The sequence below is a fragment of the Bombina bombina genome, chromosome 3, assembly GCF_027579735.1.
Source record: "Bombina bombina isolate aBomBom1 chromosome 3, aBomBom1.pri, whole genome shotgun sequence".
Classification (NCBI taxonomy): domain Eukaryota; kingdom Metazoa; phylum Chordata; class Amphibia; order Anura; family Bombinatoridae; genus Bombina; species Bombina bombina.
The window spans coordinates 775,660,857-775,732,945 of NC_069501.1; positions in this window are offsets into that span (position 1 = coordinate 775,660,857).

The following is a 72,089-nucleotide window of genomic DNA, read 5'->3' on the forward strand; positions in this document are numbered from 1 at the left end:
AAGGGATATGGCAAGGTGTTTGACCGGGAAGGGCTCGAAAGTATAAACAGTATATATATATATATATATATATATATATATATATATATATATATATATATATATATATATATATATATAAATATGGGTATGGGTATGTGTGTATGCAGGGGTGAACTGAGACCAACCAAGGCCCACAGGCAAAAATTAGGGTAGGTCCCCCACCTCTTCCTCTACCCTGTTTCCTATACTCCTCCCTCCTACCTACCTCCTGACTTCCGGCATCACCCCCACCAGCACCCCTAACTTCCTAAAACAGGGTCCTCAACATCACATGGCCAGGGACCCCACAGACACACACCTTCCCCCTAGGGACCCCCAACCTCCAAGGCCATACCTCAGACTGCAGGTCCCCCAAAGCAACAGGCCTCCTATACAGGCACAGGACGACTACTCCAGGGGCAGGGCACCTGCTCTTTCAACCTTTAATTGCTTATTTACTGCTAGCACCACTGTCAGCGCTGCAGTAGCACCTGATTATTTGCTGCCCACCCCAGCTCACAACCATTAGCACAACTGCTAGAGTAGCTCAACTGTCACTGCTGATCTAGCTCATTTAACTGTGGATGTAAATATAGGATGCACACCAGGAGCCCCCTGTAAGAGGCCCCTTGGGGCTCTCTTACTTGCTGGCCCTCGGTCTGACCCAGTGCATATGCATATATGTGTATACACGTCTATATATGTGTAGTTATTTTTATTTGTGTAAATATATTTATATATACTGGGTACTGGTACTGTTTTTTCTTTGGATGCGCACTGTGGGGTGGGGTTATTACACCTTTTTAAACACCTGTGTTTTGCACCTGTTTATCTGAAAAGGGGTTGAAGTCCCCGAAAACGTTCACATTAATCTTGGCTGCTGTGATTTAAATACAGAGATTGCAACATGCTTTATATATATATATTTTTTTTATGTGTGAGTGTGGGTGGGTGTGTGGGGGTGGGTGGGGGTGGGTGTGTGTGGGTGTGTGTGGGTGTGTGGGTGTGTGTGGGTGTGTGTGGGTGTGTGTGGGTGTGTGTGGGTGTGTGTGGGTGTGTGTGGGTGTGTGTGGGTGTGGGTGTGTGTGGGTGTGTGTGGGTGTGTGTGGGTGTGTGTGGGTGTGTGTGTGTGTGTGTGTGTGTGTGTGTGTTATTTCATTTAAGTTATGGCGAAGATAAAAGCATGAAATTAAAATCCTCCATTTCATAAAAGTAAAGTAACAGAATTATTGCACAGGCAATTAGCACATCTAGGCAATTATCCCTGCTTACCTTTACCCAGAGAAACCCTGTATCACTGTTACCAATGCACTAGAGGTAAAATATGCAAATTAGATATGCAACATCTCAGGCTTTTATGCTTATAATTCTGTGTTAAAAGATAGCAATCCCGTATTGGGGTAAGATGCTGCACTTTCCCCAATAGCAGATTGCTGTGTTTTACCACATTGTCAGAAGCAAAAAGCCGGAGATGTTGCATATCTTATTTGCTCATTTTACCCAGAATCCTCTAGTGCATTGTTAACAGTGTATACAGGGTATTTCTGGGTAAAGTTCTGGATGTGCTAATTGCCTGTGCAATAATTTTTATATAGCTATATATATATATTACAAAAAAATACATATATATAAAAGTATATATTTTAAAATAAAAAGAATTAACTGAATAAAATAGGAATATGAAGTATTCCTAACATAACTTTAGGTTTAGCACAGAGAAAAGCAGTTGGTGTAGTTGTGATATCTGAAGTCCAGAAGTTAGTGTGTCAGAGGCTTTAGCTTGCATACTATTTATTTTCAGCTAATACCAGCACTAACATGGAAGCGCTATTGTCTTACCTTGAGCACACTTAGAAGTTATGAGTGATAAAAAATGTATTGCTCCACTTGTAATCTAGACCCATGTATATTAAAGAAAAAAATGAGAGATAAACATAATGTTCCGTTTCTTTTTTCAAAAAATAATCCCTTTGTTGTAGTCGCCCATTTATCTTGCTGCATCTTTATTCATAAAGCGTTAGACCTTGTATGGGACCATAAGAGGAGAGAGTCACCTTTGCAGAGTCAGCAGGAGACAAGATATGCTATAAATTAAAGGGACAGGTTAACCAGGCACATAGCAGATAAGAGTTAATTATACTTAAATCTGATGCAGACACATCCTATAGAAAGGTATGGACTTCTTCTGGTGGATTTTGTTTATATAGATTTTCTGTAGCCATAAATACAGTATTGAATTATTTTAGTATAGGTGGTGGTTTTAACATGGAAAGCAGCTATTCTAAATGAGAAAATATATGTAAAGGAGTTATTTAAAAAATGCACTCCAGCAGCTAAAATGGATAATTGAGAACACATCAAAGAAACAAAATATAAATATTTGGAATGAAGCATGTATAAACTGTTATGGTCACTGATATGTATTTAATTATGCTGCCTACACTTTGTTAAGACCAATGCCTATGTGAAATCTGTGTGACACTTAAAGAGGTTTAACAGGCGTTATCCAGCATGCCATGGGTGAGACACAGTTCTTTACACCATTTAACTTATGACACTATTCCCATATACCAGTGATGAGGTCTAAGTGGGCAGGGGAGTCATAACACCATTAATAATGTTTATTTATTTTATTACTTTTAAGGAATATGAAAGTCAAAATAAAAATTCCTTTATTCAGATATTATTCATTATCAAATGTCATTCATTCTCTTAGAAACCATTGTTGAAGTACAAGGAGTGCACAGATTGTATATGTATATGAGCCTGTGATCAGCTAGTGGCTGTCATGTGATAAAGGAGATAGAGAGATGAAAGAAAACTGAAATTAAACCAGAAAAAAAACTTCCGGGCTAGCAGCATGGTTTAAGAGCTCCGACTGCACTATCTCTGCCCTCGCCAGACCTACAGTGCCTGAGATTCGGGTGCTGCTGAGCAGATAGCATTGCCTGCATCCTTCACAGACAAGTCCCTCCAGACCTCCATTACTGCAACATCTAAGGAGAGAGGTAAAGTAAAAACCGTTCACAGAGGCTTAATTATACCTGCAATCAAGTCTGGGCTGATAGCTTCTACACACAACCCCTCCTTTCACTTGAGATAGGTTATTGAGGAATAGGGTAAAGAATAAGAGGGTCCTTGGCTGTGGATTCTTGTGACGGATTAAATGCATACAAACTTTAAAAAATCAGCAGCACCATCAAAAGTAATATCTTTCAAACATTTATTGTTCCTAGATGACTAAAAACATGTCATTTCAGGCTCACGTGCCCTTAATCTTTGCTTAAGTGCATGTGAGCCTGAAACATCATGTTTTTTGTCTTTTGGAAACCATAAATGTTTAAAAGATATTATTTTTGATGGTGCTGCTGATTTTTTTGGAGTTTGGATATTTGTGGAGCCTTAGCAGTAGCTCTAACAGCTTGCACATTATTTCCTGCAGTTGAGCTGGTGAGACTATCACTTAGTATGTTTGAATGCATGCAGGATTTCATACACTGCGTACTCCAACTAATTGCAATTCCAGCTCAATATAAATCTGGTATACTACCCTTAAGCATTCATTGCTTGCTACTTTATCCAAGCTCTTCTACTCTTACTTAGTTGAAGACCACATCCCGAACTGGATCCTTTTTGGCACTAAGGGTATTGTGTTGAAAGCTTGGGTGCACATAGGGGAAGCAGACCATTGCAGGAGACTCTACACTAGAAATCTGGCTGACCTTACAGTGAAATAAATAGTGCAGAATTATACTTTACAGATTCACTCAGGATCTTGGCTAAAAACCTAACATATACAAAGAAAGATAAGAAGCACAGAATAGAAAGCTTCTGAGTTGTAAAATAATGATTCTTGCACTCACTGTACTGCCGGTGATATCTAGTGGCTATAACATCTTGTTGCATGTGCTTGTGAACTAATGTTCATGTATCTTAAGTGTAACACTATTGGAACTGTAGGTATTGTACTGTAGGCTTGAATGTAAATAAGTGAAGTGTGTCATTTCAAGAGAGTCCATAGTATAATCATAACTGGCCTTAAATAGAAGCACAGGGTACAACATTACACCCTGCATATTAATTCAGGACACTAGCTAAAACTTACTATACATGTTGAACAAGCATAACAGAATACCTAGCTTTTATTTTTCTCATGCTATTGTGTTTGTAAAGTTCTAATACTGCATATTCTATACTGCCAGTGACCTCTAGTGGATGCCGCTTCTTATTGCGACTTTCTTTGAAGTAATGATCTTGCAACTCATGTACAGGTGGTGACACCTAGTTGCTATAACATCTCATTGCAACTGAGTCTTTGCATCAATTGTACCTTTGTACAATCTCAAATTCTATCTTTCAAAAGTCTAAAATGTACATCCATGGCACTTGATATAATTTCTTATGAAGGGGGATAAATACTTCAAGAGCCTATCTATCACATCAGAAGAGAAAATGAGCTCCATAATCTTTCACAGGAACTCAAGGCCTTCTTTCTTCCTAAAATGTAGTGCCTTCAGGCAGGCATGGACACTCTAGCTACAGAAATGTGTCAATACTCCACCAGGCTCACGCATATGAAGCAAAGAATCTCTGACGTTGAGGACAGGCAAATTACAGCATCCAACTCCATCAGCCACTTGTTAAAACAAATTCAATATTTCAAGAGAAAGTGGAGGATCTTGAAAATCAAAGCAGGCATAACAATGTTAGAGTAGTTGGAGTACCAGGGACCATCAAGAATAAAGATCCAATGGAATTGGCTGCCCTAACTCTCCCTAGACTCCTTGGCATGAACCCTGTCCACCTTCAGCTGGACATTGAAAGAGCTTATCAGGTGGAGACTGAGAGAGGTCTCAACACCTCTTCTACCAAACATCTAAAAATTATTTTCAAATGCTTAAATCACTAACGGCTAGATTTAGAGTTGGGCGGTAGCCATCAAAACCATGGTTAGAGGCTCCTAACGCTGGTTTTTACCGCCCTCTGGTATTTGGAGTCAGTCAGGAAAGGGTCTAACGCTCACTTTACAGCCGCGACTTTTCCATACCGCAGATCCCACTACGCCATTTGCGTATCCTATCTTTTCAATGGGATCTTTCTATTGAAGGTATTTAGAGTCGTGGCTGAAGTGAGCGTTAGAAATCTAACGACAAAACTCCAGCCGCAGAAAAAAGTCAGTAGTTAAGAGCTTTCTGGGCTAACGCCGGTTTATAAAGCTCTTAACTACTGTGCTCTAAAGTACACTAACACCCATAAACTACCTATGTACCCCTAAACCGAGGTCCCCCCACATCGCCGCCACTCTATTAAATTTTTTTAACCCCTAATCTGCCGACCGCACGCCGCTGCCACCTACGTTATCCCTATGAACCCCTAATCTGCTGCCCCTAACACCACCGACCCCTACATAATATTTATTAACCCCTAATCTGCCCCCCTCAACGTCGCCTCCACCTGCCTACACTTATTAACCCCTAATCTGCCGTCCGGACCGCGCAGCTATTATAATAAAGTTATTAACCCCTAATCCGCCTCACTCCCGCCTCAATAACCCTATAATAAATAGTATTAACCCCTAATCTGCCCTCCCTAACATCGCCGACACCTAACTTCAAGCATTAACCCCTAATCTGCCGACTGGAGCTCACTGCTACTATAATAAATTTTTTAACCCCTAAAGCTAATTCTAACCCTAACCCTAACACCCCCCTAACTTAAATATAATTTAAATCTAACGAAATAAATTAACTCTTATTAAATAAATTATTCCTATTTAAAGCTAAATACTTACCTGTAAAATAAACCCTAATATAGCTACAATATAAATTATAATTATATTGTAGCTATTTTAGGATTTATATTATTTTACAGGTAACTTTGTAATTATTTTAACCAGGTACAATAGCTATTAAATAGTTAATAACTATTTAATAGTTACCTAGTTAAAATAATTACAAAATTACCTGTAAAATAAATCCTAACCTAAGTTACAATTAAACCTAACACTACACTATCAATAAATAAATTAAATAAAATACCTACAATTATCTACAATTAAACCTAACACTACACTATCAATAAATTAATTAAATACAATACCTACAAATAACTACAATTAAATAAACTAAATAAAGTACAAAAAATAAAAAAATATTTACAAACATTAGAAAAATATTACAACAATTTTAAACTAATTACACCTACTCTAAGCCCCCTAATAAAATAACAAAGACCCCCAAAATAGAAAAAGGCCCAACCCTATTCTAAATTAAAAAAGTTCAAAGCTCTTTTACCTTACCAGCCCTTAAAAGGACCTTTTGTGGGGCATGCCCCAAAGAATTCAGCTCTTTTGCCTGTAAAAAAAAACATACAATACCCCCCCCCAACATTACAACCCACCACCCACATACCCCTAATCTAACCCAAACCCCCCTTAAATAAACCTAACACTAAGCCCCTGAAGATCTTCCTACCTTATCTTCACCTCGCCGGGTATCACACCGAGCCGTCCTGGCTCCGAATTCTTCATCCAAGCCCAAGCGGGGGCTGGCAATCCATAATCCGGCTGAAATCTTCTATCAAGCGTCGGCTGAAGAGGTCCAGAAGAGGCTCCAAAGTCTTCATCCTATCCGGGAAGAAGAGGAGATCCGGACCGGCAACCATCTTGATCCAAGCGGCATCTTCTATCTTCATCCGATGACGAACGGCTCCATCGTGAAGACCTCCAGCGCGGATCAATCTTCTTCTTCCGACGTCCAACTGAAGAATGAAGGTTCCTTTAAGGGACGTCATCCAAGATGGCGTCCCTCGAATTCCGATTGGCTGATAGGATTCTATCAGCCAATCGGAATTAAGGTAGGAAAATTCTGATTGGCTGATGGAGTCAGCCAATCAGAATGAAGTTCAATCTGATTGGCTGATCCAATCAGCCAATCAGATTGAGCTCGCATTCTATTGGCTGATCGGAACAGCCAATAGAATGCAAGCTCAATCTGATTGGCTGATTGGCTGTTAGGTTTATTTAAGGGGGGGTTTGGGTTAGATTAGGGGTATGTGGGTGGTGGGTTGTAATGTTGGGGGGGGTATTGTATGTTTTTTTTTTACAGGCAAAAGAGCTGAATTATTTGGGGCATGCCCCGCAAATGGCCCTTTTCAGGGCTGGTAAGGTAAAAGAGCTTTGAACTTTTTTAATTTAGAATAGGGTAGGGCATTTTTTTTATTTTGGGGGTCTTTGTTATTTTATTAGGGGGCTTAGAGTAGGTGTAATTAGTTTACAATTGTTGTAATCTTTTTCTAATGTTTGTAAATATTTTTTTATTTTTTGTAACTTAGTTCTTTTTTATTTTTTGTACTTTAGTTAGTTTATTTAATTGTAGTTATTTGTAGGTATTGTATTTAATTAATTTATTGATAGTGTAGTGTTAGGTTTAATTGTAGATAATTGTAGGTATTTTATTTAATTTATTTATTGATAGTGTAGTGTTAGGTTTAATTGTAACTTAGGTTAGGATTTATTTTACAGGTAATTTTGTAATTATTTTAAATTATTTAATAGCTATTGTACCTGGTTAAAATAATTACAAAGTTACCTGTAAAATAAATATAAATCCTAAAATAGCTACAATATAATTATAATTTATATTGTAGCTATATTAGGGTTTATTTTACAGGTAAGTATTTAGCTTTAAATAGGAATCATTTATTTAATAAGAGTTAATTTATTTAGTTAGATTTAAATTATATTTAAGTTAGGGGGGGTTAGGGTTAGACTTAGCTTTAGGGGTTAAAAAATTTATTAGAATAGCGGTGAGCTCCGGTCGGCAGATTAGGGGTTAATGTTTGAGGTTAGGTGTCATCGATGTTAGGGAGGGCAGATTAGGGGTTAATACTATTTATTATAGGGTTATTGAGGCGGGAGTGAGGCAGATTAGGGGTTAATACATTTATTATAGTAGCGGTGCGGTTCGGTCGGCAGATTAGGGGTTAATTATTGTAGGTAGGTGGAGGCGACGTTGTGGGGGGCAGATTAGGGGTTAATAAATATAATATAGGGTGTTAGGGGGAGCAGATTAGGGGTAAATAGGTATAATGTAGGTAGCGACGGTGTACGGAGCGGCAGATTAGGGGTTAAAACAAATATGCAGGTGTTAGCGATAGCGGGGTCGGCAGATTAGGGGTTAATAAGTGTAAGGTTAGGGGTGTTTAGACTCGGGGTACATTTTAGAGTGTTAGGTGCAGACATAGGAAGTGTTTCCCCATAGAAAACAATGGGGCTGCGTTAGGAGCTGAACGCTGCTTTTTTGCAGGTGTTAGGTTTTTTTTCAGCTCAAACAGCCCCATTGTTTTCTATGGGGGAATCGTGCACAAGCACGTTTTTGAAGCTGGCCGCGTCCGTAAGCACCGCTGGTATCGAGAGTTGCAGTGGCGTTAAATTATGCTCTATTCTCCCTTTTTGGAGCCTAACGCACTGAAAACCCAGCCATTCTGTGAACTCTAAATACCAGCAGTATTTAAAAGGTGAGGAAGAAAAAAAGCACACGTAGCTAACGCAACCCTTTGGCCGCAGAACTCTAAATCTAGCCGTAAGAGATGCTATCCCTATTAAAAGAATACAGGGTGCACAAAACTGAGATTCTTTATGAGGAACATAAGCTGTTCATATTCCAAGAGTTTTCTACTGAAGTCACCAAATTAAAAAAAGACTTTGCCCCTCTGTGCTCTAAGCTTTATGAACAGGGTAGATAAGTGGCCCTCCTTTATCCAGCAAAACTAAGATGCATACTACTTTAGGTTCTACATTTTTTTCTGTACACTGAAAGAGCTTCAAACTTATCTGAACATGTAATCTCAGTAACAAAATAAATCATACTTTCATATTATCTTTACAAGAATTACCATATTAGAAACTCTATCATGGAGAGACTAGTGACATTGTTTACTTCCTTTACTAGGCTCAACTCTCCCTTATACAAGACTATAATCCATAGCGACTGAACTTTGCTTCTAAAGATTATTATTTATTTTCTTATTCTTAATATTGTTGATGATCTTAGTAAAAGAAAAATGCCTGTCTCTCTAGGGAATCAGATATTTGAATGTCTTGAGAATACCATTAGCTTTACCATTATTATTCTTACTGTATGTTTTTTCCAATTAGTTTGCTTTATCCTTGCTACAATTTTATGGTTGTCATCTTACTAAACTCTCTTTTTGTATCCTTTATAAAAAAGAAGGTTATTGCCATAGCCATTGAATGCATTGCCTGTGAACACCGCCTTCACTCAAATGACTTCCCTCCTGTGCAAGCCACCACCCTGACTCCTTTATCTGAGTCTATTCACTCTCTTTGACCTTCATAACAAACATGACCCTCCTGTCCCCTTCCCACTCAACTATTGCCCAAAAATACAAGACTCCTAGACAGCACATACTTCTCACCCTACACATTTAGTACTTGTCCAGCCAGCATAATTTATCATTCCTATCATAATTATGGCATTCAATTTTAATATTACCTCCTTGAACATTGGGGAAATTAGTTCCCCAGCTAAGAGAAGTAAAATTCTTCACTATCTCAATTCAATACATGCAGATATTCTCCTCCTCCAGGAAACTCACTTGCCCAAAGAGGAACATGAAAAATTGAAGATTAGCTGTGTAAGACAAATTCTGTACACACCAATAGAGGGCAAAAAGCAGGGGGTGGTGATTCTAGTTTGAAAGGGCCTTACTGACACTTTCTCAAACACAAAAGCTGACCAAAAAGACTGGTAACTAATTACAAACCTTCATATTAGTTCATATATCAACTTTGCAATGTATATGGCTCAAATAATCTTAACTTTTTGTCAGTTCTGCAATCGCTCCTCACCCTTAATCGTAGGGAGTGACTTTAACTTGGCCCAGACTCACCCTCTGGACAGATTTGCTGACCCATCCCAGCCTTATGCGGCATGGCAGATCCTCTCTAGACATAAAAAATAAACAATTAATAGCAACATTTAGAGATGGTCTGGGTCTCTTGGACCTGTGGACAGCACGTCACCCGGACCAAAGAGATTACACCTGCATTTCCAAAACTCATCACATTTTCTCCCACATAGATTATGGCCTCACTTCATCCCACATAACCCCAAACATATTGAATTTTTCCATATTGCAAATTACCAGATCTTGATCCTATTGGACTAACTCTTTAACCTCATATTTCGAAGCCGCCTAAAAAGACATGAAGGTTCCCCCCTTAGCTATATAGAAAGGTAGAATTCTGATAACACATCAGATCCTATTGGCTAGACTTCGCCATTGATAATGAACAACAAAGGAACACTGCAGATTTATTTTGGTACACTTCTAAAGCTGTCCTCTGAGGTAAAATTACGGCTCATACAGCCCATGATAATGTCTCTTGAAAGAAAATAAATATGCAGCTGCTCTCTAATCTTACTGATGCTTACAATCAATATTTAGATGACCCCTCTGTTAAAAACAGACAGAAATATTATGTCCTGATCTTCAAGTTCAAGATCAGGCATACAATCTTCATAAATAGGACAGATTCTACCATTATAGAAACAAGGCAGGAAAACTATTAGCAAACATGGTTAGACTCAATTCCCCTAAATCTATCATAACAGCATAGTAGTACGGCTTAAAACTGATACTTCCGACATTATGAAGGAATTTGTGTCATATTATTAATCGCTGTATACTAGATAGGAAATTATGGAAAAGGACAAACATATGTTCTGGAAGGACATTAGAATCCCACAGCTAACATAAGAGCAATGAGCAGCCCTAAATGCCCCTATTCAACTACAAGAGGTCATTAGGGATATTAGAAATTCTAAATTAAGTAAATGTGCAGGTCCAGATAGCCTCCACAGAGAGTATTATAAAATTCTCAGTACAGATATAGCACCTATCTTAACCTCCATGTTTTCGAGTTACTTATTCTGGCATTCAAAACCAGATATACGATTCATGGATGCGCATATTTAAACTTGAAAAAGATCCCACCTATGCATCCTTGTATAGGCCAATTTCGCTACTTAATATCGACTATAAATTATTTGAAAGAATCTTAGCAGACAGATTAGCCGAGGCTCTAAGATTTCTAAAACACTCTGATCAAACACCGCTCTTCAGTGGTCAACATTCGTAAAACTCTTGTTGTCATCTCACACTACTGGCATAGATAGAGGGACCAGGCAGGGTTGCCTATTGTCCCCTTTATTGTTCAACCTGGCGATAGAACCATTGATATGTTATATCAAACAACACAGTGAAGGCCTAAAAATCAAGACAAAGACTATACATTTATCACTCTATGTGGATGATCTCTTCCTTTACGTCTCAAATCCTTCCATTAATATACCTAAATTATTAGCAATTATGAAACAATTCGGAAATTCATCTGGTTACAAAATCAACACTGATAAATCTGAGGTGACCTGGTTAAAAACCATAAATAATTCTCCACATAGGGAAGACAGGGTGGGTGGTGATGATGTCATCACCGTGCTGCAGTTACACTGCCCCATCCCTAGGAACAGGAGGACTGCCTGCATCCGTGGCAATGTCCACAGCAGAGCGAAGGAGCAGCGTGACAGTATCGATTGCATTTGCTCTCCCTCCTTGTGACAAAAAAAGACTTAAACACTTTATCAACTTTGTTTGGCACATTTATCTGGCAGCAGAACAAACATAAGATTGGCAGAGTATATCTAGCAATTTTGATTGATTCCGTAGGTCTCAGACTCCAAATCCTTCAGTGGCGTAATTAGGTGTCCCTAATTAAATTGGTTGTAGGCTGACTTTCATGATATGATTAGTTGTGTCCACTACTAGAAGGAGAATTACTGCCTCCCATCCATCTTGCCTACTTGCCCCACTCCACACTATCATCTCTGCTTAACCACATCAAACAGAATATTCTGTTTAGGGATCACTTTGAGAGCCTAGGCAAAAGTTTGTGGAACATAGAGTTTAAAATCAGTAAGTACTTACCCATTCAGGGAAATCCTAACTTTGTACCTGATTTCAATACAAGGGTCTTTCAATACTGGGAACACTAGGGGTTTACCTCAGTGACACTATTTTAAAACCCTGCTTTCCTTAACATTCTACCTTTCATGGATATTCAAGAACAGTATACTTTACAGAATACTCAGAAAATTGCTTATTTTCAATGCCATCACTGCCTACAATCTCTCTTGTCTTATTGCCTACCAACACTAAACATATCCGACATAGACAATCTTTGCCCTTTAGCCAAACATGGATCCCACTCAATCTCAGTTGTGTATAGGCTGATAGCGACACATCACAAACAACACTCCTTACAAAACATCCTGAATAAATGGCAGTGGTTGTGGGATCTAACCATAACAGATAGCTTTGCCAGGGTTAAATAGGGGACCCTATCCTCATACCTGAGGAAAACCCATACAAAATGTATATACTATGAATATATTACACCCAAATTATACTCAAAATGGGTTCCAGGAGCACAAGATATATGAAATAAATGCTTGTCTCCTGCCCAAGATCTAAGTCACTTGATGTGGGATTGCCCCAGGTTACAAAGGTTTTGGGGTAAACTAACATACTGGCTTTCAAAAGTACTTAAAGTTAAGATACTTTTGTTAGCACAATACATCCCCTTTCTACATTATGGTGATAACAGACCTAAACTTCATAGGTTCCTAAATATGGTAGTGCTAATGGCCAGGAAATGTATCCTTCAATATTGGGCTAAAAATAGGAACCCACCTTTTAAGAAACCAATTAATGCATAGGGTCAGATTACGAGTGGCGTGCAAAATATTTGTTACGCTAGTGCAATATTTTCGCTCCACTCAGTAATACCAGTGCACGCAAATGTCTAATCTCTGGTTTATTTTCGGAGTGCTTATTGCTACTGCAAGCTCATAGTAGCATTAAAAGGATACTAAATCCAAATGCTTTCTTTCATGATTCAGATAGAGCATGTAATTTTAAGCAACTTTCTAATTTACTCCTACTATCAATGTTTCTTGATATCTTTATTTAAAAAGCAGGAATTTAAAGCTTAGGAACCAGCCCATTTTAGGTTAATCACTCTGGATAGTGCTTGCTTATTGGTGGCTACAATTAGCAAACCAATAAGCAACCAAAACCCAGGTTCTGAACCAAAAATGGGCCAGCTCTTAAGCTTTTCATTACTGCTTTTTAAATAAAGATAGCAAAAGAACAAAGTGAAATTGATAATAGGAGCAAATTAGAAAGTTGCTTCAAATTGCATGCTGTATCTGAATCATTAAAGGAAACATTTGGGTTTAGTGTCCCTTTAACCAGCCCCTTGTAATGACTGGTTATTTATTGTGTTTACGAATGCAAGATAAATTAGTGCTCCACTTGTAATCTAGCCCATAATCAGTTGCTGCTAGAACATGCAGACGTTCAAGGAAACTTAGATGCTAGGATTAGAATGTTCATTCATAAATGGGAACCATTCCTTTTACATATCCTAATAACTTTTAGGAACAGAATTTTGCGCCCTATCCAACACTCTTTATTTATGCTTAACGAAAAACTACATGGTAGATGGTGTTTGTCTGTTCTCTAACTACAATAATTTCAATGCCTTTGGTCACCCGTGGAGGGGACGACCTTTGTTTTGGCAGGAGGTTGGGGATCTGTGGGCATATCCACTCGCCAAGGCCTAATCTTTCTTAAGGTAAAGGCAATCTCTCTTACTCACTTCTCTCAATACTTCTCTCTTTCTCTTTCACTAGAATCTTGTATTATTGCATATCGAGTGATCTTCACTGTCACTATTTTCTCTTTTTGGTAGCCTACACAGGCATTTGTGATCATATTTGAGCACCCTTTACAAATAATAAAAAAATAAAAAAAACAACTTTCACTTGAAATTCAAAGAAATGCATTGCATTGTCATTTTATTTTGCATTTGTTGACAATGCAGTTCTACTTTATTTAATGGTCCTTTTACACTAATTACCAAGGCAAATTGCCTGTGTATTGAAGAAGTTTGTAAAAGCCCCTTGTTCAGTAGCATAAGCTTTAGGTTTTTGAGAAATCAGATCCAGCAACAAATTAAAAATAAATGTTGGCCTATATTCAGAAATATACATAGGGGCACCCAAAGGATGAGCAACTTTTTATAAGTGGGGTCTTGCATTTCAGGGTATCTACTACTGTATACATAAGATTGCAATAAGAATATGTGAATCTCATTGTTTATTTGCATTTAAACCACCTGAAAAGGTAAAAAGGGATTGATGTCTGCAAATGTACCATATTTTCCTATTAAAAAATGTAAACTTCTTTCTCTACACATCACTTTAAATCTAATTCTCTGTGACTCCCTAAGGCAGGTGCTTTTGGAATATTTGAATCTTTAAAAAGGGACAGTTTGCAGAGGGGGGTGGAACCAACTGTAAACAATATCTTATGCCATTTATGCAATATTTGCATGTCTTAATAAAGCTTATACATATAAGCTAAAGGTAGTTTTATATTATTTTTTAATACTTCTGTATACATAGTACCCTCAAAAAGATAGTACAGTACAGAAAGCTAAGATTTGTTGTTTTAAATAAATAGAGAAGATTATTTGCATTTTAAAACAAAAACCGAAAAACCAAACAAAGACACAGGCAGAGAAGATTGTGACCTACAGGAAGGAAAAAAATAGTATTTTTTATCATTTTATTAAATAAAATATTAATTAAAAAGTTTGAATTTCAGAAGGGGATTTGTACCTGTATTAATTACAATACTGCAAAACAATATATGGAAACAGATTTCCCTTATAACATTAATTTGTTTCCATATATTGTTTTTCAGTATCATCTATTGTTTTACTAGCAAAGCTTGCAATGTAATCCTATATACCAAGATTGTCATCTTATAAAACATTCAAATCTACCACCTTAACTATAAAGTATTACCATATACCTGAGTAGCAAAGCTTGCAAGAAGAATATAACAAACGCCTAGATTTAGAGTTTGGCGTTAGCCGTCAAAACCAGCGTTAGAGGCTCCTAACGCTGGTTTTGGGCTACCGCTGGTATTTAGAGTCAGTCATGAAAGGGTCTAACGCTCATTTTCCAGCCGCGACTTTTCCATACCGCAGATCCCCCTACGCCATTTGCGTATCCTATCTTTTCAATGGGATCTTTCGAACGCCGGTATTAAGAGTCGTGGCTGAAGTGAGCGTTAGAAATCTAACGACAAAACTCCAGCCGCAGCAAAAAGCCAGGAGTTAAGAGCTTTCTGGGCTAACGCCGGTTCATAAAGCTCTTAACTACTGTGCTCTAAAGTACACTAACACCTATAAACTACCTAAGTACCCCTAAACCAAGGTCCCCCCACATCGCCACCATTCTATACATTTTTTTTAACCCCTAATCTGCCGACCGCACACCGCCACAACCTACATTATCCCTATGTACCCCTAATCTGCTGCCCCTAACACCGCCGACCCCTATATTATATTTATTAACCCCTAATCTGCCACCCCCAACGTCGCCTCCACCTACCTACAATTATTAACCCTTAATCTGCCGACCGGACCTCACTGCTACTCTAATAAATGTATTAACCCCTAAAGCTAAGTCTAACCCTAACACCCCCCTAAGTTAAATATAATTTAAATCTAACTAAATAAATTAACTCTTATTAAATAAATTATTCCTATTTAAAGCTAAATACTTACCTGTAAAATAAATCCTAATATAGCTACAATATAAATTATAATTATATTGTAGCTATTTTAGGATTAATATTTATTTTACAGGCAACTTTGTATTTATTTTAACCAGGTACAATAGCTATTAAATAGTTAATAACTATTTAATAGTTACCTAGTTAAAATATTTACAAAATTACCTGTAAAATAAATCCTAACCTAAGTTACAATTAAACCTAACACTACACTATCAATAAATTAATTACATACAAATACCTACAAAAAATACAATTTGGGATTGCTCTGCAAGATGGTACCAAATAGAGCAGGGCTCACTGCCCGCTGGTGTGGACTTGGCCACTCTTATATGGATCCCAGATCACGCAGAGGTGCTGAGCGGAATACATTGCCGCACAATCAAGAACTGCCTGAAGCTTTGGAGAGAGCTACGACCTCTTGATTTGGTGGCCCCGCACCCCTCCCCTATACACTCTATCAGAGCTTTACTGCAGTGCCTTCCTGAATCGCACCCCAGGAAGTGGGAAGCCTTAGGGATCAGACTACTCTCAGACCTATATAGGGGAGACGTCCTGGCTATTCCACCCCAAGCTTATCCGACGGACAACTTCCCTAGAGAGTTGCAATTCGAATACCTCCGCCTAGTTTCGCTCCTTTTATCCTGGGGATTTCAGAAAGCTAACATGAGAGTGCTCACCAACTGGGAGAGGAGGTGGTTGGTTGGTAGACCTCTACGAGGCTCCCTATCGTTCCATTACAGAATTCTCCTTAACTCCCCTCACTTCTTAAAAACCCGGTCCACAGAGGACTGGGAGAGAGACTTGGGGGTAGTGACATCAGATGATAAATGGCAGCGTGCTCTCCAGGATGTCAGTGCAGCGGTGCGCTGTTCCAACCTCTTCAAATTATATCTTAAAATCCTACTTCGGTGGCATTGGGTCCCAACCAGGTTGCACAGAATATATCCCTCCAGGTCAGCGGACTGTTGGAGAGGATGCGCCCAGCGAGGTACCCACCTACATATCTGGTGGGAATGCCCCAAACTGAACCAATTTTGGACTCAGGTAGCGAGGCTACTCCGGAGACTGGGTCTGGTCGATGACCTCACAGGAGATACGGCGCTCTTTCATCTTGGATTGCAGGGCCTCCCAAAGTCATCCCGCCTACTAGGTGTTGTCATCCTTTTGACGGCAAAACTCGTTATAGCTAGGCAGTGGATGAAACAAACCCCGGTTCCGCTTACCCCAGTCCTTGAGTCCTTGGATTACATTCAAAACATGGAAGAATACACGTTAAGGGTCGAAGGTCGTTATGACTTCTATTGCTCTATATGGTTGACATGGGAGGAGTTTAGGAGACCTGACGATGCCGACGTTTTGGTGGACGAACAGATAGTTGGGCAGCCCTAGAGACTGGGCTGTGACCTTGGCGGCCCGATCACTCCTCCAGCCTTCAGTGGCCCTTCTCTCTCCCTTTTTTTTTTCCCCCCCCATTACCTCTCTCCTTCTCCTACCTTTCCCTTCCCCCACCTCCTGACCATGGTTCTCTGGGAAATACCCCTTCCCTATAATCATAAGTTATCCTCCAGTTGTTCCCCGCTTCAGAATCTAACAAGTATCACAATGTTTGTCTTAAGATTATGACAATTACTTAAAACTTAGTTTCTTCTCTCTATGTTCTATATTGTGAACCCTTAATCCTGAGAGTTCTGTCTCCCGATAAGTACCAGTTTACAGGTCCCATAAGTGGACCTAAGTTACACTGTTGACGCTTGCATGTTATGTTAACTTATTATAAGAAAAGAGGCATTATTAAGGTCAATACCACGCTCCCATTATTGCTCAGTGTACCTATGTTCGAAAGAAGGAATTACTGTCATGTAATACTGTTTGAGATATTGTCCTTTATACTGTGATTGTACTCTGACTTGTTTCATTGCCTCAATAAAAATAAAAAATTTTTAAAAAAAAGAACTATTACAAAAAATAAAAAAATATTTACAAACATTAGAAAAATATTACAACAATTTTAAGCTAATTACACCTACTCTAAGCCCCCTAATAAAATAACAAAGCCCCCCAAAAGAAAAAAATGCCCTACCCTATTCTAAAATAAAAATAGAAAAGCTCTTTTACCTTACCAGCCCTTAAAAGGGCCTTTTGCGGGGCATCCCCCAAAGAATTCAGCTCTTTTGCCTGGAAATAAAAACATACAATACCCCCCCCCAACATTACAACCCACCACCCACATACCCCTAATCTAACCCAAAACCCCTTAAATAAACCTAACACTAAGCCCCTGAAGATCTTCCTACCTTATCTTCACCACGTCGGGTATCACCGATCTGTCCAGGCGGCAGCTGAAGAAGTCCATCATCGGGCAGAAGTCTTCATCCTATCCTGGCAGAAGAGGACATCCCCGGCAAACATCTTCATCCAAGCGGCATCTTCTATCTTTTTCCATCCGACAACGAGCGGCTCCATCTTCAAGACCTCCGGCACGGATCCATCCTCTTCTTCCGATGACTAGACGACGAATGAAGGTTGCTTTAAGGGACGTCATCCAAGATGGCGTCCCTCGAATTCCGATTGGCTGATAGGATTCTATCAGCCAATTGGAAATCAGCCAATAGAATGCGAGCTCAATCTGATTGGCTGATCCAATCAGCCAATCGGATTGAACTTGAATCTGATTGGCTGATTCAATCAGCCTATCAGATTTTTTCTACCTTAATTCCGATTGGCTGATAGAATCCTATCAGCCAATCGGAATTCGAGGGACGCCATCTTGGATGACGTCCCTTAAAGGAGCCTTCATTCGTTGTCTAGTCGTCGGAAGAAGAGGATGGATCCGCGACGGAGGTCTTGAAGATGGATCCGATCGACATCGGATGGAAGAAGATAGAAGATGCCGCTTGGAGGAAGATGTTTGCTGGTCCAGATGTCCTCTTCTGCCCGGATAGGATGAAGACTTCTGCCCGATGATGGACTTCTTCAGCCGCCGCTTGGATCAAGACTTGAGCCGGAGGATGGACGTCTTCAGCCCACGCTTGGGCTTGGATCAAGACATCGGAGCCTGGACGGATCGGTGATACCCGGCGTGGTGAAGATAAGGTAGGAAGATCTTCAGGGGCTTAGTGTTAGGTTTATTTAAGGGGGGGTTGGGTTAGATTAGGGGTATGTGGGTGGTGGGTTGTAATGTTGGGGGGGTATTGCATGTTTTTTTTCCAGGCAAAAGAGCTGAATTCTTTGGGGCATGCCCCGCAAAAGGCCCTTTTAAGGGCTGGTAAGGTAAAAGAGCTTTTCTATTTTTATTTTAGAATAGGGTAGGGCATTTTTTTCTTTTGGGGGGCTTTGTTATTTTATTAGGGGGCTTAGAGTAGGTGTAATTAGCTTAAAATTGTTGTAATATTTTTCTAATGTTTGCAAATATTTTTTTATTTTTTGTAACTTAGTTCTTTTTTATTTTTTGTACTTTAGTTAGTTTATTTAATTGTATTTATTTGTAGGTATTGTATTTAATTAATTTATTGATAGTGTAGTGTTAGGTTTAATTGTAACTTAGGTTAGGATTTATTTTACAGGTAATTTTTTAATTATTTTAACTAGGTAACTATTAAATAGTTATTAACTATTTAATAGCTATTGTACCTGGCTAAAATAAATACAAAGTTGCCTGTAAAATAAATATTAATCCTAAAATAGCTACAATATAATTATAATTTATATTTTAGCTATATTAGGATTTATTTTACAGGTAAGTATTTAGCTTTAAATAGGATTAATTTATTTAATAAGAGTTAATTTATTTTGTTAGATTTAAATTATATTTAACTTAGGGGGGTGTTAGTATTAGGGTTAGACTTAGCTTTAGGGGTTAATACATTTATTAGAGTAGCGGTGAGGTCCGGTCGGCAGATTAGGGGTTAATAATTGTAGGTAGGTGGAGGCGACGTTGGGGGCGGCAGATTAGGGGTTAATAAATATAATATAGGGGTCGGCGGTGTTAGGGGCAGCAGATTAGGGGTACATAGGGATAATGTAGGTTGCGGTGGTGTATGGAGCGGCAGATTAAGGGTTAATTGTATAATGCAGGTGTCAGCGATAGCGGGGGCGGCAGATTAGGGGTTAATAAGTGTAAGGTTAGGGGTGTTTAGACTTGGGGTACATGTTAGGGTGTTAGGTGCAGACATAGGAAGTGTTTTCCCATAGGAAACAATGGGGCTTACGTTAGGAGCTGAACGCTGCTTTTTTGCAGGTGTTAGGTTTTTTTTCAGCTCAAACTGCCCCATTGTTTCCTATGGGGGAATCGTGCACAAGCACGTTTTTGAAGCTGGCCGCGTCTGTAAGCACCGCTGGTATTTAGAGTTGCAGTGGCGATAAATTATGCTCTACGCTCCCTTTTTGGAGCCTAACGCAGCCCTTCTGTGAACTCTAAATACCAGCGGTATTTGAAAGGTGCGGGAGAAAAAAAGCCAGCGTTAGCTACGCGGGTCATTACCGACAAAACTCTAAATCTAGCCGAAAGAATACCACCTTAACTCAGGTTAATTGAGGATGGACCAATAAGGATCTAGCTACCCCTTTAAAAGGAAGATGGAGAAACGGTCACACTTATTTTGATAAAGCTCTCTGATAGAGCGAAACGCGTTGAATGCTGTGACCTTTTACTTCTTTTGACACTTTGGCTACACTTTACAAGATTTCTATAACCCAGGTTATCAACCACTTCTTGATCCTGTAAAACAAGCACTGCTTGTGTGCACAGCACTAAGTGCAGGCGAAAGCACAGAATCACTCTCCCTGAGAGATTAACAACATCTTCTGGTAGACGAGAGGATTGCTTTTTACCAAATATATGCAGCTAGGTTGGTTTGTTGGGCCGAGACAAGCCCCCCCGAGTGTCAACCGGGAAGTCAGATGCCAAAGTCACGTAGGGTGAACTCGCGGTCGAGTAAGAAATCCACAGCCGATACATAGTACCAACTTCTCAGAGGTATAGAAGTTTAAGGTAACATCTTTTCCTTTTGCAAACTGTTTAATCTTATCATAGGATTACAAGTAACCCTGCTGCAATATTTCTCCATAAGTCATCTGTTTTCTCCAGAGTGATACATTGCTTACTCTGCCTCCATACTGCTTTGCTACTTACCACAAACTTTTATGTTCCAAAGACGTTATTGTGGAGATGTCATGTTCTAACTATTTGCATCCTTAAGGTTAACTTATTGCTATTTGTACTAATTTGACCTCTTTTACGATATTGCATGCACTATGGGAGTTACATGCTAATGTCATTTTAGTCTGTGTGTGTTATTTTAGACTGTGTATATTAATACCTGATGATTTTTTAGATTGTGTACATTCATTAGGGAGACGTCCCTATTTCATTTATTTCTCTTTGGTATTTTTTCCTTTTATTTTGATGTCTCATTTTCTTAGAGATTTTGCTACTATTAAATTAATTTTACTATATGATCTCCTCAGATATTTTTCATATATATATATATATATATATATATATATATATATATATATATATATATATATATATATATATATATATATATATATAAATTTGATTATAATTTTTAGCCGCTTTTCAGTTACAATACTGTATAATTTCTCTTGTATGTACCCCTTAGCTATTTTAATTCAGATATCTTTAGCTTTTATAGTGCCCTTACTTAATCTACACTTGTACACTTGTTTCTGAATAGAACGAAGGATCTATTCGCATGTAAGGAGTTTGATATCTTTAACTTTTGCGCTTTACTAGATCCCCTCCTTTTAACATTGGAATGTAAGCTATGCATAATGCACTTTAAGTTTCACGATGTAGGTCTAAGGCAGTGTCGGGTTAGCACACATGCGACTAGATTACGAGTTTTGCGGTATGAGTGAAAAAGCAGCGTTAAGGCTCTTTTTCACTACCGCTGGTATTAGGAGTCTTGCAGGTATATCTGTACCGCACACATTTTTGGCTCTATTGTTCCGATCAGCTAATAGAATGCGAGCTCAATCTGATTGGCTGATCGGATCAGCCAATCGGATTGAACTTGAATCTGATTGGCTGATTCCATCAGCCAATCAGAATTTTCCTACCTTAATTCCGATTGGCTGATAGAATCCTATCAGCCAATCGGAATTGGAGGGATGCCATCTTGGATGATGTCCCTTAAAGGAACCGTCATTCGTCGGGAAGTCGTCGGTGAAGATGGATGTTCTACGTCGGCGGGATGAACATGGATCCGGAAGAAAGAAGATTGAAGATGCTGCTTGATAGAAAATTTCAGTCGGATCATGGACCTCTTCAGCTCCCGCTTGGATAAAGACTTCAGCCGGATCATGGACATCTTCAGCCCCCCGCTTGGGCTTGGATCAAGACATTGGAGGCTCTTCTGGACCGATCGGTGAACCAGGCGTGGTGAAGACAAGGTAGGGAGGTCTTCAGGGGCTTAGTGTTAGGTTTATTTAAGGGGGGTTTGGGTTAGATTAGGGGTATGTGGGTGGTGGGTTGTAATGTTGGGGGGGTATTGTATGTTTTTTTTTTACAGGCAAAAGAGCTGAATTCTTTGGGGCATGCCCCGCAAAGGGCCCTTTTCAGGGCTGGTAAGGTAAAATAGCTTTTCTATTTTAATTTTAGAATAGGGTAGGGAATTTTTTTATTTTGGGGGTCTTTGTTATTTTATTAGGGGGCTTAGAGTAGGTGTAATTAGTTTAAAATTGTTGTAATATTTTTCTAATGTTTGTAAATATTTTTTTATTTTTTGTAACTTAGTTATTTTTTATTTTTTGTACTTTAGTTAGTTTATTTCATTGTATTTATTTGTAGGTATTGTATTTAATTAATTTATTGATAGTGTAGTGTTAGGTTTAATTGTTGATAATTGTAGGTATTTTATTTAATTTATTTATTGATAGTGTAGTGTTAGGTTTAATTGTAACTTAGGTTAGGATTTATTTTACAGGTAATTTTGTAATTATTTTAACTAGGTAACTATTAAATAGTTATTAACTATTTAATAGCTATTGTACCTGGTTAAAATAATTAAAAAGTTGCATGTAAAATAAATATTAATCCTAAAATAGCTACAATATAATTATAATTTATATTGTAGCTATATAAGGGTTTATTTTACAGGTAAGTATTTAGCTTTAAATAGGAATCATTTATTTAATAAGAGTTAATTTATTTCGTTAGATTTAAATTATATTTAAGTTAGGGGGGTGTTAGTGTTAGGGTTAGACTTAGCTTTAGGGGTTAATACATTTATTATAGTAGCGGTGAGGTCCGGTCAGCAGATTAGGGGTTAATGCTTGAAGTTAGGTGTCGGCGATGTTAGGGAGGGAAGATTAGGGGTTAATACTATTTATTATAGGGTTATTGAGGCGGGAGTGAGGCGGATTAGGGGTTAATACATTTCTTATAGTAGCGGTGAGGTCCGGTCGGCAGATTAGGGGTCAATAAGTGTAGGTAGGTGGAGGCGACGTTGGGGGCGGCAGATTAGGGGTTAATAAATATTATGTAGGTGTCGGCGGTATTAGGGGCAGCAGATTAGGGGTACATAGGGATAACGTAGGTGGCGGCAGTGTGCGGTCGGCAGATTAGGGGTTAAAAATTTTTAATAGAATGGCGGCGATGTGGGGGGACCTCGGTTTAGGGGTACATAGGTAGTTTATGGGTTTTAGTGTACTTTAGAGCACAGAAGTTAAGAGCTTTATGAGCCGGCGTTAGCCCAGAAAGCTCTTAACTCCTGGCTTTTTGCTGCGGCTGGAGTTTTGTCGTTAGATTTCTAATGCTCACTTCAGCCACGACTCTAAATGCGTTAGAAAGATCCCATTGAAAAGATAGGATACGCAATTGACGTAAGGGGATCTGCGGTATGGAAAAGTCGCGGCTGGAAAGTGAGCGTTAGACCCTTACCTACACGACTCTAAATACCAGCGGTAGCCCAAAACCAGCGTTAGGAGCCTCTAACGCTGTTTTTTTTTTTTTTTTAAATGAATTTTTATTGAGGTCAAAAAATTCATACAAAAGAAATAACAAGGTACTGATCAGACATCTAAATGAAAATAACAATTCCGATGCTCATTGTACATAACAATGCTATACAAACAATACATGAAAGCATACAGAATGAAAACAATAAACAATAGGCGACCTCAGTATTATTATTATTTTTTTTTCATTAGTCTTGCGTTGTATCATGTATCTGTAAATAAGGACAAATAACAGTACCAACAAGATATTTAATATACTGTACTTACTAGTGGTCTAGGTGGCCCGAACAGGGGGGTGGCAGGGAGAGAGGAGGGAAAGGAGAGAAATGGAAGGGAGAGGGTAGGAGGGAAAGATAGCCAGGAGAGAAAAAAATAAAAAATAAGAAGAAGAAAAAAAAAAAAAAAAAAGGGGGGGTCATATATGCTCAAATGCTTCTAGTATAAGATCTCAATATTAACCATTTCTTCATTATACTTAAGGGACATATTGGGTATTCCAGACTTCTGATGGATAGGGTACCTCTTTAGGGCCTACCCGGTGAGTCTGTTCTCAATCTCCAGGATTCCCAGATTTGGGAGTGTAGGACAACCTTATTCTGTTGAGTGAATATTGGACATTCCATTTGCTCAAAGTAGGACATGATCCTAACTACATCTGCCCATTTTGGAACTGTCTTTTGTTTCCAAAGTCTAGCAACTGCCAACTTGGCTGCCGAGAATAGGTAAATGCTTAAAAAAATATTAGAGATAGAGCTTGACTTAATGTCTATATGAAATAGCAAAGTTTGCAGGGAATTGCCAATCAAGGGGTCAAGCGCCGAGCACTTGTTTAGGATAGTGGTCCAAAATGGTTGTAATGTTGGACACCCCCACCAAATGTGAGCTGGCGATCCCACCATCCCACACTCCCTCCAACACAACAGAGAATTAGAGTGAGAAATTTGGAATAACCGAAGCGGAGTAAGATGCCATTGGGTGCAAAGTTTGATATACAGCTCTAGAAGAGTTACGCAGTGAAGCGCTTGTTTAGTTTGCGTGGCCGCTTTGGCCCAGTCAGCTGGGTCAGCATGGAATTTTAAATCTCTTTCCCAAGCTATAATGTAAGCTGACTTGAAGAAAGGCGGAGAATTCAGCAGGTCCCTATAAGAAATCGCGAGCGCCCCAGGGATCTTGGTTTTGCTTGTCCATCTCTTTTCCCATACGGTGGGCTCCCGAAGGGGAGAGTCAAGAAAACCCCAGGATTTTAAGAGGCTACGGATCCTCCAGAATTAAAAATGCAAGAGGGGAGAAGGGTTGTAGGCCGAGATAAAATGAGATGTGGTCATAAATTTGCCTCTGGGAAAGATATCAGCTATGCAAGTGATACCGCACTCACGCCAGGATTGTGGGTGCGAGTCTCTAAGGGCCAAGAGAAGCCCTGACAAGGAGTGTATGGGAGAGGGATGTGGGGCAATTTGTTTCAGCGAGCGTAGTCTATCCCAAAAACGCAAAGAGTGCATTATGATACTATTTTGTATATTGTATATCGGTCTAACATGCTTGGGAAGCCAGATAAGATCTGGAAGAGATAAAGACTTAGGCAAGGTAGCTTGTTCCAATGTACGCCATCCGCAAGCAACGGAGGCGACATTCCAAGCAAGGATATGAGCTAGGCATGAGGCCTCATGGTAGGCAGCAATGTTGGGGGCGCCAGCGCCGCCATTGCAGAACAGTTGTTGCATGATGCGGGTGGCAACTCTTGGGCGTTTGTTTCTCCAAATGAACTTATTACAGACCTGTTGGAATTTACTGATTAGGGATTTAGGTATCGGGATAGGGAGTGAGCGGAAAAGGTAAGTCAGTTTAGGAAGTAGTACCATCTTAAAAGTCGCTATTCGGCCCAGCCATGAGATACAAGGTACACTCCACGAATTTGCACTCCTCTGGAACTGCTGTAATAGTGGATAGAAATTGGATTCGATAATGGTAGATATGTTAGAGGAGAGATAGACTCCTAGGTGTTTGATTTTCTGACTAGACCAGTTGAACGGGTATGTCGCTTTTAGAGACTCAAGTGCATCTTCCGCCATATTAACGGCATAAGCTTCGGTTTTGTTCAAGTTTAGTTTATAGTAACTCAATTGACCAAAATAGTCCAGTAACTTAAATAGGGCAGGGAGAGACCGAACCGGGTCGCTGAGAAAAATAGTTAAATCATCTGCAAACAATGCAGTTTTTTGTATAGTTCCTTCAATCGCAACACCGCCTATCTCTGGATTGCTCCTAATGGCCTACGCAAGTGGTTCCATTACCAATGCGAATATCAACGGAGATAGAGTGCACCCCTGTCGGGTCCCATTGGTGATCTGAAAGGTCGGAGACCGAAAACCTAGTCCTTTAACTGAGGCAGAGGGGGCAGAGTAAAGTGCCCTGATACAAGAGATAAAGCTGGAGGGGAAGCCAAAGTGACCGAGGACTACAAACAAGTACGACCAGTTCACCCTGTCAAAGGCTTTTTCGGCGTCAAGCGCCAGCGCTGTACAGGGGATGAACCTCTGTTTGGCCTCAAAGAAAATGTTGAGTAACCTCCGAGTATTGTCCGGTCCTTCCCTGCCCGGGGTAAAGCCAACTTGATCTTCATTTATAAGTGACGCCAGCACCCTATTAAGTCTAGTAGCCATGACCTTAGCCAGGATTTTAACGTCTATATAGTCTATAGTGATATAGGGCGAAAGTGTTTACACCTATCCGGAGTCTTACCCGGCTTTGGAATTGCCACTATGACCGCTTCAAGCATTTCTGGAGGAAGTGAGCTAGTTTGTCTAGCGAGCGAGCATAGTCTAGTGAGTAGGGGGAGAGCTGTGTGGAAAAGGTTTTATAAAAGAGGGCACTATACCCATCAGGGCCTGGCAATTTATTAGGCTTTAAGGATTTGATCGTTGAGGATACTTCATTGATAGTGACAGGAGAATCCAGCATTAGTTTTTGGGGGTCAGATAGAACTGGTAGAGACAGGGATTTCAAGAAGTCCTGATTGTGTTCGGAAGACGGGGCTGGGGTGTCCGAGGAGGAGTAATAGCTTGCAAAAGCATCACCAATCTCCATTGGGAGGCAGACAGTACCCTTTGAAGATACTAGATGAGAAATACGGGCTTCCGCCATGCGTTGTCTGAGCCTGTTGGCTAGAAGTCGATCAGCTTTATTGCCTTTGGCATAAAAAGTCTGTTGAAATCTGCGAACCTGCGACTGGTAACGCTTAAGCTCTATAGCCTCTATTTTTAGTTTGACTTCCTCTATCTGAGAAAGGGTCTGTGGATCTAGGGAATTCATATGTGAGATGGTTAACGAGCGGAGGCTTGAATGCAATTGGGATAGGGATCCCCCCATTTGCTTATTGTGATCAGCTTTCAACTTAAAGAACAATCCTCTAGTGAAAGCTTTCAACGTATTCCATAGGCAGAAGTCACTAACAGAGCCATTGTCATTTATCTGGAGGAACTCTTTGATGTTTTTCTGGATGTATAGAATCTGCTCTGGAGAAGAGAGCAAGTGCTCCGGGAGTCTCCATGAGGGTCTAGAGGACATATAGGATGGAGCTTTTAAAGAGAACTGAATCGAAGAGTGGTCAGACCAAGGGCAACCCGGCATGGAGACCTGCTGAACAAGATCAAGAAGCCTAGGCTCACAGTAGACCTGATCAATTCTGGTATATGTGTTGTGCACCACGGAGTAATAAGAGTAATCTCTAGATGTAGGATGATGGGACAGCCATATGTCGAACAAATTATACTGCACGAGAAGGCTATTGAATTGTCTAGCCGAACGCAAGGTTTGAGAGTCACATGGTTTAAATTTAGGAGACTGTCTATCTAATGTGGTATCTGTAATCATGTTGAAGTCACCTGCAAGGAGGAGGTTTTGGGACCTCTTAGAGGCTAACAATTTTAAAAATTTTCTGAGCATTTTGGTTTGACCTGAATTAGGAGCATAGTAGCTAGCCAAGGTGTATGGAATGTTGTCTAATTTACAATTTAAAATTAGGTATCTGCCCTTACTATCTGAATAAGAGCTAACGTTTTCATATAGCACTGACTTGTGGATCAAGATTGCCACACCTCGAGACTTAGAATCAAAGGAGGCCGTTTCTATGATCGGAAAATGTTTACAGTGTAAGGGTATTGGCGTTCCTTGAACCCAATGGGTTTCTTGCAAAAACACCACTTTAGATTTGGCATGGTAGAGGTAATTTAGCAATCTGCTCCTTTTATTAGGGGTATTAACACCCCTAACATTTTGGGAGGTGCAAATGAAGGACATCTTGTAACTCTGGTCAATTTAGTAGGGAGGGGGAGAGAGAGGAGAAAAAAAGAAGGAAAAAAAAAAAGGGAGGAGGAGGGGAGGGAAAGGAAAAAGAGGAAGGGGAGGGAGAGGAACAAGGGGCAGGGGAGGTGAATAAGGAGTAGGATACCTTGTAACTGTAATGTGAGTCACCTAGTTCTTAAAAGCAACAGAAAAAAGTAGGCAAATTCCAATGTAGTAGTAGTACTTCTATACTATTGGTTGCGGTATAAACAAGAAAAAACCCTTTGTGTATGAAAGGGTAGAAAAGGATGATTCAAGGAGGAAGATAAGGGCAAGGAGGAGGAGGAGGAGGGCAGAGGTGGGAAACAAGAGAAGAAAATGGAATAATAAAAAAGAAAAAAAAAAGAATGGATATTGTTAGTTATACCATGACGTATTTATGGGGAAACAAAATATGAATATAAAATAGGGGCAAGGTTGTTATCGATAGAAGAGATGGGTATAAGTAAAGGCGGCCAAATCGCCTGCCACCTGCTATATATGACTAAAAGAAGGATTGTGAATGTGTCAGTGTATCTACTGTTTAAACAGGGGGAGAGAGCAAATAGGGAGTGCTATTTGTAACCTCTAATTGGGGGGGAGTGATATAGCGAAGAGATAGAGGTAAATAAAAAAAAAGGAAAGGAGAAAGAAGAGCATAAATAGACAGACTGCTGTCAGTAGCGAAACCAGTAAGAAATACATTGGTTTAAATACAGAAATTCAACAACAAACAGTTTAACATTCAGTTGTCAATCAACATAAACTCTAACAGAACTCTGCATATTTAAATGTGCACCTGGGCTGAGAGCATTCACCTATAAGGACCGCTATGCAAGGGTGTATGCGCTGTAGGAAAGCTTAAACCCAAAGGATATGAGGAAAAAGATGCTTGGTCAAAGGGACATAATAGAATACTGCTAGGCTGGACCCAGTTAGGATAAACCACAGTCCCAGCTGCAGCGGACGGACGTATACATCCACCGCAACGGACGGTCAAGTAAATCCCAGCGGTGCGAGTCTATCTAAATGCCATGGCCTCAATACAGAATCCTGGTAACCCCGTATGGGAGTTAGAGTAGAGCTAAGGATGCGGACTAGAAAGCATAGCACTGAGTGCGCAGACACAGTGGCATACACCAAGCAGACATGCTGAGGTATATACAAGGGGTATCACCAGGTTTGGCTAAGGGAATCAGGGGGCAAGCAATATTGTTAGCAAAGGGGGCAGCTGTGGAGCATCTAGACAATCATCTATTAGCTGGGGAGTTGGTACAGCCAGAATCCTTGTGTGTAAACCATTTGTGTATCATTATCGTAGTATGAGTCAATATGCATATAGGTAATAAAACAATTTAGAAAGAATCATGAGACTACCATATACACACACCATCGCAGTAGGCAGACCATAAGCATGAAATTTACAGTAGACAAAAACATAGGCAATAATGAAATGTCAAAGGGAAACACATATAGTCAATAATTACAATAGATATGGGTTGATCGGGATGGGTCAAAAATTGCTTAGCTAAAGACTAAAAGGACCCCTCAGTATTTAGGATCTGAAAGGCATATATAGAGGGTGTCAAACATTCTGGTTAGGGGGAACGGGGGGCAGATAGTATTAGCAAATTATATTAGTGGAGGGGGAACAGATACAAAGCTTCTAGTCAATCCTATATAGGTTTGGAAATAGGAGAAGTAGCCAGTATTTATGAGGGCAATCTATAAATGTGTTATTGACATATCGTGAGTCAGTGTAAATACAAACATCAAACAGTTTAGTGAGGAGCGTCAAGCTATCCTATTCATACAGCATCTCAGGAGGTAGTCCATAAAGATGAAACTTGCAGGAGCTGAAAACATGAGTAATAGCGGAATGCCAAAAGGCAACATATGCCATCAATAATCACATTATTACATATACTTATCTGTCACCAGGTGGGCTCACACAAATAGAGTCCAGGAAAGGCCACAAGCAAATGCAGATTCAACAGAAGTGGTAAAAACTCCCATAGGTAAACATTAATGGGTCTCCTTAAGATGTAGAGTTAGAGTTGTGTCTTGGTGGGAGAACACCCCACTCGTGTCTGTCAGGCGGTTGTCTGTGGTGAGCAGGGCCAAGGAGGTCTGTAGCCAGCCACTCTGGATCAGCAGGTCTATGCAACTGCTGGGAGGGCTGACGATGTGGTGAGGGAGACGTTGTTGGCCATTCATCAGCGGAAGCTCGAAGTTGAGTATGTTGAAGCTTGGGTTTCTCTTTACCTAGAGGGAGTAAATTCCACCTCTGGAGAAGTTTGTATCCTTTGGTTGGTTGAAGAATTGTAAACATTTGGTTATCCTTAAAGATCAAAAGCTTAATAGGATAGCCCCATCGGTATCTGACATTGTTCTTTCTGAGAACATGTGTGATTTCTGTGAAAGTTTCCCTCTTTTGAAGGGATCTTGTAGATAAGTCGGGAAAAATTTGGAGATTTTTAAACTTGTCAGGTAGTGCAGGCTTGAGAAAGTGTGCCCTTTGGATGCGCTCCTTATATGTAAAGTAATGGAGGTGTACTATGATGTCTCTGGGCACATCGTCAGATAAGCCTTTGGGCTTGAGTGATCTATGAGCCCTGTCGACTTGGTCTTCTGACTTTGAGGTTGGAGGTGCTAAAGTGGGGAACAGCTCCTGGAGGAATGGCTGAAGGTCTGCAGTGGAGACAGACTCGGGCACACCTCGGATCCTAAGGTTATTGCGCCGAGACCTGTCTTCCAAGTCCGCAATTTTATCCTCTATGACATCAAAATAGTCAGATAGACGTTGGGCAAAGCAGAGAAGGTTGGATTGCTCTGTAGAAAGGTCTTCTTGTCTCCTCTCTAGAGAATCAATTCGCTCATTAGTAGAAGATATTTCTTTTTTAAGCTCCGCTGTAGATGCTGCATGTTTAGCCATAAATGAGGCATGATGTTGATCTAATAGCTGTTTCAGGGAATCCATGATAAATGAAGGGGTAACTTCCTCTGACGGGAGTTGCTGAAAGTTCTGTATAGCGGCAGAGGTCAATTCAGAAATGTCAGATCTTGGGGAATCAGGTGCCTCTGTCTCAGTTAGGGGCGGCGTAAATGTGGGGCCAAAGTGGTCCATAACTGTTTTTTTCATAGGGAAAGTCTGCTTGTTCTTTCTCGCAGATTGTGACATTGCAGGCAGTCAGTAGGCAAGGATGAAGTAGGAACAATAGGAGTAGATAAATATACTTCCCCAATTGCATATATATATTAGGACTTTGATAGAGGTCAATGTACACTGAGTGGTAGGCAGGGATTGTAAGCCTAAGAGAATTTACTCCATCTCTCAGTTAGATATGTAGCTCTAAATAGGGCAGAATGGAAGAAGAGATCTGTGATGTTTCTTCTCTGGATGTAGTCAGCTGTATGTTAGAGCAAGGATGTATATGTGACTGAGGACAAGAAAAGTAAAAATAAAAAGGGATCACTTATTGTCTTTCACAATTGTATTCCCCCAATAAACTGAGAGTCCTCTGTAAAATGCCCAGACATGTCTAAGTCGCTGCAAGAGTCATTAGAGAGCGACTATGCTGAGTGTATTACCCACGTGGGAGTTCCGTTATATTGACCCCTAGTAAGTACTTAGGCAGCTTAGGCAAAACTTATGGGTCTTCCTTGAGCAAATAAGAGTTAAAGTACCTCTTCTCAGGAGCTCCGTTAGAGGATAGGCTTAGGTAGGAGACTTAACTGTTTAAGCTAATATGCGTTACACAAAGCTGGGTGCACGCTAGCAGGAAGACCAAAAATGGCGTCTTCGCGCCTTAGCTCAGGAAGGACTTGGTGACAGCGTGGTGGAAGCAGGAGACTCTATACCTAGTGCGCTGCACCTCTATGCCTGTGTATGAGGTTGATTATGTGTTACCTCGGTCCTAGCCAGCATATATTCAGTCAGTACTCACTATTGCCGTAATCGTGTTGACTCTAGAAGTACACCATCCGTGGTGCTCCACAGGTGTCTTAAGTTGTAGTTGCTGTATGTTCAGCAGGGCTCCGGAGCGGATCCCCGACCCTCCGGAGCGTGATGCAAGGTGTTGCTGCAGCTGTTGTAGTGCTGGGTAGGCGAATCGCTGGTAAGATCTAGCTAAGAGCTCTGGAGCGCTTGCGGTCCTTGCCTCACTCGAGTCTGGTGCAGCTCGTTACAAAGCACCAAGTGATCTAAAGTGTGGTCCACCGAGACAGGCAGATGGGTAGATAATAAAGTGCCTCCTAGTAAATAAAAAGCCCCTCTTTTAGTTGAAATTGAGTAGCTTAATATGAAGATATTTGGAGGAGCTCTGTATAATGGCGACTGCTATGTGCAGTAGTTGGCTCCGCCCCCCTCTAACGCTGGTTTTGACGGCTAACGCCAAACTCTAAATCTAGGCCACTGTTCTCAAGGCAAACAAACTGCAGAGACTTCCACCAGGAGCTTCATAGGGCTGGTGAGATTTATTAGAACATCTTGCAAGTAAACTTTTGAAAATAGAGCCCCATATAAAAAATAAATGTTCTGCAAACGGTTATATAATTTATTAACCAAAGTGGTTAAAATCTTATAAGGGAAAATTCTGGAAGGACACATTTACAAAAACACAGTGAAAATGCATCAGTTATATTAAAGATTCTTATGTGGCTATTCAGCCAATCTCCATTATAACCAGTATTTTGGTGCTAAAAGAAAACCACATTCTGTTGTTTTGGCGTCATACCAAGATGAATATCTGATAGTTCAATGATTTTTATAATGGGCAGCTAAGTTGCTAACATCTCCAGGAAAAAATAGAGGCTGGTTAAAGATAATTTGTATTACAAATATGATATAATAAATAGTTTATGTAACATTACAAATAAAAGCATTCTGAAAAGAGGGAGCATTACTTTTTACAACTGAAGCAAAATTAGAGGAAAATATGTTATATCATATTACTGGTTGTATTAGTTGTCTGAGATGTCATAATAAGCAAAGTAAATACATTTTCTAATAACAAACATGATTTAATATATCTGCTTTTATTGCTATTTACCTAACTCTAAAAAGAACCTAAGCTACCCATTGCCCTTAAAAGGGCATTCGGCTCTTTTTCTTGCCCTTAAAATGGCATTCAGCTCTTTTAAGACAAGCCCAAACCCTAAGCTAAAAAAAAAACCCACCCAAAAAAACCTTAAAAAAAAACCTAACACTAACCTTTCTGTAGGTACTCACAGTTGCTAAAGTCTGGCTTGAATGATCTTCATCCCAGTGACTCCATCTTTATCCAGGCGGCTCAATCTTCATCCAGGCAGCTCCATTTTCATCCATCAAGGGACATGCATCTTCTTTTTCTCCTTCGGAGGTGGAGCAGTCGATGCACAGAGGCGGAGGTCCAGGCAAAGGTTCAAGGTGGAGGTCCAGATTCAAATCAGCCAATAGGAATGAGAGCTGCTTAAATCCTATTGGCTGCTTTGAACAGCCAATCGGATTCTAGCAGCTCTAATTCCTATTGGCTGAATTAAATCTTTCAGCCAATAGGAATGCAATGGTACCCCCAGTATAAAAGGGGTACCTTGCATTTGAATCCTCAGTGTGCAGCGGAAGATCGCATGAAGAGGACCTCCACGTCAGATCGATGGAACTCCGCCTGGACCTCTGCCTTGTCTCTTCGTCTGGACTTCTGCCTGGACCTCTGCCTCAGCGCATCGACTGCTCCACCTCCGCAGGGATGAAGATGATGCTGGTCCCTAGATGGATGAAGATGGAGCTGCCTGGATGAAGATGGAGCCGCTGGAATGAAGATCGTTCAAGCCGGACTTCAGCAACTGTGAGTACCTAAAGAGGAGTTAGTGTTAGGTTTTTTTAAAGGTTTTTTTTTTGGGTGTTTTTTTTTTAAATTAGGGGTTGGGCTTGTCTTTAAAGAGCTGAATGCCCTTTAAAGTGCAAGTAAAATAGATGAATGCCCTTTAAGGGCAATGCCCATACAAATGTCCTTTTCAAGGCAATGGGTAGATTTGTTTTTTTTTGTTAGTTTTTTTTTATTTTGTGGGTTTGGGGGGTGGGGGTTTGTAATGTTAGGGGGTGTTTGTTTTTATTTTGTAGAAAAAGAGCTGATTTCTTTAGGGCAATGCCCTACAAAAGGCCCTCTTAAGGGCTATTGGTAGTTTATTATAGATTAGGGTTCTTTTATTTTGGGGTGTTTTTTTTTTTTTAAATGGGGTATTAGAATAGGAATATTTTTTATTATTTTGTATAATTTGTTTGTTATTTTGTGTAATGTTTTTTTTTTTCTTTTTGGGGTGTTTTTTTTTTTAGAATAGCCTTTTTTATTTTTAATGGGCAGCTAAAGAGCTGAATGCCCTTTCAAGGGCAATGCCCATACCTATGCCCTTTTCAGGGCAATGGGTAGATTAGGCTTACTTTATTTTTATTTTGTGTGTTTGGAGGGTGGGGGTTTGTATACTGTTAGGGGGTGTTTGTTTTTCTTTTTTTAGAAAAACAGCTGATTTCTTTAGGGCAATGCCCTACAAAAGGCCATTTTAAGGGCCCTTGGTAGTTTATTATAGATTAGGTTTATTGTTTTAGATAATTTTGTTTGTTATTTTTTGTAATGGCAGTTTTTTATTTTTTGTAATTTTAGTGTTTTTTATTTTTTGAAATGGTAGTTTTTTTTTATTTGTGTAATGTAAGTTATTTTTTTTTATTTGTTGTAATGTCAGGTTTTAGTGTAAGGCAGCTTAGGTTTTACTTTTATTTCACAGTTAAGTTTGTATTTATTTTAACTAGGTAGTTAGTAAATTGTTAATAACTATTTACTAACTAGTCTACCTAGTTAAAATCAATACAAACTTACCTGTGAAATAAAAACCTTAGCTAGCTAAAATATAACTATCAGTTATTTCACAGGTAAGTTTGTATTTAGCTTTAAATAGGTATTATTTAGTGAATAATTGTAACTTTAATTTAGGTCTATTTTAATTATTTTAAATTTAGGGCGTGTAAGGTTTAGGGTTACGGTAGGTTTAGGATTAGGTTTAGGGGTTAATATAGTTTAATTTAGGTTGTTGCGATGTGGGGGCCGGCGGTTTAAGGGTTAATAAATTTATTTAGTGGCAGTGATGTGGGAGGCCAGAGGTTTAGGGGTTAATAACTTTATTTAGTGGCGGCGATATCGGGAGCAGCAGTTTAGGGGTTACTAACATGTAGGTGTCAGTGATGTTGGGGGCTGCAGATTAGGGGTGTTTAGACGTGGGGTTTAGGTTAGGGTGTTAGGTTTAAACGTAACTTTTTTTCAACATAGAAATCAATGGGGTTGCGCTACGGAGCTTTTGATTCCGCAATCGCAGGTGCTATTTTTTTTGTAACACTCTCTCCCCATTGATGTCTATAGGGAAAACGTACACAAGCATGTCAAAGCAGCGCTTGTATTTTGTGCAATATGGAGCTTAACACAACCATATTGCACGCACAAGGGGGCTTTTCAAAAACTTATAATGACAGCGCTATGGAGGGTGAAATAACACAACTTTTGTTGAGTTTGTTTTGCACCCTCTATAGCGCAAAACTTGTAATCTAGGTGATTGTTTGATAGTTTTTAGAATACTAAAAGTCACCCCCCAAAAAATTAAATAAATCTTACTACTTTGTCAATGGACTAGATTCCTAGACCCTTGTAAGGTTGCTGAGGGCCCTCATTGTAAATACAAAATCTTGTCCGAAATTCATAGAGCAATGCTTTACTTATCTTTCTACGAGGGGAGTGTTATTTAATGCTCCCGCTCAAGTGTTAACTGTGCTAGAAGTAAGCTTTTTGCCTGCAACTGCATCTATCTATACCTACATATTATCATGTATATATATATATATATATATATATATATATATATATAGGTATAAATATATATTGCACCAAAATACCATTAGATATATGTAGAGATATGTATTTATGAATAAATAGAACATATTCTTATATTTGAAGAACATTGGAATGTTAAATTAATATTCATATTTTCATGTCGAGTTAGCGCACTTGAGAATAAGCGATCGGGTTTGCGCGGGAGTAGGGTGTTAGTTTTTTTCCCACATTTTTGCTCCATTGACTTCTAAGGGGAAATAGGTTATTGTATGCACAATATTGTAAATTCGGCTTTTTTCATGTCGGGTTAGCGCACTTGAGAATAAACGATCAGGTTTGCGCGGGAGTAGGGTGTTAGTTTTTTTCCACATTTTTGCTCCATTGACTTCTAAGGGGAAATAGGTTATTGCATGTGCAATATTGTAAGTTCGGCTTTTTTCGTGGGTCGGGTTAGTGCACAAGTGAAAAAAAGTTTACTTTCAGCTCATAATACGACTACGAGTGCAACCCGACGCACACAAAAGCTTACTTCTAGCGCAGTTAACACTTCAGCATGAGCATTAAATAGTGCTCCACTAGTAATCTAGCCCTGAATATTTGCAAATTAATGAGCTTTGCATGTTCAGATAACTGTAGCTAGTATGCTACAATTAGTATTTAGATAAAATGAATCTATGTTTACAGCTTCCTAAGAAATCTCTAAACCATAATCTTTATTATCGTAATATAATACCTTGTGTCAGTTTTGTTGAACTACTGCCAAGTATTTTTTTTATTAATTTTAGGATAGATTTTATATTTTAAATTAACAGTTAATCCATTACCTGACTTATCTAATAACACGTTTGCAAAGAATATAACAGTCTTTTGACATATTCATTAGAGTACAGTAGAAGTGACTAGATTATTTTTTGATATTCTATGTGTATTGTATTTAGCCATTTTTTTTAATTTATTGCAGCGTGTTGAAAAGACACTGTCCACTACAATTTCTGTATTATCAGTTAATGTTATAACAGATATTCAGAATGTTTGTGTGAGGAAATTACCTGTCAGTACTGTGACTAAAATGTGAGTTAATTTGCAAGACTGACAAACATATATCAATTCTAACTGACAATGTAAAGTATATCAAATCTTCTTAGAAAACAGTTAATTGCTGTTCTGATAAAAGAACAGTTGTGTGATACGGCATCTGTTTAAAAGCACTATGTCTTCAGTAATATTTTATCTTTCTTTGTCATCTGATAGAAAGACAGACACAGATGGAAACAAAAATAGATAAGAATTTAAATTGATACAGTAGGAAAGAAAGAAAGAAAGACAGAAAGAAAGATCATGGTATGGAATCAGAAATGAGAAACTTTATAATAGTAAGAAAAAAATTCTCAAATTCATATTTAAAATGTATTTAGGGACAGATTACTAGTGGAGCGCTAACAGTTACATGCAAGCAAAAAGGGATTTATTGCAGGTGTTTGCTCATGTTGTGTTTAGCGCTCATATTACAAGTTGAAAGTAAATGCAATCACTTGAGCGCAATTGAAGTTAACGCTGGTCAGGATAGTACATCCTCAGAGGTCTGGTTTACTGTTTTGCAAAACTAAAAACATCAAAATGACATTACAAAGTACTGTTACACTCATAATAACACTATCTAATAAAAATAATTATAATACAAAAATATTGCACTAAAAACTTATAAGGGCTCAAAGATATGAGGTCTCAGGTGTTGGAAAAAAAAAAACAATGACATCAACAGGCTTTAACATTGAAGGATTTTAAGGATATTACAGCACCCACACTAAAAGTCACACAAGCTCCCAAATAAGTCCCCCTAAAGAAATTCAGAGAAAGGAATATTTATTTATATAAGGAGCGCCAGAAAGGCTAAAGTGATGCAAAAGAACTAAAGTAATACAAAAACATTTGAATCATAGCCTTAAAAAATAGCATATAACCCTAAAAATTAGATTAAAAACATACAGCTAGATTACGAGTTGTGCGTTAGAGTTATAAACCAGCGTTGGCCGGTCCTAATGCTGCTTTTTAACGCCCGCTGGTATTACAAGTCTTGCAGGTACAGGTGTACCGCTCACATTTTTGGCCAGACAGAAAATACTGCAAATCCACTTATGTCAATTGCGTATCCTATATTTTCAATGGGACTTGCATAGCGCCGGTATTAGGAGTCTGACCAAAAGTGAGCGGTAGACCCTCTCTTGTCAAGACTGATACCGCATTTTAAAGTCAGTAGTTAAGAGTTTTACACTACAACGCCATAGCATAAAACTCTTAACTAAAGTGCTAAAAAATACACTGACACCCATAAACTACCTATTAACCCCTAAACCGAGGCCCCCCCACATCACAAACAATAAAATAAATATTTTAACCCCTAATCTGCTGAGTGGGACATCGCCACCACTATAATAAATATATTAACCCCTAAACCGCCGCACTCCCGCATCGCAAACACTAGTTACATTTTATTAACCCCTAATCTGCCGGCCCTAACATCGCCAACACCAACCTACATTTATTAACCCCTAATCTGCCACCCCCAAAATCGCTGCCACTATAATAATGTTATTAACCCCTAAACCTAAGTCTAACCCTAACACCCCCTAACTTAAATATAATTTAAATAAATCTAAATAACATTTCTACAATTCACTAAATAATTCCTATTTAAAACTAAATACTTACCGATAAAATAAACCCTAAGCTAGCTACAATAAAACTAATAGTTACATTGTAGCTATCTTAGGGTTTATTTTTATTTTACAGGCAAGTTTGTATTTATTTTAACTAGGTACAATAGTTACTAAATAGTTATTAACTATTTAATAACTACCTAGTTAAAATAAAGACAAATTTACCTGTTAAATAAAACCTAACCTAAGTTACAATTACACCTAACACTACACTATAATTAAATACATTAAATAAATTAAATACAATTAATTACAATTAAATTATCTAAAGTACGAAGAAAAAAAACACTAAATTACAGAAAATATTAAAATAATTACAAGATTTTTAAACTAATTACACCTACTCTAATCCCCCTAACAAAATAAAAAGCCCCCCAAAATAAAAAAAGCCCTACCCTACACTAAATTACAAATAGCCCTTAAAAGGGCCTTTTGCGGGGCATTGCCCCAAAATAATCAGCTCTTTTACCTGTAAAAAAAAAAAAAGTACAAATACCCCCCCATTAAAACCTACCACCCACACACCCAACCCTACTCTAAAACCCACCCAATCCCCCCTTAAAAGAACCTAACACTAACCCCTTGAAGATCACCCTACCGTGAGACGTCTTCACCCAACCGGGCAGAAGTGGACCTCCAGACGGGCAGAAGTCTTCACCCAACCGGGCAGAAGTGGACCTCTAGACGGGCAGAAGTCTGGATTGAGCTGGCATTCTATTGGCTGTTCAGCCGGATGGATGAAGATAGAAGATGCCGTCTGGATGAAGACTTCTGCCTGTCTGGAGTTCCACTTCTGCCCGGTTGGGTGAAGACTTCTGCCCGTCTGGCTGGAGGTCCACTTCTGCCCGGTTGGGTGAAGACTTCTGCCCGTCTGGAGGTCCACTTCTGCCCATTTGGGTGAAGACGTCTCACGGTAGGGTGATCTTCAAGGGGTTAATGTTAGGTTTTTTAAGGGGGGATTGGGTGGGTTTTAGAGTAGGGTTGGTTGTGTGGGTGGTGGGTTTAAATGTTGGGGGGTATTTGTACTTTTTCTTTACAGTTAAAAGAGCTGATTACTTTGGGGCAATGCCCCGCAAAAGGCCCTTTTAAGGGCTATTTGTAATTTAGTGTAGGGTAGGGCTTTTTTATTTTGGGGAGCTTTTTTATTTTGTTAGGGGGATTAGAGTATGTGTAATTAGTTTAAAAATCTTGTAATTATTTTATTATTTTCTGTAATTTAGTGGGGTTTTTTTGTACTTTAGATAATTTTATTTAATTGTAATTAATTGTATTTAATTTATTTAATGTATTTAATTATAGTGTAGTGTTAGGTGTAATTGTAACTTAGGTTAGGTTTTATTTTACAGGTAAATTTGTCTTTATTTTAACTAGGTAGTTATTAAATAGTTAATAACTATTTAATAACTATTGTACCTAGTTAAAATAAATACAAAGTTGCCTGTAAAATAAAAATAAACCCTAAGCTAGTTACAATGTAACTATTAGTTATATTGCAGCTAGCTTTGGGTTTATTTTATTGGTAAGTATTTAGTTTTAAATAGGAATTATTTAGTTAATTTTAGTCATTTTATTTAGATTTATTGTAATTATATTTAAGTTAGGGGGGTTAGGGTTAGACTTAGGTTTAGGGGTTAATAACTTTATTATAGTGGTGGCGACATTGTGGACGGCAGATTAGGGGTTAATAAATGTAGTTAGGTTACGGCGACATTGGGGGCGGCAGATTAGAGGTTAATAAATATAATGTAGGTGTGTGCGATGTTGGGGGCAGCAGATTAGGGGTTCATAAGTATAATGTAGGTGACGGCGGTGTCCGGAGCGGCAGATTAGGGGTTAATAATATAATGCAGGTGGCGGCGATGTCGGGGGCGGCAGATTAGGAGTTAATAAGTGTAAGATTAAGGGTGTTTAGACTCGGGGTTCATGTTAGGGTGTTAGTTGTAGACATAAAATGTGTTTCCCCATAGGAATCAATGGGGCTGCATTTGGAGCTGAACACTGTTTTTTTTTCAGCCGGCTCTCCCCCATTGATTCCTATGGGGAAATCATGCACGAGCACGTTTTAGCAGCTCACTACTAACGTAAGCAGCGCTGGTATTAAGGTGAGATGTGGAGCAAAATTTTTTTTTTGCGGTTAACGCCGGGTTTGTAAAAACCCGTAATACCAGAGTTGTCTGCAAGTGAGCGGTGAGCATAAACTGCTCGTTAGCACTGCACAGCTTCTAATGCAAAACTCGTAATCTAGGTGATAACAATTTATTAACAAATGACAATAGGGTACCCTAATGAAACAATAATCAATTGTAAAAATTATAAAAGAGATGTGTCCAAATAAGTGATCCTAAGAGAAATGTCAAGTAAGTGTCTAGTGAATAATGAAGGAAATATTCTTAAGATGTGTCCGTCCTAGGTGTATGAAGTGTGAGGCAATATTCGATGAAAAAATAATACAAAAAAATAATCCTGAAATAGTAATAAAGGCAAAAAATAAAAAATATAATATAAAAAGTAAAAAATATATAAAAATCGAAATAGAAAAATAGAAAAAATAATATTAAAAAAGAGAAAAAAATAGAATCCAAAAACAGGCTCCAATTGTGTGATCCTAAATGGTGATATGCATAAATACTTTTACCCCTTGCGAATCAGTGGTCTTTTTCATGTTGAAAATATTTGAAATTGATCATATCTTTTTTAGAAGTAGACTTTCACCAACTGGCCATCTTACATAAGATAAATTTGAATAAATCCAAATAAATCCATAATTTTTCTGATAACGAGGATGTGGTGTGTCTTGTCTCTCATGCTACATAGGATACATTCCATTCAAATTTTGAAAACAATAGAAGTACATATTTCCACTAAGAAATGAAAAGTTCTGTTTAAACAGTAAACAAATTGGTTTGCTCCCAAACTCAAACAGTCAAGACTGCAAACACATAGTGCTTTTTACCACTGCTAGTATGAAATATGCACTATGTGTACACCACTAATGCAAATAGGAAAGGCTGCTAATAATACCAGTGCTGTAATTATGGGAGATTTTAACAACCCCAACATAAACTAAGTCAATGAAACTAGCAATACAGCAAAGGGAGATAGATTTTTAAATATTTTCAGGGAGCCAACTAGGAATAAAGCTATATTACATTTAGTACTATCAACTGATACAGATATAATATCAAAACTAGAAGTCAAAGAATATTTGTGTAACAGTGATCATAACACAGTCACATTTGAAATCATTTTCATAAGTGCTATAAGGGTTTAACTAAGACTTTTAAGAAAGCAAACTTCAATGATTTAACGCAATCATTAAATAACATAAATTTTCGACAATGGTTTCTCTATTAAAAATACAGAGGATAAATGGATAACATTTAAAACTTTGTTAAATAAGTATACATGTCGACACATACCACATGGTTATAAAAGTAAAATAAATAATTCCATTCTATTGTGCCTAAATAAAAATATGTTAAGAGCAATTAGTAAAAAATGTAATTTAATTATTCAATGAAAATAGTACAGACTCAACATACCAAATATATAAGGAATATAACAAAGCATGCCAAAAAGCAATCAAATTAGCCAAAATTGAAAAAGATTCTAAGTCAAACCATAAAAGGTTTTTTAAGTACATAAATGGCAAAAAAAATCTAAGAAGACAATATAGGTACATTAAAATGTGTGAAGGGTAGCATGATTAACAGTAACAGGTAGAAGGTTGAGGTACAAAACCAATTCTTTTCTTCAGTATAAACAAGAGAGGAACCAATAGTAGATACTTTGAAACAAAACTAGAACATACATGCCCATACTATTAACTCTCTTATCTATAGAGGATATCAAGAAATGGAAAATGGATAATATTAAGGTAAATAAGACTCAAGGCACAGATGGAATACACCCAGGGGTTTTACAGGAACTTAGCACTGTTATAGACAAACATCTATAGACATCTATAGACTCATTATCCTCAGGCATAGTACCTCAGGACTGGTGTAAGTCTGATGTAGTGTCACGTTTTAAGAAGTGAAGCAGGGCTGATCCAAGAAGCTATAGACCAGTTAGTCGGGCATCAATAGTGGGAAAGATATTTGAAGGGATTATAAGGTATTATATTGATCAGTATATTTGTGTAAACAAGATTATGAGTTCAAATCAGCATGGTTTTATGAGAAATAGATAATGTCAAGCTAATCTTATTAGATACAACAAAGAAGTAAATACAAATATAGATAAAGGGGAATCAGTAGATGTTATATACTTGGATTTTGCAAATGGAAATAGTTGAAAATGTTAGCTCATGGATAAATAACTGTAAATAAAAGACAGGGAGCAACGAGTAGTAGTAAACAGATCATACTCAGATTGGCAAAGGTAATCAGTGGAGTCCCCCAGGCATCAGTACTGGGCCCTCTTCTTGTTAATATTTTTTATTAATTACTTGGAGCAAGGATTAAATAGCAACATCTCTATTTTTGCAGATGGTACAAAGTTGTGTAAGGTCAATTGGACAGCGCAGGATAAACTTGCTTAACAAGGGGATTAAAAAAATTAGAAGAACTGACAGGTAAATGGAAAATTAGATTTAATACTGGAAAATGCAAGGTTCTACATTTTGGAAGTAAATACAAGCAGGCAATATATTATTTAAATAGGATTAGACCTAGCCAAACAGAGGAGGAAGAGGATTTGGGAGTAGTAATAGATAACAAGATAAAGATGAGTCAACAATGCAGGGCAGCAGCTTCTAAGGCTAATAAGATACTAGCATGTAATAAAAGAGGCATTGAGGCAAGTGAGGAAAGCATAATTATGTCACTATATAAATCTCTGGTAAGACCTCACCTTGAGTATGGAGTGCTGTTCTAGGGATCGATCTCAAAAAAAGACATTGCAGACTTAGAAAAAGTTCAGAGAAGGGCCACAAAGCTAATAAGGGGAATGGAGAATTTAAGCTGTGAGGAGAGGTTAGACAAACTGGATATGTTTTCTCTAGAAAAAAGGCGCTTGAGAGGTGACATGATTACTTTATATAAATGTATTCATGGCCCATATACAGAGATGGCAGAAGCTCTGTTTTTTTTTTCAAGAAAATAGTTTGTCACAATTTAAGGTGGGAGGAAAGGAGATTTAATCTCCTGCAACATAAAAGTTTTTTCCCTGTAAGAGCAATCAAATTGTGGAACTCATTACCTGAGGAGGTAGTAAATGCCAATACCTTAGATACATTTAAAAATGGTTTAGATACATTTCTGGCTAGAAACAGAATTCAGGGATATGATTCCTTGTGTTAAACGGTAACCTTTTTTAATGGGATTAATTTAAGTTCAACTGGAACTTTTTTGTAAGAATTATTAAGATTTGTTTAAACTCAATGGACTGCTGTCTTTTGTCAACCTCATCTACTATGTTACTATGTTATGTTATCTTATGTTAGATTTATTCATGGCGATATTCTAAAAAATGTAAAAAGATGCATTGCTAATTATAAAATGGGAATTATTATTTTTCTTTAGTTTCACTAGACTAATCCTTCCTTTTATCCAAATAATATATCCTCCTGCATATCAATTTTTTTTATCTTAACTTTGAATTTTGCTTTTAATGAAAGTATGAGCATGTCACCAATAAATTTTAAACTACTGCTATTCTGTATTACAAATATCTCTACTTGAGAATTGGATTTATATATCTTTGACCACTGATACCACTTTTAAATCATCCTGTATGGTCTCTTAACTTTTTTGACTGATGAACATTTTGTTAAAATTTTCCTGGAATACCTACATATAGTATAATAGGAAAAAGTTTAGTTATCTGAGATTAACTGTTTTTTAATGTGGAGCAATATCTTTTGAAGATGAATCAATCAGCCCGTAAACAAAGTGTAAAATGCAAGTTGTGTTTTTTATTTTGTACATTGAAACCTCAACGTTGCATAGATGTGTTTACAAAAAACATAGAGAAAACTGTGAAAAGCACAGTGTTGCCTTAAAATCATTAGAGAATGTGAATCTATTTCTTTCTTTAAATATCTTTTATCTACTAGATGTATTGATGCATTGATGTATTTCTGTTCTACGCATGAGAACAATGAGCATAAAAGTGACTATTCTTAGGTTTTGTCATACTACACATTGGTCTGCAGGGTATATAATGATTTATTTGCATCAAAGATATTATAGCTTTATTATCATGTAGACAGATCTTCCATCATCCACCACAATTTATTTGATAATTACTTTCAAATTGTTGCCATATTGTACAGTGCTGTTGGCTAGTGTTATGTTGTCACTTAATATATTCCCATGTAATGATCTACGCATTTCCCTCTTATTTAATGCATTTCTGTATTAAGAGTTATATTAATTGTGTCCTGTACTATGTTTTTATAACAGATTATATCATTTTAAGGCCTGCTATACTTTAAACATACCATATGTATTTATAGCCTTTGTGTCAGTAATCTTTTAATTATGTTGTCCCTTTGTGTAATTTTAGCTGTAACTGGTCCAGTGTAAATCTAAATAGTTGTAGATTCTTCCTAAGATGGCTGTGCATTTTCTTTTATATCTTTTATAGGCTTACACCTATATGATATTAGTAGTATAGTGCGCTAACACAGCTAGAGTAAAATCAATAGCACTTGTATTTTAGTGTTCATATAACAAGTTGAAAGTGATATATGAGTGAAATACATTTTACTTTTATTTCAATATATCACACATGCGTTTTGTTGTGCATGTATTCAAGCGTATGGATAAGGATAATTAGGGTATTCGTTGTGCTCCATTTGTAATCTAGACCTTAATGTGCTTGTTGCCAATTGAGGCTAGATTACGAGTAGAATGCTATTTTGCACTCCCACTGATGGATTAGCGTGCACTTTCATGTTTTCAGGTATTTGACTGCAAAGAGCTCCAGTGTGTGTGATATATATATATATATATATATACAGTATATGTGTGTGTGCACATATGTATTTATGTATTTTTATGTGTACATATGTATGTAAATACATATATACACATTTAAATACACAAATACATCTGTTTACACACACACACACACACATATATATATATATATATATATATATATATATATATATATAAATCTCAATACATACACATATTTAGAAATGTGTATGTGAGCATATACTGTATATGATAAAGCACTTGCGGGCCTTTTAATTCAAACACCATATACCATTTACCTTTATATATAACTTTTTTAATTATTTTTTTTTTATATATTTTTATCAGACAGTATTTATATGAGTATATGTTGTGTTTTATGCACTTTTTTCTTCCACTACCCTTTAAGAGAGCTCTTAAGTCACGCGTTAAATTTAAACAGACACATTTTAAATTTGACTTTGCTCAAGCAAACACATTTACTTTCAACTCGTAATACGCGCGTTATTTCCCTTGCATGCAAAAAGCAAAAAAAAAAACTATATTGCTTGCGTGCTACAGTTAGCACACTACTCATAATCTAGCCCTGTATTAGTATTATAATTGATTATTAAATCATGGTTCACTTCCTCTCATCTCTTGTATTGCTCTCTTGATGATAGATTCTGCATAGCCCCATTTCCAGAATATATTGGTTATATCCACTGGTTTTCTTTCTATCTTCTCTGGGCCAGTGTTATATATATATATATATATATATATATATATATATATATATATATATATATATATATATATATATATATATATATATATATATATATATATATATATATAAATTAACCAAGGTAGCGCACTCCCACTCTCCAATAATTCCTCCAAACCCATGGTGCATAAGCAAACAATAAGAACAATCCAATAATATGCACTCCCTGGATTTAAGCACAGCACACTTTATTCAGCAGTGACATTTCAGGGCATGCCCCGAAACGTCACTGCTGAATAAAGTGTGCTGTGCTTAAATCCAGGGAGTGCATATTATTGGATTGTTTATATATATATATATATATATATATATATATATATATATATATATATATACTTATTTATCATCAGGATTATTTTAATCTGGTAGATAGACATAGACACTTTTAGCATGCAATATCAAATTTCCATTAGTTTTTGGTAGAATGAAGTATGTGGCATTTTGCCAATTTTATATATCCTTTGTATATTCTCAAGACCAGGAATCAGACATGAGGGTATATTTGAAGCTCTCTCAGAATTTTCATGAATTGCTTTAAGCATTTTATACAAGCTGGCCTCACTGATGTATCTTGCTAACTGTATGCAGATGAAGTTTGCTCAAAATCCACAATATGCTTATTTAACTGACAGAAAAGTATATATACTAAACTAGATGCAAAAGCAAGTTAAATTGTAGTGAAAACATGTCAGTTTAATTTGTATTTGCTGCACACTGAGACTTTATATCAGTTCCAGGTGCTCTCCTGTTGACTTTGCTCTCCCCTGTGAGATTGAGATTCTGTATCAACAATTACTCTAGAAGGCATATCTCATCTCTCTTGAACTTTTTCTTACAGAATGCAGTGAGTTCAGCTCCTGTGAAGTCTGCACTATAATGTCTCTCCAATGTAGAGAATATTTGATTATCAGGCCCATATAAAGTAATGTAGCTCTTTAGGAAACTAAAGTTGTCAGTTTTGTTTTAAATAGAACAAATACAAAGTATAATGCAATTTGTAATAGATACACAGAAATATACAATGTATGACCCTTATTTGTTAACGTTACACACAGACTGTCAAAGCATAATGAGAATTTGTAAAATCTCAATCCTATATACACTGCTGTTGTCAGGGTTTGCCTCCTCTGTCCCTTTAAGGATTCATCTTTCACTCTTAACCACTGGTATTTAAGCACCTCCTCTTCCACTCATCATTGCTTGGTTAATTTTTTCCTGTCGGCTAGTAAATTCCTTACTAGCCCAGAAATACCCTTGCCTACTTGCTGTTCCTTAGCAAGCTAATACCGGAGGTCGAGTTACGTCTCACCAACGAAGTGCCTAATCTCTGCCGCCTGTGCTGCCTGTCAGATCTACACACTGTGCGACGCAGCTCCTACCTTGTCTCACACGCATCACACTGTGTATTCGGCTGACGTCATCAGCTATTGCCGACCGCACTAACTTCTCCACGCTGTACTTTGGGCTCAGGTTGTATAAAATTGAACTGTTACAAGTTATATGCTCATAACCAAATAACGCTAAAGGTTGCTATTAGTGTACATCGTTGTTATAAGTCAATCTACTATTGTCAATTGCTGTACCGCTTTCCACGCTACATTTATACATCTTTTTGTGCTGTAACTTCTATTTAAGCCCGCTAAACTCTCATCACATACAAAGCAAACATATATATGTGATATAAGTTACCTGGGCAATATTAACACACACAGTTGGTCACTTAGGCGATCCAGTTACCAACTTTGTGTTACATACCCATATATTAAAAGTCATTCTAAACTGCTATATTCTAAATTCAGAGGCTAAACACAAAAGTAATCTGACATATTAACCAAGCCTTAAAAATGTCTTCTGAGGAAATAGCAGATCAGTTCACTAATATTTCACAGCGTATTGATAGTCTCACACAAAGTATCAGAGATTTGCAGAGTGATAATGAGACAGTAAAAACATGTCTCAGAGATTTATACAACACAAAATCTAATTCTAATATGCAGCTGCCTGAACCACAGATCAGCCTCCCTGAGAAATTCTCAGGAAACAGAACCCAATTCAGAGAGTTCAAAAACTCATGTCTATTGCTTTTTGAACTTAAACCAACCACTTATAGAACAGATAGATTAAAGGTTTTGACTATTATATCGTTTCTCAGGGCTGAGCCCCGTGCATGGGCTGACACATATTATGAAACACAAGATCCAATCCTTAACTCACTGGATGATTTCTTAAAAGAGATGTCATCTCTGTATGACGATCCTTTCAAGCAAAGCTCAGCTGAAGCATCCATTAGAGCCCTGAAACAAAATAAGCAACCTGTAGAGGACTATATTGCACAGTTCAAGATACATGCTAGGGACTCTCAATGGAATGAGCCGTCCCTCAAGAACCATTTCCGAATTGGTTTGTCAGATGACATAAAGGATGAGTTATCTAGGATTGGCATACCTCCCACACTGGAGGAATTATACACCTTAAGCATTACCATCGATAGACGCATCAGGGAATGCCGCCACGAGAGAACTGGCTACTCTGGTACCTTAAAAAGACCGTCACCTACCACCATGCTAAAACAACAGGATCATGAGGTCCCAATGGAGATAGGAGCGATCAAGGGACCTTTGACTCAGCAAGAAAAAAACAGAAGGCGCCTTCTGGGTCTCTGTAGCTACTGCGCAGCCAGAGATCATGATGTCAAGGCATGCCCAATACTATTAAAACAAAAGACTGGTAGGTTCAGAAGAATTATATATAATCATAATGTAAAAGAAAAATCCAACACTTATTTTTTTCTACCCCTTTCATTACAGTGGCATCGACACTCAGTCAAAACTGAAGCCTTAATCGATACAGGTGCATGTGGTAACTTTGTCGATTTGGAGTATGTGAGAACCAATAAAATTCCTGTTGAATTAAAACCTGTTCCACTTTCTTTTAACATTGTTGATGGTTCACCTCTCTCCTCAGGTCCTGTGAGACAACAAACGACACCCTTACTTATGGTTACTGATACAGGTCATACAGAAATCATAACATTTAATGTGATTACCTCACCTATTTTCCCTATCATTTTAGGTATGTCTTGGCTTAAGACCCACCAACCTACACTCCATTGGAAAGATTTTTCTGTCACTCTTAACTCTAATTATTGTACTAACAACTGTTTTTCACCACAACACATTGCAGTACTTATGGAACCTGAACTCCCTCTATGCTATGATAATTTTAGAGATGTATTCAGTAAGAAAGAATCATTATCATTACCTCCACACAGAGCATATGATTGCCCTATAGATCTACTCCCTGGCTCCAGTATACCATATGGACACATATATCCCTTATCCAAACCAGAGTTAGATCATCTAAAAACTTATTTACAAGAAAATCTGGATAAGGGTTTTATTAGACCCTCCACTTCGCCAGCAGGAGCTGGTATTTTCTTTGTAAAGAATAAAGATGGATCACTCAGGCCTATCATAGACTATAGGGAACTCAACAAGAAAACAATTAAGAATAGGTACCCATTACCTTTAATCCCCGAATTAATTGAGAGGTTACGTGGTGCTCAGGTCTTCACCAAATTGGACCTAAGAGGGGCCTATAACCTCATTAGAATCCGTGCCGGTGACGAATGGCTAACCGCATTTAGAACCCGTTACGGGTTGTTTGAGTATACTGTTATGCCTTTCGGTTTGTGTAACGCACCGGCTACATTTCAAAATTTCATTAACGATATTTTCCGTGATATATTAGATGTATATATCGTGGTGTATCTAGATGATATACTCATATTCTCACAAAATCTTGAAGAACATATACAACATGTCACAAATGTCCTCACCCGCTTACGTACACATAGTTTGTATGCCAAACTTGAAAAATGTTTGTTCCACGTTACCCAAGTATCATTCCTGGGATATCACATTACCCCCACAGGTATTGAGATGGAAGAAACCAAGGTCTCTTGCATTAAGCAATGGCCTATCCCAAAAAATAGGAAGGACGTACAAAGATTTCTTAGTTTCGCCAATTTTTACTGCAAGTTTATCCATAAATTTGCCTCATTGTCAAAACCCTTATCTGATTTAACAAAGTTACAAAATAAATTTGATTGGACCCCACTTACTCAACAGGCATTTGATACCTTAAAGGATCATTTTACCACTGCACCTATCCTTCAGTTCCCAGATACTAATTCACAATTTATTTTAGAGGTCGATGCTTCTGACTTTGCTTTGGGGGCAATTCTTTCACAGAGGAAGTCTTTTACAGAACCTATACACCCTGTAGCATTTTTTTCAAGGGTATTAACAACAGCAGAACTAAACTATCCAGTAGGTGAGAAGGAATTGCTTGCTATAAAAGTATCTTTTGACCATTGGCGTCATCTCCTTGAGGGATCAGTTTTCCCAGTCGTCATCCTGACAGATCATAAGAACTTACAATATCTCCAAACCAACAGGACTCTCTCAGCTAGGCAACTCAGATGGAGCCTCTATTTCTCCCGCTTCCAATACATCATAACATACAGGCCTGGATCCAAGAATGGCAAAGCTGATGCCCTCTCACGCCTATATAAACGACCAGACATTGATAATACTCCTTCTACCATTATTCCAAAGGAGAATATATTGGCCTCTCTCACAACAGTACCTGCAGATCTCAGAACTTCACAAGCTAATGACTCTTCTAAACCAACCACATCCCTCTATCTGGCTCCTGATGGTTTGTATTATCACAACCAATTGCTATATATTCCTACAGATCTCAGGTCCCGTTTCCTTGAAACAGTACATGATTCTCCGCTAGCTGGACATCTTGGTTTCCATAAAACGTATTCGATTCTCAAACGTTCATATTGGTGGCCCTCCATGGGTTCCTATGTAAGAGATTACATCTCCAAATGTGACATTTGCTCCAGTTCCAAACCTTCCCATCTGAAACCCGTCGGTCTCCTGCAACCTTATCCAGTTCCAAATATTCCTTGGACTGATGTAAGTCTTGACTTTATAGTAGATCTTCCCAAATCATCGTCTCATACATGTATCATGGTCGTTGTTGATATGTTCTCTAAGATGGCACATTTCATTCCGACCCCCACTGTACCTACGGCTCTGACTACAGCTCAATTATTCATCAGAGAGATAATCCGACTACATGGCATACCTACCAGTGTACTCTCCGACAGGGGTACTCAGTTTACCTCTAGATTCTGGAAAGAACTCTGTAGTGCTTTAGGTATTAACCGAAAATTAACTACCTCATATCATCCCCAATGTAATGGGCAAACTGAAAGAACAAACCAGTGGTTGGAACAATACCTCAGGTGTTATTGTTCACATCAACAAGATTCCTGGTACACTTTCTTACCTCTCGCTGAGTTCACGTACAATAACACCCCTAATGCTTCTACTAAGTATAGTCCATTTTACATCAATAATGGTTTGCATCCTAGAAGTCATATGCTACCCAGAGTTGAATCAGCCTGCCCCATTGTGAATGACACAATCAATGACATTTCGAAAGCTTTCACAATCATAAAAGACAACATAAAACATGCCCAGGCATCTCACAAGAGACAATACGATCTCCACCATCGACAACAGCCCACCTATCGCATAGGACAAAGGGTTTGGTTATCTACAAAAAACCTCAGGCTTCGTGTTCCATCAAAGAAACTTGCTAAACTCTTTGTTGGTCCATTTCAGATATTGGCCATGCCCAATCCTGTCACGGTAACCTTGAAATTACCGGACTCTTATAAAATCCACCCGACTTTTCATGTGTCACTCATCAAGCCTTGTGATTCATCTACCAGCTCCTCGTCTGATGTCCTTGCCTCTCACGACCTCTCAGATGATCCAGAGTATGAGGTGCAGAACATAGTTGACTCTCGTATGAGGAATGGACGTCTTGAATATTTGGTTCATTGGCAGGGCTATGATGCCTCTGAAGATTCTTGGGAGCCTGCCACTCATGTCATGGCTCCACGTCTGGTCTCCCTATTCCATCGTCGTAACCCAGATAGACCAGTGCCTTGAAACCTCGCAGTGGTTTCCTTGGGGGGGGGGCTCTGTCAGGGTTTGCCTCCTCTGTCCCTTTAAGGATTCATCTTTCACTCTTAACCACTGGTATTTAAGCACCTCCTCTTCCACTCATCATTGCTTGGTTAATTTTTTCCTGTCTGCTAGTAAATTCCTTACTAGCCCAGAAATACCCTTGCCTACTTGCTGTTCCTTAGCAAGCTAATACCGGAGGTCGAGTTACGTCTCACCAACGAAGTGCCTAATCTCTGCCGCCTGTGCTGCCTGTCAGATCTACACACTGTGCGACGCAGCTCCTACCTTGTCTCACACGCATCACACTGTGTATTCGGCTGACGTCATCAGCTATTGCCGACCGCACTAACTTCTCCACGCTGTACTTTTGGCTCAGGTTGTATAAAACTGAACTGTTACAAGTTATATGCTCATAACCAAATAACGCTAAAGGTTGCTATTAGTGTACATCGTTGTTATAAGTCAATCTACTATTGTCAATTGCTGTACCGCTTTCCACGCTACATTTATACATCTTTTTGTGCTGTAACTTCTATTTAAGCCCGCTAAACTCTCATCACATACAAAGCAAACATATATATGTGATATAAGTTACCTGGGCAATATTAACACACACAGGCCTCGCTTCCATTGAGTCGTAATTCAGTTTGCGTGCACTCGCAAACCGTTAAATATGCTGTCGAAAGCAATAGCGTTTAACGACTGTTTCCAATGGCGCGTTATACCTCAATATCGGCTGCCGGACTTCGGCTGCCGAAAAGATTTTCGCGTCCCATAGAAAGTAATAGAAGCCGTTAATCGATAAATTATACCAGGTTTCCATTGAAAGCGCTAACCGTTAATACACTGTCGGAGGCTGTCGATACATTGAGAAATATTACCCCCAGCTCAACTAGGTGTAAAGGAGGAAAAAAGAGCTTTTTGAGGCCTGTTTCTCATTGAAATAGCAAATCACAAAAATATTATGAGTGTTTCAATGTACAAATAACATTATATATGCTACATTTATTGGTCCTATGTATAGGAATATTTGCACCCATGTTGTCATAGAAATTTCAATATGTATGTGCATATAAAAATATATGCAAGCACCACAATTATGGAACGACCTCCCGCACACTTTCAAACCTTCCCCATGCCTAATATCCTTTAAGAGATCCCTCTCTACATATCTCAAAACAGAATGCACCTGTCATTGTTGATTATATATTTCCTACCGGTTCTATGTTAAATTTTTGTGCATATATGGTGTATTATAATTTTTTTTTATTTTATTGTACCCATTGTATCAATGCAATGTTTTGTGGACCCAGGACATACTTGAAAACCATAGAAATCTCAATGTATCTTTCCTGGTAAAATATTATAAAAATAAATAAAATATCTACCTATTCAAAATGAAACCTTTGCCCAGGGATGCTATATATAATCTCAATACATATAGAAAAATAATTCAAACGAAATAAGTTGTTTATCATGAAGATGAGTTTTATTATTACAGATTTACCCTCATTCAAATGTAATTTTCAATGTGAAAATCATATTTATTCAATACAAAACGATGACACATTAAAGTTATAATGTGTCATAGTACTAATATTTATAAAATATATGTAATGTCATGTCTGCTAAAGCAGATAATACATTTGCAATATTTAGACTATTAACCAAAATACATAAGTGCTTAATATGACATACTTCAAGAGATATGAAGTATTGTCTTTAACATGGAGTTATTGAAACAATTTAAAAGTGCATTGTGCATTGGTCCCAGGGAGAGTCTGTGTCTGTTCATATGATGTCAATTAAAATGTATTAATCACCTCTATATCATGGCAATCACATATATGTTGTGTATACACCAGTGCTTAAATATCATAAAGATACATTTATCTAATTATTCTAAATATTGAATAATAATCTTGACAAAAAGGAGTGCGTTAGTCATGATAGGTATATATTTCAGATATTACATTCCACATAGGACTATAATGAATGCAAGGTATTTGGCCATATCAACAGGAAGGAATATTTACTTTTCAACTCTTCTATAACTGTATAAGCCTTATTAGCTTCATCTGAAGGAGCAAACAACATATGCTTGTGGAATATAAATCATAACATTTACACATGTCACGTTGACCAATGTTAGATAGCATATACTGTATAAATTTCAGACACGTATCCCCAAGTATTCTTAAACGGCATAATATCCTCAATAAAAGGACACATACATTTATCAACAATTTACACCTGCATATTAATTGACATCATGTGAAATAAAAATGAATAAAGCTGTTAATGTTTTTGAAAATAAACAGCTATTAAAACAATTTTGAAATATATTTTCTAATTTTGATTAGAAAAATATATGCATATTTATGAGATGGAAATCACACTTAAGAAAGTGCTTCATAAAAAAATTAGATATTATATATCTTGAAAGAATTTAAAAAGAAAAATACTTCTTAATGCTTGCGGCGGGATTTGGCCTTTGGAGGAGAGGTACTTGGGATGGAAGTGTGGCGTCTTGGGTGACGCACACCAGCTGGCTGGGAGGCTAAAAGATGTGATTCAGGGTCCTGCAGGGAGATAACGGAGGATGCGAGTGAGGAGGGAGTTTGCGGCCTATCTGCAACCCTCTCCACTGCCTCTGCCAGGCGGACGAGTGCAGCATTATGTATGTCCATCTGGCTCTGTAGCCTCCTGAAATCCTGCTGCTGCTGGAGCCTAGTAAGTCTAAGCTCCCTGTGAATGAGCCTCAGTAGAGCATCCTGCTGGGACTGCGCGGGGATATTGGATTCCATGGGGGGCACTTGTGGCTGTATAGGTGTCTCCGGCACATATTCCTGGCTCTGTGTGAGGTTGTCGTCACTCAGTCTTGGGGACTGTGTGGGTGGCTCAATATCCAATTGAGGACAGACATTGGTGGGGGGTGGTGGTGATTGTTGTGGTGGTGGTAGTGGTGGCGGCATTTGTTGTGCCATGGGAGGGTGCTGAATGTGTTGTTGAGGTGGCATATAGTACATATGCTGCGGTGGAGGATGCATCTGCTGATGCTGTGGTGATGGAGGATGCATCTGCTGATGCTGTGGTGATGGAGGATGCATCTGCTGATGCTGTGGTGATGGAGGATGCATCTGCTGATGCTGTGGTGATGAAGGAGGCATCTGCTGATGCTGTGGTGGTGGAGGATGCATCTGCTGATGCTGTGGTGATGAAGGAGGCATCTGCCGATGCTGTGGTGGTGGAGGATGCATCTGATAATGCTGCGTTGGAGGATGCATCTGATAATGCTGCGTTGGAGGATGCATCTGATAATGCTGCGTTGGAGGATGCATCTGATAATGCTGTGGTGGAGGATGCATCTGATAATGCTGTGGTGGTGGAGGCTGCATCTGATGATATGTCCTCCCAGATGAATATGGGGATGGGCCAGGAACATTTTCAACCTCATAGGCCAGTGGCTGTTGCTCATCTCCTTCAAGTATGCTGAGGTAGGAGTATCCAGCTTCAATAACATCCCCCTCCTCCTCCTCACTGAATTCCGGAACATCACTGGCCTCCGGTCTTGTTGAGGACTCATACTCATGTTCCAATTCTGAAAAATAAATTGTAATTATAAATTAATCTGATGAAACATCTAACATTTGAAAATCAATTTTATAGATATAGTTTTATATATATATATATATATATATATATATATATATATATATATATATATATATATATATATATATATATATATATATATATATATATATATATATAATTTCTGTATGAACTTAAACATATTTAACCAGAGGTGTATATTTAAAGATTGTGCCTCTAAGCGACTCTTTGTATTACACATAGTCCATATATATGATATAGATAGAAAGAATTTAAATCTATACCCTTGCTTGTTTGAGCAGATAGCCACTCCAGAAATCAGGATGAATATATCCACTACAACTATGTTAAGATGCCATTAAAGGGGCAATGAAGTACAAATTAAACTTTCATGATTCAGACAGAGCATGCAAATTTAGTCAACATTTAATATTTTACTCCTATTATCATATTTTCTTCCTTCTCTTGGTATCTTTATTTGAGAAGCAAGAATGTAAAGCTTAAGAGCCAGACAATATTTGTTTCAGAACCTGGGTTGCTGTTGCTTATTGGGTGGCTAAATGTAGCCACCAATCACGAGCGCTAGCCAGGGTTCTGAACAAAAAATGCAAAGTCTCCATAGCTTACATTCCTACTTTTTCAGAAAAAGATACCAAGAGAACAAAGAAATATCTATAATAGTAGTACATTAGAGAGTTGCTTAAAATTGCTGCTCTATCTGAATCATGAAATAAAAAAATTGGGTTTACTATCACTTTAAGTTACTGTGCAAATTAGACTTTGAACCATGTAAAACATTACTTGTACTAATCCTACCTAGGTATGTTTTCCACTGATGCTTGAACACAATTGATTACTAAACATATATAATATATGAACATTCTATATTCTGTATTACACATGTGTATGATTACATTTATATTTTAAAAAACAAAGCCGATATATATTTCTGATGTTAACATATATTTGTTAGAAATAAAACATTTATTACATATGATATTTAATATTCACCTTCATGGACCTCTTCAGCTGGCACTGATGTGTCCATTGTCCCCTTACATCCGTAAACAGATTCATCTGAGATGACATTGGCCATCATCTCCTCCCATGACCTTAGGTGTATCCTCTTGCTAGGACCACCACCTGTCCCACGTGCATATTTGGCCTGCTGTGCCAGCTTAGCTTTGGTTTCCCTCCTGCAGTCATGATAGCGGTGTTTAATGCTGGCAATAGAACGATTACGTCCTAAGCAGCTGACTGCCACTCGAATCTCCTCCCACAGCTTATTCCGGACAGCCGGCCTCAGGTTAGGGTTCTCCAGCTGAGCTGCCCTCTCCAAGTATGCCTCAACAAGAGCCTCCTTCTCCTCCTCAGAGTACCTCTCCTCTCTAAGCCTGCCCTTCACACCTGAAGGGCCAGCAGACACAGACTCTCCCTCCTGTGACTGGGGACCAGCCCTCTCTACCTCCTCTGTCCCTGCAGGCTGTGACAGGCTACCACCAGCCCCACCCCCAGTTGCCACAGTCTGCCCCACTCTCCCTTTTCTTTTTGTGCCTAGCTGAGGCTGACTCCTCCTCACTCCTCCCACCTCCATTCCTCTTCCACCCTCTCTCCTTCCCTCCTCTGCCAGGGTTTGAGGAAGGACAAATCCTCCACCCAAACCTCGGCCCCTATTCCTGCCCATACTACTCCCTACTTCCCCCCTCCCCCTCCCTCTATCCACCCTCACCACTGCCCTCCCCCTAGCCACCCCCTTCCCAACTCCACTAGGCCTATCCATCCCTTTCTCCTTCCTCCCTAACTCTAACCTAACACTAAAGTCCCTAGCTTACCTAACTACACTAAGTCACCTAACTAAACCCTATATTAAATAGCCCCAAAACTAACTACCTAACCTATCTAGACCCTAACTATCTCTATTCTATATCCCTCAAAATAAAAATAAAATGTGGGGGTGAAAATAAACAAAGGGATGTAAATGAAAAAGGAAAAACTAAGGAGGATTAGAACAAAATTATAGAAAAATAATAAGGGATGCAAATTAAGAAAGGGGTGAGCTATATAGTCAAATGAAACCAAAAATATGGGATGTTAAAAAAAAAAAAATAGGATGGGCAAAATGTATATATAAAAAAACAAGTTATATAGTGAGGAAGGGAAGGGTAGTCAAAGGGGGGATGGGAAGTGGAATAAGGGGATTAATGAAAGGAGTAATAAAGGAAGATGGGGATATGGGGGTTAATGAAAAAAAAAATGTGAATGTGTTTGTATGAAATAAAAGTGTGTATGTGTGTGTGTGTGTATTTGTGTGTATAAACTAATGTGTGTTAATTAACTAATGTATGGATGTGTGTGTGTGTGTTCCTAATATTATATGAGGCCTACAATAAGAATATATGGAAATCAAATATCAAACTCTCCACTAACTCTCAAACAACTCTCAAAAACCCAAAACTCCTACCAACGCAACTAGCTCCCGTGTCTTTCTCTCTAGAGGCGATCACAGGTAAAGAGCGCAGGCGCAAACCGTTATTCTTATAGACAGAGGTCGGGTTACCATGGCAATGCACTTGTTATGGCGCGCTTTTCGACAAATCCGACATCGGTTGGCAACGCAAACTTACGTACGGCCGAAAAGAGCGACTGCGCGCAACACGCTAATCTTTTCAATGGAAACCTGGTACTAAAATGGAGCCGTAAATTACCTTTAGCTGTCGTCCGCTTCGGTAGCTTACGGCTCCATTTTTAACGACTCAATGGAAGCGAGGCCACAGTTGGTCACTTAGGCGATCCAGTTACCAACTTTGTGTTACATACCCATATATTAAAAGTCATTCTAAACTGCTATATTCTAAATTCAGAGGCTAAACACAAAAGTAATCTGACAGCTGTATACAGAATCTAAATGCAAATAAAATACAAAATAGAAAATGCAAAGCTTAAAGGGAAATAATACTTATATGCTAAATCACTTGAAAGTGATGCAGCATAACTGTAAAAAGCTTACAAGAAAATATCACCTGAACATCTCTATGTAAAAAGGCAAGATATTTTACCTCAAAATGTCTTCAACTCACCAGAGTAAGTGCTCTGTAAACAGTTATACTTCAGCTGCTGTCCAGTTGCAAGTTGAAAATAAAAACAGCTAATCAGCATCAGCAGTGTTGAGTTTATGCTTTGCTTTCACTGAAATCTCTTGATTTCATAGTAAACTTCCTTAAAGGGATAGTAAGCACCAAAAATGTTATTGTTTAAAAATATAGATAATCCCTTATTTACCATTCCCCAGTTTTGCATAACTAACACTGTTATAGAAATATACTTTTTACCTCTGTAATTACCTTGTATCTAAGCTTCTGCTGACTGCCTCCTTATCTGAGATCTTTCGACAAACTTGCATTTCAGGCAATTAGTGCTGACTTAAATAACTTCACGTGCATGAGCACAATGATATCTATATGAACCGCACAATCTAACGCCATCTAGCTGTGAAAAACTTCACATAGGAGGCGGCATTCAAGGGCTTAGAAATTATCATATGAGCCTACCTAGGTGTAGATTTCAACTAAGAATAACAAGAGAACAAAGCAAATTTGATGATACAAGTGAATTAGAAAGTTGTTTAAAATTACATGCCCTATCAGAAGCATGGAAGTTTAATTTGGCCTTTACTATCCCTTTACGTTGAATAGGAAAGAACATGTACCAGCTTTGTATCTCCTTTACATGCAGAATTGCAGGGAATGCCCATTAGAAAAGTATAGCAAAATCTGCATTTTTGTAATCTCATGAGGGATCTTGGGGCGCGATCCGATATAGATCGCAGTTTGCGGCACAAGCGAGGGAACCGGCGTCGCCCGCAGTTTCAGCTCGCAACTCGAGCTATCCCATATAAGTCGCCGTCAGATGCTAACGTGCCGTAAGTCTGACAAACCAGCGATGTCCAGAAATCTGCGTAAGTACAAATTTCTGGCGTCGCCAGTGACTTGCGGCACGTTAGAAACTGCCGGCGCCTATAAAACCTGACTAAAGTCTAAAACACCCGCACTGTCTAACACGCCTCCCTAACATAGCCCGACAAGTCTAACACGCCTCCCTAACATAGCCCGCACTGTCTAACCCTCTATCCACTATCCCCCCTCACTATCCTAACAATAAAAAAGCTATTAACCCCTAAACCGCCGCTCCCGTACCCCGCCGCAACCTAATAAAGTTATTAACCCCTAAACCGTCGGTCCCGTACCCCGCCGCCAGCTATATTATATCTATAACCCCCTAAAGTGAGCCCCTAACACCGCCGCCATCTATATTAAAATTATTAACCCCCAATGTAAGCCCCTTACACCGCCGCCATCTCTATTAAAATGATTAACCCCTAATTTAATCTACCTACCCCGCCGCCAGCTATATTATCTATGTTAACCCTAAGTATATTATAGTTAATATAGGTATTACATTATATATATTAACTATATTAACCCTAATTATATTAGGGTTAATATAGTTAATATAGTTACTATAGTATTTATATTAACTATATTAACTCTATCTAACCCTAACACCCCTAACTAAATTTATATTAAATTAATCTAATTCATTTATAAACTAAAATATTCCTATTTAAATCTAAATACTTACCTATAAAATAAACCCTAAGATAGCTACAATATAATTAATAATTACATTGTAGCTATGTTAGGTTTAATATTTATTTTACAGGTAAATTGTTAATTATTTTAACTAGGTATACTAGCTATTAAATAGTTATTAACTATTTAATATCTACCTAGTTAAAATAATTACCCAATTACCTGTAAAATAAATCCTAACCTAAGTTACAAATACACCTACACTATCAATAAATTAAATAAACTACAAACATCTATCTAAAAATACAATTAAATTAACTAAACTAAATTTTCTGATTCTGATTTCTGATTGGCTGATAGGATTCTATCAGCCAATCGGAATTAAGTTAGAAAAATCTGATTGGCTGATTGAATCAGCCAATCAGATTCAAGTTCAATCCGATTGGCTGATCCAATCAGCCAATCAGATTGAGCTCGCATTCTATTGGCTGATCGGAACAGCCAATAGAATGCGAGCTCAATTTGATTGGCTGATTGGATCAGCCAATCGGATTGAACTTGAATCTGATTGGCTGATTCAATCAGCCAATCAGATTTTTCTAACTTAATTCCGATTGGCTGATAGAATCCTATCAGCCAATCGGAATTCGGCGGACGCCATCTTGGATGACGTCATTTAAAGGTACCTCATTCCAAGTTCAGTAGTCGGCCGGGATGGATGCTCCGCAGCGGCGGAGCGAAGAAAGAAGATTGAAGATGCCGCCGGAAGAATGAAGACTTTGCTGCCGCTTGGAGGAAGACGTCGCCGGAGGAAGAATTCTTCTTTGCCGCTTGGAGGAAGACATCGCCGGAGGAAGAATTCTTCTTTGCCGCTTGGAGGAAGACATCGCCCGGATCGGATCAGGAGTTCGGCCCGGTGTGGTGAAGACAAGGTAGGGAGATCTTCAGGGGGGTAGTGTTAGGCTTTTTTAAGGGGGGTTTGGGTGGTTTTAGAATAGGGGTATGTGGGTGGTGGGTTGTAATGGGGGGGGGGGGTATTGTATTTGTATGCAAAAGAGCTGAATTCTTTGGGGCATGCCCCACAAAAGGCCCTTTTAAGGGCTGGTAAGGTAAAGAGCTTTGAAATTTGTTTAATTTAGAATAGGGCAGGGAATTTTTTTTTATTTTGGGGGTTTATTATTTTATTAGGGGGCTTAGAATAGGTGTAATTAGCTTAAAAATCTTGTAATCTTTTTTTATTTTTTGTAATTTAGTGTTTGTTTTTTTTTGTAATTTAGTTTAGTTAATTTAATTGTATTTTTAGATAGATGTTTGTAGTTTATTTAATTTATTGATAGTGTAGGTGTATTTGTAACTTAGGTTAGGATTTATTTTACAGGTAATTGGGTAATTATTTTAACTATGTAGATATTAAATAGTTAATAACTATTTAATAGCTATTATACCTAGTTAAAATAATTAACAATTTACTTGTAAAATAAATATTAACCCTAACATAGCTACAATGTAATTATTAATTATATTGTAGCTATCTTAGGGTTTATTTTATAGGTAAGTATTTAGATTTAAATAGGAATATTTTAGTTTATAAATGAATTAGATTAATTTAATATAAATTTAGTTAGGGGTGTTAGGGTTAGATAGAGTTAATATAGTTAATATAAATACTATAGTAACTATATTAACCCTAATATAATTAGGGTTAATATAGTTAATATATATAATGTAATACCTATATTAACTATAATATACTTAGGGTTAATATAGATAATATAGCTGGCGGCGGGGTAGGAAGATTAAATAAGGGGTTAATCATTTTAATAGAGATGGCGGCGGTGTAAGGGGCTTACATTAGGGGTTAATAATATTAATATAGCTGGCGGCGGTATAGGGGGATTAGATTAGGGGTTAATAATTTTTATATAGGTGGCGGCGGTGTAAGGTAGATGACAGCGGTGTAAGGGGTTCTAATTAGGGGATAGATAAGGTAGATGGCGGCGGTTTTAGGGGCTCACAGTAGGGGGTTAGTTTATGTAGATGGCGGCGGGGTCCGGGAGCGGCGGTTTAGGGGTTAATAACTTTATTAGGGATTTCGGGGGGGGGGGGGGATCACAGTTGACAGGTAGATATACATTGCGCATGCGTTAGGTGTTAGGTTTATTTTAGCTGCCAGTTTAGGGAGTTACGGGGCTCCAATAGTCAGCGTAAGGCTTCTTACGGCTGCTTTTTGTGGCGAGGTGAAAATGGAGTAAGTTTTCTCCATTTTCGCCACGTAAGTCCTTACGCTGCATATTGGATACCAAACTGCGCGGGTTTGGTATACCTGCCTATAGCCCAAAAAACTACGGGCGACGGCAGAAATATACGCGCGTAACTTCTAGGTTACGCCGTATATAGGATACCAAACCCGCGCAAATATTGGCGTCGCCGGCTTTTGCGGGCGACGATTTTTATCGGATGGACCCCTTGGAGTGCTGAAGGATCATTTTATAGAATTTCATCTGAGAGGAAAGCTTTAGAACTATGACAGTTTAAATGTCACTGGGCTCTCTATATAACTGAAAGCCTCACATTATGTTATTAAATAATCTTTTGTATTTCTCCAGATAAGAATACATTTGTCTATATAATATCTGTTGAAGTTGATCTAGGAATTTGCATAGATGCTTATTTAATGGTTTTCATAATACTCCATAAATAATAATAATAATAATAATAATAATAATAATAATAAATACTAATACTAATAATCATACTCAATAAAAGGTAGGTTTATGATGAAACCACAATAGACCCTATCAAATTTCTAGAAATATTTGTTAAAAACAAAAATAATTTACTGTAATAAAGCTTAAATAACTTCCGAAAGATCCAGCTCAAACAATTTCAACAAGACCTCATTTGGAAGATTTACATTAGGATATATTTATCCGTGTCTGTGGAATTAATGAATGTGTGAATTGAATTTATTTGTGTATGTTTACAAAAGTCTCAAAATAATCAGATATATTCATTGGTACAAATAACAAATCTCTATGAAACTTCTATTTTATATCTGAAAGGGGTTTGCGTTTGATGTTGATCATTGTGGGTGTTTTTCTATTGCACACTTAAAAGGTGTGGTCATGTCTTTTCACATGTGTCTCTCTTTGAAAACATGTTCACTTCCTGGGCATTGTGACTCCACTGACTTAGATTCAGTGTGGGTGTCAGAGTTAGACCCTGGAGTACTATAATTCGGGTTGATCTCTAGCTATGAAAACTCTATCTTCTTAGTCTGTATGGTCTTTTGTCTTGCAAACTTAAAATCCAAATAGATATCCTTTCTTTGTAATCTGTGGTCAGTATTCAAATGTTTTTTATTCTTGAAGTTTATTAATTCAGTCTACTAGACCTTCATTTGTACCGTGATGTTATTAAACAGTTTTTTATCTTTATCTTCTTCCAGAACTTAGCTTTATTTTTGATACTCTTATTAGTTTTTTTTTTTTAAGTAGATTCCTCACTTTGTTGGTCACCAATAACATTAAGTCTAAAGAACACTAAACCATTCCTCCATGTTCTTGCCCTGTGCTTGCACTGGAGAAATATCAGAAAGGAGGGCGGTAACATGGAAAAGAAAAAAAAAATAATAGCATATATCACTCAAACAAGAGCGGTTTGGAATACATTTCTTGAAAAGCCTAGTCCAATCATTGTTACTGGTTTTCTTTGCTTGGCCAAAATATTTCAGAGAGCTTTTCCTCTAAACTAAGCAGTCACTGTGCATATAATATTGCAGGTTTATGATAATTAAATATGATGGAAGCATCCCTGTCTTTGTTGAGACTGTGGAACAAGCACATTTTTAGAGATAATGGACATAGAAATAAAACAAAATAAATAATAAATGTATATTGCTTTGTTGTTTTATATTCATTAATTTAAACTTTTACAGGCAAACAAATGTTGAGTTTCATGTCCCTTGTTTGTTCTTTGAAATGCCATGATAATCTAGGACTAGCAGAGTGATGTGTGTCAAAGTAACATAACAAAACTGTGCTATCTCTTTAAATTTAACTGTATAAAGCAACCTTATATTGTAAATAACTTAATATTAGATTTCTGTGGCACACCAGGGCCGCCACTAGAAATTTTGGGGCCCCTGACTTAACCATTGATCAGGGCCCCCCTCCTTTGACATGTGCAATTTTTGACCAAGTGACTAAAACATATATGCACTTTATTCTTAAGTTTCTATTTAAACTTGGAAATTTTGTAAAGGTAGTAACATACACAGACACACTCATACACTGAAACACACACTCACACATAAGGATTCACATATAGACACTCTAGCACACACGCAAAGAAACACACAAACACACTCAGACACCCAAACAGACACTCAGCACTTGTTTACATTGACCTGACAAATAATGAGGTAAACTACAGTGTAAAAAAAAAAAAAGAAGATTTAGAAAACAAAATATGGAGGTCTGATTATCTTTTTGTAAAGGAAGATGCCAACTAAATGATGACAACAGCATGCAGTGGCTGAAAGGAAGGGCCCTGAACTGCCTAAACAATAATTTAAAGGTTAAATGGTGGATTGGTGACTTCCGGAAAGGTCTCGTTAGTCTCAAAGTCTGTAGAAAGATGTGAATAATCAGTAGTAAGGTCAAAATGTCCTAAAAAGGAACAGACAATGAACACACACACAAACTCAAACTTGCACATACACCCAAGGAAACACTGACAGAGACAGCCACAGAAAACACACAAAGACATACACACACAGAGAGACACCCACAGAAAACACACAAAGACATACACACACAGAGAGACAACCACATAAAACACGGAAAGACATACACACACCCTCACTGAGACATCCACAGAAAACACACAAAGACATACACACACCCTCACAGAGACACCCACAGAAAACACACACCCTCACAGAGACATCCACAGAAAACACAGACATATATACATATATACACACACACACACACCCTCATAGAGACATCCACAGAAAATACACAAAGACAAACATACACACACCCTCACAGAGACACCCATAGAAAAAGCTCAAAGACATATGCACACACCCTCACAGACATCCACAGAAAATGCACAAAGACATACACACCCACCCTCACAGAGAGACCCACAGAAAGAAAAAAATACATCCACACTCATAGAGACACAAACCAAAGCACAAAGACATAAACACAGACACCCACAGAAACACTCACAGGAGGAAACATTTATGCACCTCCTAAATCAACAGTGTGTGACATGCATGATAAAAACAATTGCAGAAATCAAGAGATCACGTTTTAAAGAATCATATTTGTAAATATGCAAACAAAAATAATTCTGTGAATTCAAAATTGTACATTAATGATCTGGGTAGATGGCTAGATGAAGAAAAGTACTTTTAAAAGGTTGACATATGTTTGTTTGTTTGTTTTTCCCCCATTTTCCCCAACCAAGAGCACCACTTCAAATATAGTGTACAAATGTTCCCATATGTCAGCTGTTCTTATGGATTTTGAAAATGCTGTACTCTATATGGTCTTGGTGGAACCATAAGCTGTGGTACTCATACCATTAGATCTGGTTAAATGCAGGGTTTAGGCTTGTTGGTATGTATTTCAAAATTAAGTCAGCTGTAGTGTAAACTGAACAGTTTTAAGTTAACCTGTCTCATTTCAAACACAATCTTAGTCTGAGGGTATAACATTTTATGCAGATGAAAAAATCTTAGATAAAATGCCTTCTTGCATCTGTAAAGTCCTTGCATAAAGGGGCAGTAAACTGGAATGTAATTAATATATAAATAAAACAAATGCATATCTTCCAAAAAGGGCACCTACCATTTGTGTATTGAGGAGGAAACATTTCTGCATGGTTTTAAATATAGAATTTCTACAGCATTGTCAAATAATCATAAATACACTGCTGCTAAAAAAAATAGTTTTTATGTTCCCCTGGCCCCACCATACAACTACAACCACACTGAAGTTACAATCCGAAAATAAAAAACATTTTCTAAGTAAGTCCTACCTCTGCACATGAAAGTGATCTGCTGTCCGTCTGACTCAGGCACACACACTGTACAAAGTGCCAAGTCTGTCTCACACTGTGCATAGTGTTTTAGTGCACACTCAGAAATCCTCTGAAATGCTAATACGTTACTCCTTGTAATAACATATCCCATGCTCAATTAGCACTCTGCAGTAGTACCCACTGGCGGCTGCCAACATTTAAAAAAAAAAAAATATATATATATATATTTTTTTAGTTCTTGCCTCATGGGGCCCCCCTGGTCCATTGGGCCCCCGACAGGAGTCACCCCTGTCATCCCCTGATGGCGGCCCTGTGGCACACAATGACAAGTCATATAAAAATAATAAAAATAGACCTTAGGTTTTTTTCAAAAAGAAAAAACTTTTCTAATTTATCTTGACAGAAAAAAACTGAGAAGTGAGTTATTTAGAATTGCTCTTTTTAATTAAGGCCACAAAATATACTAATGACTGGAAGATAATTTCAGACAAAAAGATTTAAAAAAAAAAGTAGACCGGGATGACATTGGTTTGGGCCTAGGAACGCGTAAAAGCTCTATCTAGAATGAATGACAGATATTTTCACTTTTGCTAGGTAAGAAGTAAACTTAAAAAAAGATAAAATATACATAAAATCTTTAGCAATGCTTTGAATAAATGCATGTATACAAAAATGTGTAACAATGATACTTGTCATTGTTAATTTGTTTGGTTAAGAGTGTTATAAACATTAGCATAAGGAGTAATACAGAATTATGTCTAAGGCAGAAAAAAATCTATCGCAAGATTGCTGTGTTTTTTATGCTCAAATCCATATTACAAGTAACACAATGCTTAAATTACTGCAAATTTGTTTCTTCAACTATGGTTTTAACTATGTATTTATAGTAAATATTTCACATTCCAATGTTCTTTACATACGGGAATATGTTCTAAGTATATTTAAATAGCTATTCATATATATATCTGTATTTATCTATACCTATATATAATTTTATATATATATATATATATATATATATATATATATATATATATATATATATATAGGTATTGATTTATATTTTACCAAACAATCATTATATATATATATATATATATATATATATATATATATATATATATATATATATATATATATATATATAACTATTTATTGAAGAATAAATAGAGCATATTCTTTTATGTGAAGAATATTGCAATATATTCATATTTCATGGATGGTTTAGTGTTTTGAATAGGTTTTTAAATTTTTGCGCACCGTTAAAACCTATGGGAGAATACGTTGATGTGTTGCGATTTTCAAAGTTCAACTTTTTACATGCATTGGGTTTTCGCTCTCACACTAACTTTTTACTTTCAACTTGTAATACGAGAAAAACCTGGCGAGCGCAAAAAGCCTCCATCTAGTGAAGTTAATGAGCAATAGGGAGCACAAAATATCGCTTCACTTGTTATCTAGCCCTAAATATTTAGCTCAAATTATAATTTTAAAATATGAAAGTAGTACACAACTAAAATCAGATCATCAGAATGTGCATTTATGATTAACATTAAGTAAAAAAATTTTTTAGTATTAATTATTAAATTGCATAAAATTATATAAAATGAATTGCGCACATTACAAATTGATATTAATAGAATAATGAAAAAAAATACATTCAAACTCATAAAGTAGTCATCATCCATAGTGAACTAATTAGTCGTCATGTGTTTATTCTGCATTGGCCATCATATTTCATTTCAGTATAGGTGTGCTCAGAAAAGCTTTCTTTTTTTTGTAAAATGTTTTACCTGTTTAATCAATCCAGTTATATAGAAACAATACTATTTTCCTGGTATATGCTGTTCAAGCGTATCAGTACTTTAATCTCATATTTTCTTTGTTTTTTGTATCCCACACATGTTGTTCATTTAAGTATCATCATCATTATTCTTCCTTATCTTTCAGAAAGTCATTAAAAGGAAAAAGGATACATTGTTTAGTTGTCTGAGGTCCTTCATATTAATGGGCACATAAGGTGTATCTAAATAACCAGACAAACTTATATTAATTACATTAGACATAATGATAGTGTAGCCCTTATACTTATTGATGGTAAGGCTCATTGTACTGCAAATCATGTACTATATTTTGAGGGGGGAAAAAACAGATGTACACTGCTATGCACTTAGACTGTCTGCATAAGGGAACAACAAAGAAGTCAGTGCTTCCAGAGTTTTTCTTTAGCAGAGAAAATGACAAAATGCCCTTGCTTTCTAAGGAAAAAATGGTAATTTATTCGTATTTTTTAAAGCCCCATTTCTTATAACACTATGCCAGCTGTGTCTTTAGCGCTGGATCATTATCGCAATCAAGGTCAAAGGTGGCACAAAAAGCACAACTCCGCACTGATTACTAATTAATCTTATGCTAAAAGTAAGTAAATAGAATATCACAGCCAGAGATTTGTTATTTAAAGCAACGCTGGTTCATTTTCTGAAAAAAAAAACACATTTCACTGAGCGATAATATGTTCTTTCTAAGTGAAATCACTTCCTTTAACAAATATTATGTACTAGGATTAAGAAAAGTTGTACAGATCTGAGAAGAATACTAAAATAGTCATGCTTTTATTTCAGGAAGGGTAACTGATAGGTAAATCTCTATGTTGATGTATATTGTATGTTCATCTTTAATAAAAAAAATGTTTATATTAGATATGTGCAATTCCTTTCGGATCAATTTGGAAATTTGTCAAATTCGGAGATTCGGATCGAACCAAATTTCCGAATTAAAATACTGCCGAATTTACCGAATAAATCCGAATTAGTTCGGATTTATTCGGTAAATTTGGATGGCCATGGATTACACTAGTATTGTACAGTATATTAGATTATATCACTCTGCTATGGGTTACACCTAATATACAGTACATAATACTAGTCTAATACACAGCACACATACCGAAATTCTGAATTTCCGAACCGAATCGAATCCAGCCAAATTTTTTCGAATCCGAAACGAATCCGAAACAAATTAATTCAAAGTTTTCCGAATTCGAATCGATCCGAAACGAAATTCAAAAAAACTCTGAATCGATCCGAACCGAAACAAATTTTTCGATCATGCACATATCTAGTTTATATATGTTGTGCAGATCCAAAAATGGGTACTTATTCAGATTAAAAAAATACACATATTTAAAGAGACAATAAAGTGAAAAAAAACTAAACTTTCATGATTAATATAAACATGCAAAACAACTTTCCAAATTACTTCTATTATCTAATTTGTTATCTTGGTATCTTTTTTTGAACAGCATACCTCTTGTCATTGGCTTATTTTATGTGTTCAGTTAGCTCCCAATAGTGCATTGCTGCTCCTTCAACAAAGGCTACCAAGATAATGAAGCAAATTTGATATTAGAAGTAAATTGGAAAGTTGGTTGGATTTGGATGCAATGTTTGACTCATGAAAGAAACATTTTTGCTTCCATGTCCATTTAGTGGCAAGGTTGTAAAAAAACAGTTTGTGAACCTAATATTTCATGGGAAAATGTCACAGTAATATCACAACCCAAATATTGTGTATTACATTTTTTGTTTGGTAAAAACAGCTTAGTGAGTAAATAAAATGAATAAGAAAAGAAGGGAAGCGTTCTTGTCAGCTTTGCAATAGCAAAATAAAACAGCAAGTTAAGATAATTTACAAGAGCAATGAAGGCTTTAAAAATGTTGCATAATGGCAATAGTACACTTGTCATTTATTACATATTTTCACTTGAGTTGCAGTTACGCTCTCTTGTCTATTTTTTTCTGGTTTCGTTCTTGGCTGAAACATTGGGGAGTCCATTACAGTGAGCAGCACAATTTGCGAAGTGACCTAATTGCCTGCTTTATATGATTGTCATCACTGGGATAGATGCCTGATATTTTATTGACATATGGGACAGAGTCAAGTTATAGCTTCACATTTTTACATAGGATACTTCTGTAAGACTGTTCCTTTTTATTATTATACCCTGTATGATTTATTATGGTTATTTTTCTATACTTATTCCTTATATATAATTTTAGATAAAAAGGGCATATATATATATAGATCAACTCAATTAACAATACTTAGCTTCCAAATTGCCAAAGTATTCCACATACGGACACCTGTCGAGCGTCTTTTAGACCACCAACATTTGGATACAGCGCCTTCACGGACACATGCTCAGTCCTCCAATGCCTATGCACGTTTCACCCCCACGTCACAGGACTCAACGGGACTTCCTCAGGGCTTATTGTACACTCCCAATTGCTTTTCTTTTAAGCCATTTCTGTATGACCGCCCACGGAGTCAGGTGAAAAGGATAGATTGTAGTGTATTGGGTTCTTTCATTATGTTATTTTTTTTAACGTTGTATACACAGATTTACATATTTCCCAATATTTACAAGCATACATTATTTACAAAAAATTACCAATGGTACAAACAGTACCTCAAATTTTAAAGGAGCATAATAGATTTCACTGTGTCAGATGAGTATATTAAAAACAATATAGATAGACAGCGGGTCAGGATCTTCTCTAGTATTAGCTTATACAATATATTTTACCCCAAGAATCAGGCAAGATCAAGTTTCTGATTTAGGCTATGTGTAGAGATAGTGGATAACCTATATAGCCAACCACATTCATTTTGCAAAAGGCATTTGTACTGGTCTCCCCCTCAGCCATTGGTTATACCTTTATCTTTGCCAGTGAACCTCAGGCACTCAGGATTACTTGCATGATAGAGCTCAAAGTGTCTTGCAAAAATACTAGTTTTACATTTATTCTTGATGTCATCTCGGTGTTCCTTAATCCTGTCCTTGAAAACTCTCTTCGTTTTTCCTACATAAAAGCATGGGCAAGAACAGGATAGAAGATACACCACCCCTCAGTATTACAGTTGAAAAAGTACCTAAGTTTAAAGGCTCTCCCTTTCCAGTCGTTAAAGGTTTTGGTTTTGAGCATAAATTCACATGTGACACAGCTACCACATGGATAGTTACCCACTACTTTGGGGTTCGATAGCCAATTCTTGAGAGTAGGCTTGGTTTTGTAATTGCTTCTTACTAGCTTATCCCTTACATTTGGGGCTGTTCTAGTTGTAAGCAAATGGTGATTCCCTACCTGTTCACATACAGTATACTTTCTTCACTGCTAAGAAGATCCCATTGTTTATTAAGACTCTCCCAAATTTTATTCCAATGGCAGTTATATTAAGTAACTAGTCTTATTTCAGAACTGTTTTCTCTTTTTTTCTGGATAGAGAAGTATTTATATCCCTCTTTCTGTCAGCAGACAAACTTCTTTTTGAGTACCACCTGTCTCTAAATCTATTTTGCATTTCATCTGCATGTTTTTCAAACTTAGTTTTAGAAGAACAATTGCGACGCAACCTTATGAATTGGCCATTTGTAATCCCTCTTTTTAAGTG